The sequence below is a fragment of the Triticum dicoccoides genome, chromosome 3B (genome assembly GCF_002162155.2).
Source record: "Triticum dicoccoides isolate Atlit2015 ecotype Zavitan chromosome 3B, WEW_v2.0, whole genome shotgun sequence".
In the NCBI taxonomy this organism is placed as follows: domain Eukaryota; kingdom Viridiplantae; phylum Streptophyta; class Magnoliopsida; order Poales; family Poaceae; genus Triticum; species Triticum dicoccoides.
Genome location: NC_041385.1, coordinates 851917593 through 851989681, shown reverse-complemented (window position 1 = coordinate 851989681; position 72089 = coordinate 851917593). Strand labels below are relative to the sequence as shown.

At 44.3% G+C, this 72089-nt stretch overlaps 2 long non-coding RNA genes across 2 annotated transcripts; both read right to left on the bottom strand.

Annotated features, from left to right (window-relative positions):
* Positions 1-23148: 23148 nt before the first annotated feature.
* Positions 23149-24654, bottom strand: LOC119282681. Its single transcript, XR_005138830.1, has 3 exons — positions 24364-24654; positions 24015-24105; positions 23149-23393 (listed from the first exon to the last, which is right to left on the bottom strand). It is a non-coding gene; the product is annotated as an uncharacterized LOC119282681 (long non-coding RNA).
* A 21304-nt stretch (positions 24655-45958) lies between these two features.
* Positions 45959-47095, bottom strand: LOC119282679. Its single transcript, XR_005138829.1, has 2 exons — positions 46825-47095; positions 45959-46203 (listed from the first exon to the last, which is right to left on the bottom strand). It is a non-coding gene; the product is annotated as an uncharacterized LOC119282679 (long non-coding RNA).
* Between the last annotated feature and the right edge of the window lie 24994 nt (positions 47096-72089).

The following is a 72089-nucleotide window of genomic DNA, read 5'->3' as shown; positions in this document are numbered from 1 at the left end:
TAATAAGTAGATGATGGGTTGCTAGAGTGACAGAAGCTTAAACCCTAGTTTATGTGTTGGTTCGTAAGGGGCTGATTTGGATCGAGTAGTTTCATGCTATGGTTAGGTTTACCTTAATACTTCTTTTGTAGTTGCGGATGCTTGCAATAGGGGTTAATCATAAGTGGGATGCTTGTCCAACAAAGGGCAGTACCCAAGCACCGGTCCACCCACATATCAAATTATCAAAGTACCAAACGCGAATCATATGAGAGTGATGAAAAATAGCTTGACGATAATTCCCATGTGTCCTCGGGAGCGCTTTTCTCATTATAAGAAATTTTCCAGGATTGTCCTTTGCTACAAAAAGGATTGGGCCACCTTGCTGCACTTTATTTACCTTCATTGCTTGTTACCCATTACAAATTATCCTATCACAAAACTATCTGTTACCTACAATTTCAGTGCTTGCAAAGAATACCTTACTGAAAACGGCTTGTCATTTCCTTCTGCTCCTCGTTGGGTTCGACACTCTTACTTATCGAAAGGACTATGATAGATCCCCTATACTTGTGGGTCATCAAAACTCTTTTCTGGTGCCGTTGCCAGGGAGTGAAGCGCCTTTGGTGAGTGGAACTTGGTAAGGAAATATTTATATAGTGTGCTGAAATTTTGTTTCACTTGTTACTATGGAAACTAATCCTTTGAGGGGCTTGTTCGGGGCATCTTCATGCCGACCAGTAGAGCAAAGAGTTTCTCCTCAACCTACTGAACCTACTGAAAATGTTTACTTTGCATCCTGATTTACACCTTATCTATCTGGATGAAGTTTGTGGATTATTTAAGCTTGCAGGTATTCCCGATGATGTTGTCAAGAGGAAGGTCTTCCCTTTATCTTTGAAGGGAGATGCATTGACACGGTATAGGCTATGTGATGATACAGGATCTTGGAACTATAAACGATTGAAATTGGAATTTCACCAGAAGTTCTATCCTATGCATCTTGTTCATTGTGATTGTAATTACATATATAATTTCTGGCCTCACGAAGGAGAAAGCATCGCTCAAGCTTGGGGGAGGCTTAAGTCAATGTTATATTCATGCCCCAATCATGAGCTCTCAAGAGTTATGATTATTCAAAAAATTTATGCTCGGCTTTCTCCCAATGATCGCACCATGCTTGATACTTCCTGTGCTGGTTCTTATATGATGAAGACTATAGAATTTAAAAGGGATTTTCTGGAAAGAATTAAACACAACTCTGAAGATTGGGGTTCCGACGATGGTAAGGAGTCAGGTATGACACCTAAGTTTGATTGTGTTAAATCTTTTATGGATACCGATGCTTTTTGTGGATTTAGCGCTAAATATGGACTTGACTCTGAGATAGTAGCTTCTTTCTATGAATCTTTTGCTACTCACGTTGATCCTCCTAAGGAGAAGTTGTTTAAATATAATCCTCCCACTGAAGTAAAAGTAGTTGCACCTATTACAGTTGAAGAAAAGACTATCACTTATAATGATCCTATTGTTCCTACTAGTTTTGTTGAGAAACCACCTTTTCCTGTTAGAATAAAGGATCATGCTAAAGCTTCAATTGTGGTTCGTAAGAGTAATACTATAACATATACACCTCCTGAGAAAATCAAAGTTGAACCTAGTATTGCTATGGTTAAAGATCTCCTGGATGATAATATAGATGGGCATGTTATTTACTTCTGTGGTGAAACTGCTAATATTGCTAGACCAGATGCTAAGATAGATAGACCTGTTGTAGGCATGCCTGTTATTTCTATTAAAATAGGAGATCATTGTTATCATGGCTTATGTGATATGGGTGCTAGTGCTAGTGCAATACCTTTTTCCTTATATGAAGAAATTATGCATGATATTGCACCCGCTGAAATAGAAGGTATTGATGTTACAATTAAGCTTGCCAATAGAGATACTATTACACCAGTTGGGATTGTTAGAGATGTTGAAGTCTTGTGTGGGAAAGTTAAATACCTTGCTGATTTTCTTGTTCTTGGTTCCCCACAAGATAGCTTTTGTCCCATTATTTTTGGTAGACCCTTCTTGAATACTGTCAATGCTAAGATTGATTGTGAAAAGGACGTTGTTACAATTGGCTTGGGGGATATGAAACATGAGTTTAATTTTGCTAAATTTCGTAGACAACCCAATGATAAAGAATTGCCTAGTAAGGATGAAATTATTGGTCTTGCTTCTATTGTCGTGCCTCCTACTGATCCTTTAGAACAATATTTGCTAGACCATGAAAATGATATGTTTATGAATGAAAGAAGGGAGATAGATGAACTATTCCTTAAATAGGGTCCTATTCTAAAACACAACTTACTTGTTGAAATCCTAGGGGATCCCCCTCCACCCAAGGGTGATCCCGTGTTTGAGCTCAAACCTTTACCTGATAATCTTAAATATGCTTATCTTGATGAAAAGAAGATATATCCTGTTATTATTAGTGCTAACCTTTCAGAGCAAGAAGAGGAGAGATTATTGAAAACTCTGAAGAAGCACCGTGCTGCTATTGGATATACTCTGGATGATTTTAAGGGCATTAGTCCCACTCTATGCCAACACAAAATTAAATTGGACGAAGGTTCCACACCAGTTAGAGATCATCAACGGCGTTTAAATCCTAAGATGAAAGAAGTGGTAAGAAAGGAGATACTAAAACTCCTTGAGGCAGGTATAATTTATCCCGTTGCTGATAGTGATTGGGTAAGTCCTATCCATTGCGTCCCTAAGAAGGGAGGTATTACTATTGTTCCTAATGATAAAGATGAATTGATCCCGCAAAGAGTTATTACAGGTTATAGGATGGTAATTGATTTAGGTAAATTAAATAAAGCTACTAAGAAAGATCATCACGCTTTACCTTTTATTGATCAAATGCTAGAGAGACTATCAAAACATACACATTTCTGCTTTCTAGATGGTTATTCTGGTTTCTCTCAAATACCCGTGTCAGCGGAGGATCAATCAAAAACTACTTTTACTTGCCCTTTCTGTACTTTTGCTTATAGACGTATGCCTTTTGGTTGATGTAATGCACCTGCTACCTTTCAAAGATGCATGATGGCTATATTCTCTGACTTTTGTGAAAATATTTGTGAGGTATTCATGGATGATTTCTCTGTTTATGGATCCTCTTTTGATGATTGCTTGAGCAACCTTGATTGAGTTTTGCAGAGATGTGAAGACACTAGTCTCGTCTTGAATTGGGAAAAGTGCCACTTTATGGTAAATGTAGGCATTGTCTTGGGGCATAAAACTCTGAAAGAGATATTGAAGTTGATAAAGCTAAAGTTGATGCTATTGAAAAGATGCCATGTCCCAATGACATTAAAGGTATAAGAAGTTTCCTTGGTCATGCCGATTTTGTAGGAGGTTCATTAAGGACTTTTCTAAAATCTCTAGGCCTCTGACTAATTTATTGCAAAAAGATATTCCTTTTGTCTTTGATGATGATTGTGTAGAAGCATTTGAAATACTTAAGAAAGCTTTGATCACTGCACCTATTGTTCAGCCACTTGATTGGAATTTACACTTTGAAATTATGTGTGATGCTAGTGATTATGCTGTAGGTGCTGTTCTAGGGAAAAGAGTTGATAAGAAATTAAATGTTATCCAGTATGCTAGTAAAACTCTTGATACTGCCCAGAGAAATTATGCTACTACTGAAAAAGAATTCTTAGCAGTTGTATTTGCCTGTGATAAGTTCAGACCTTATATTGTTGATTCTAAAGTAACTATTCACACTGATCATGCTACTATTAAATATCTTATGGAAAAGAAAGATGCTAAACCTAGACTTATTAGATGGGTTCTCTTGCTCCAAGAATTTGATTTGCATATTATTGATAGAAAGGGAGCTGAGAACCCCGTTGCAGACAACTTGTCTAGATTAGAGAATGTTCTTGATGACCCACTACCTATTGATGATAGCTTTCCTGATGAACAATTAGCGGTCATTAATACTTCTCGTACTGCTCCATGGTATGCTGATTATGCTAATTACATTGTTGCTAAATTTATACCACCTAGTTTGACATACCAGCAAAAGAAAGAGTTTTTTTATGATTTAAGACATTACTTTTGGGATGACCCACACCTTTATAAAGAAGGAGTAGATGGTGTAATTAGACGTTGTGTACCTGAGCATGAACAGGAACAGATCCTACGCAAGTGTCACTCCGAACCATATGGAGGACACCACGTTGGAGATAGAACTTCACATAAGGTATTGCAATCCGGTTTTTATTGGCCTACTCTCTTCAGAGATGCTCGTAAGTTTGTCTTGTCTTGTTATGAATGTCAAAGAATTGGTAATATTAGTAGACATCAAGAAATGCCTATGAAATATTCTCTTGTCATTGAACCATTTGATGTTTGGGGCTTTGATTATATGGGACCTTTTCCTGCCTCTAATGGATATACACATATTTTAGTTGCTGTTGATTATGTTACTAAGTGGGTAGAAGCTATTCCAACTAGTAGTGCTGATCATAACACCTCTATTAAGATGCTTAAAGAAGTTATTTTTCCGAGGTTTGGAGTCCCTAGATATCTCATGACTGATGGTGGTTCACATTTTATTCATGGTTTTTTTCGTAAAGTGCTTGCTAAGTATGATGTTAATCATAGAATTGCATCTCCTTATCACTCACAATCTAGTGGTCAAGTAGAGTTGAGTAATAGAGAGCTCAAATTAATTTTGCAAAAGACTGTCAATAGATCTAGAAAGAATTGGTCCAAGAAATTTGATGATGCATGATGGGCCTATAGAACTGCATATAAAACTCCTATGGGTATGTCTCCATATAAGGTGGTTCATGGAAAAGCATGTAACTTACCTCTTGAACTTGAACATAAGGCATATTGGGCTATTAAAGAGCTCAACTATGACTTCAAACTTGGTGTGAGAAGAGGTTATTTGATATTAGCTCACTTGATGAATGGAGAACCCAAGCCTATGAGAATGCCAAGCTGTTTAGAGAAAAAGTTAAAAGATGGCATGACAAAAGAATACAAAAACATGAGTTTAACGTAGGTGATTATGTGTTATCAAGGAGGTCTATCATTCTGGTGCCATAAAAATCAACAACTTCGAAGGCACAAGTCCGAGGGTGGTGAACGCTCAAAGAATCAAACACTATATCTTAGGTAATCCTATCAATGTTGAAACTAATATTGTTGGAACCGTAACCCCAGAGGAATACATAAGGGACACTTTCCAGAACGTTTCAGACTCCGAAAAGGAATATGTATGTGGTACGGTAAGTAAACCGACTCCAAATCAATTCTAATGGCAATTTTTCTCTGTTTTGGAATATTTAAGGATTTCGGAAAGCAAGAAGTAATCCGGGAAGGACATGAGCCCTCCACGAGGGTGGAGGGCGCGCCCACCCTTACTGGGCGCGCCCCCTGCCTCGTGGGCACCTCGTGTGCCTTCCGGACACCGTTTTCTTGCACGTTACTTCTTTTGGTCGGTAAAAATTCATTATATAACCTCCCGAAGGTTTTGTCCACCGTATCACGCAAAAATCTTCTGTTTTCGTTTCGAGCTGTTTCTGCCGCAGATTAGAGCAATATGTCGTCCCAGGATTCGGAAGAAGAAAGCTATGTGGCTGATTACCTTGCAGACCATAAAGTCTACGGGGAATTGGATCATTGGGGCTGGACCACTGAGGAAGAAGAAGACTATGAGCCTAAGGGAAAGGAGGAGACGAGCTCACATGAAGACGAAGTCCCTTTACCTCAACCTGGGGACATGCATGTGGAGTTTAATAAGTCAAGCCTCCGTGATATGGCAAAGAAGCCCAAGATCGAGTTTATCCCTTTTCGTCTCTTGCAGGAAAACAAACAGGAACTACAAAAGGATATTAAGCCTCGAGCAGAAGATCGATGATCTAAGGGAGCAAAATTCCATTCTCAAGCGCAAGTTGAGGAGCAAGCCTACATCATCAACACCTCCTTCTTCACCACCTCCGAGGACATAATCACATGAGTATGGGCACTCCCCTTGGAAACTGCCAAGCTTGGGGGAGTTGCCCCAGTATCGTATCACCATCAAACTCCTATCTTTACCGTTTTACTTTGTTCAATCCTTTTAGTAATATCTAGATCTAGTAGAATAAAGTTTTGGTATGAATTAGTTTTGAGTTTTTCTTTGTGGTCCTTCTATGTAATCGAGTCTGTGAGCTATCTATAATAAAGGTTAGTGTTGAGTCAAGGGCTTTGCTATCTTGATAAGATCTTGAGGAATTAGAAAGAATAAAAAGAAATAAAAGAGTTCATATTGAACTTATGGATAGTAATGACTTCACATATAAAGAGTATGAGACATGAAAGTTGTTGAGAGTTGACAAACATAGTTTTGGTCATCGTTGCAATTAATAGGAAGTAATAAATAAAGAGAGGTTTTCACATATAAATATACTATCTTGGACATATTTTTTAATTGTGAGCACTCATTAAGTATCACATGCTAAAGAGTTGATGTTGGACAAGGAAGACAATGTAATGGGTTATGTTTTCTCACATCTTAGTTAAAGTATATTGTCATGGATCGTCCAACATGTTGAGCTTGCCTTTCCCCCTCATGCTAGCCAAAAATTCCTTGCACCAAGTAGAGATACTACTTGTGCTTCCAAATATCCTTAAACCAAGTTTTGCCATGAGAGTCCACCATACCTACCTATGGATTGAGTAAGATCCTTCAAGTAAGTTGTCATGTTGCAAGCAATAAAAATTGCTCTCTAAATATGTATGACTTATTAGTGCGGAGAAAATAAGCTTTATACGATCATGTGATATGGAAGTATTAAAAGAGACAGACTGCATAATAAAGGTTCATATCACAAGTGGCAATATAAAGTGACGTTCTTTTGCATTATGATTTTGTGCATCCAACCCTCAAAGCACATGACAACCTCTGCTTCCCTCTGTGAAGGGCCTATCTTTTACTTTATGTCTTTTACTTTATGCAAGATTCAAGGTGATCTTCACCTCTCCCTTGTTCATTTTATCCTTTGGCAAGCACCTCGTGTTGGAATGATCCTGATATATATATCCAATTGGATGTAAGTTAGCATGAACTATTATTGTTGACATCACCCATAGGTGAATACATTGGAAGGCAACACTATAAGCCCCTATCTTTCTCTGTGTCCGATTAAAACTCCATAACCATAAGTATTGCATTAGTGTTAGCAATTGTAGAAGACTATACGATAGTTGAGTATGTGGACTTGCTGGAAAGCTCTATTCTTGACTCTTTCTGATGTTATGATAAATTGCAATTGATTCAGTGACTGAGATTATAGTTTGCTAGTTCTCAATGAAGTTTATGATCCATACTTGACATTGTGAATAGATTGTTACTTGAGCATGAGAAATCATATGAAAAAATCTATATATGTTGTTGTTATAAAAATGATCATGATGTCCTCATGTCCATTTTATCGACAAGTCTATCTCTAAACATGTGGACATATTTTTCGATATCGGCTTCCGCTTGAGGACAAGCGAGGTCTAAGCTTGGGGGAGTTGATACGTCCATTTTGCATCATGCTTTTATATCGATATTTATTGCATTATGGGTTGTTATTACATGTTATGTCACAATACTGATGACTATTCTCTCTTATTTTGCAAGGTTTATCATGAAGAGGGAGAATGCTGGTAGCTGGGATTCTAGCTGGAACAGGAGCAAATATTGGAAACCTATTCTGCCCAGCTCCAAAAGTGCTGAAACTTCACGCAAGTCATTTTTGGAATTAATAAGAATTATTGAGCAAAGAAAGTACCAGAAGGGCCCACACCCTGGCCACGAGGGTGGGCGGCGCCCCCCCTACTGGGCGCGCCCCCTGTCTCGTGGCCCCCCTGGTGGCCCTCCGATGCCCATCTTCTGCTATATGAAGGCTTTTACCCTGGAAAAAATCATAAGCAAGCTCACGAGACGAAACTCCGCCACCACGAGGTGGAACCTTGGCGGAACCAATCTAGGGCTCCGGCGGAGCTGTTCTGCCGGGGAAACTTCCCTCCGGGAGGGGGAAATCAGCACCATCGTCATCACCAATGATCCTCTTGTCGGGTGGGGGCCAGTCTCCATCAACACCTTCACCAGCACCATCTCCTCTCAAAACCCTAGTTCATCTGTTGTATCCAATCTTGGATCAAAACCACAAATTGGTACCTTTGGGTTGCTAGTAGTGTTGATTACTCCATGTAGTTGATGCTAGTTGGTTTACTTGGTGGAAGATCATATGTTCAGATCCTTAATGCACATTAATACTCCTCTGATCATGAACATGAATATGCTTTGTGAGTAGTTACGTTTGATCCTGAGGACATGGGTGAAGTCTTGCTATTAGTAGTCATGTGAATTTGGTATTCGTTCGATATTTTGATGAGATGTATGTTGTCTCTCCTCTAGTGGTGTTATGTGAATGTCGACTACATGACACTTCACCATTATTTGGGCCTAGAGGAAGGCATTGGGAAGTAATAAGTAGATGATGGGTTGCTAGAGTGACAGAAGCTTAAACCCTAGTTTATGCGTTGCTTCGTAAGGGGCTGATTTGGATCCACTAGTTTCATGCTATGGTTAGGTTTACCTTAATACTTCTTTTGTAGTTGCGGATGCTTGCAATAGTGATTAATCATAAGTGGGATGCTTGTCCAAGAAAGGGCAGTACCCAAGCACCGGTCCACCCACATATGAAATTACCAAACTGAAGGAAATATGCCCTAGAGGCAATAATAAAGTTATTATTTATTTCCTCATATCATGATAAATGTTTATTATTCATGCTAGAATTGTATTACCCGGAAACATGATACATGTGTGAATACATAGACAAACATAGTGTCACTAGTATGCCTCTACTTGACTAGCTCGTAAATCAAAGATGGTTGAGTTTCCTAGCCATAGACATGAGTTGTCATTGGATTAACGGGATCACATCATTAGGAGAATGATGTGATTGACTTTACCCATTCAGTTAGCTTAGCACTTGATCGTTTAGTTTGTTGCTATTGCTTTCTTCATGACTTATACATGTTCCTATTACTATGAGATTATGTAACTCCCGTTTACCGGAGGAACACTTTTTGTGCTACCAAACGTCACAACGTAACTGGGTGATTATAAAGGTGCTCTACAGGTGTCTCCAAAGGTACTTGTTGAGTTGACGTATTTCAAGATTAGGATTTGTCACTCCGATTGTCGGAGAGGTATCTCTGGGCCCTTTCGGTAATGCACATCACTATAAGCCTTGCAAGCAATGTAGCTAATGAGTTAGTTACGGAATGATGCATTACGTAACGAGTAAAGAGACTTGCCAGTAACGAGATTGAACTAGGTATTGAGATATCGACGATCGAATCTCGGGCAAGTAACATACCGATGACAAAGGGAACAACGTATGTTGTTATGCGGTTTGACCGATAAAGATCTTTGTAGAATATGGAGGAGCCAATATGAGCATCCAGGTTCTGCTATTGGTTATAGACCGGAAACAGTTCTAGGTCATGTCTATATAGTTCTCGAACCCGTAGGGTCCACATGCTTAACATTACGATGACAGTTATATTATGAGTTTTATGAGTTTTGATGTACCGAAGGTTGTTCAGAGACCCGGATGTGATCACGGACATGACGAGGAGCCTCGAAATGGTCGGGACATAAAGATCGATATATTGGACGACTATATTCGAACACCGGAAAAGTTTCGGGGGTTATCAGATATATACTGGAGTACCCGGGGTTACCGAAACCCCTCCCGGGAACTAATGGGCCTTGTTGGGCCCTAGTGGAGAGAGAGAGGGGCCGACCAGGGCAAGAGGCGCGCTCCCTCCCCTTGAGTCCAAATAGGACGAGGAAGGGGGGGCCCTCTTACCTTTCCCCTCTCCCACTCCTTCCTTCCCCCTCCTTCTTGGACTAGGAAAGGGAGGGGCAAACCTACTTGGAGTAGGTTTCCCCCTCCTAGGGCGCCACCCCCTTGGCCGGCCCTCTCCTCTTCCCCCCTTTATATACCGAGGAGGGGGGGCACCCCATAGACACACAAGTTCATGTTCGTGGTCGTTCCTTAGCCGTGTGTGGTGCCCCCCTCCACCATATTCCACCTCGGTCATATCATAGCGGTGCTTAGGCGAAGCCCTGCGTTGGTAGAACATCATCACCGTCACCATGCCGTCGTGCTGACGGAACTCATCCCCGTCACCCTGCTGGATCGGAGTCCGGGGATAGTCATCGAGCTGAACGTGTGCTGAACTCGGAGGTGCCGTACGTTCGGTACTTGGATCGGTCAGATCGTGAAGACGTACGACTACATCAACCGCGTTGTTCTAACGCTTCCGCTTCAGGTCTATGAGGGTACGTGGACCACACTCTCGCCTCTCGTTGCTATGCATCACCATGATCTTGCGTGTGCGTAGGAAATTTTTTGAAATTACTACATTCCCCAACAGTGGCATCCGAGCCTAGGTTTTATGCGTTGATGTTTTATGCACGAGTAGAACACAAGTGAGTTGTGGGCGATACAAGTCATACTGCTTACTAGCATGTCATGCTTTGATTCAGCGGTATTGTTGGATGAAGTAGCCCGAACCGACATTACGCGTACGCTTACGTGAGGCTGGTTTTACCGCCGTTTGCACACAGGTGACTAGCGGGTGTCTATTTCTCCAACTTTAGTTGAACCGAGTGTGGCTACGCCCGGTCCTTGCGAAGGTTAAAACAACACTAACTTGACGAACTATCGTTGTGGTTTTGATGCGTAGGTAAGAATGGTTCTTGCTCAGCCCATAGCAGCCACGTAAAATTTGCAACAACAAAGTAGAGGATGTCTAACTTGCTTTTGCAAGGCATGTTGTGATGTGATATGGTCAAGACATGATGCTATATTTTATTGTATGAGATGATCATGTTTTGTAACCGAGTTATCGGCAACTGGCAGGAGCCATATGGTTGTCGCTTTATTGTATGAAATGCAATCGCCCTGTAATTGCTTTACTTTATCACTAAGCGGTAGCGATAGTCGTACAAGCAATAGTTGGCGAGATGACAATGATGCTACGATGGAGATCAAGGTGTCGCGCCGGTGACGATGGTGATCATGACGGTGCTTCGGAGATGGAGATCACAAGCACAAGATGATGATGGCCATATCATATCACTTATATTGATTGCATGTGATGTTTATCTTTTATGCATCTTATCTTTCTTTGATTGACGGTAGCATTATAAGATGATCTCTCACTAAATTTCAAGATAAAAGTGTTCTCCCTGAGTATGCACCGTTGCCAAAGTTCTTCGTGCCCAGACACCATGCGATGATCGGGTGTGATAAGCTCTACGTCCATCTACAACGGGTGCAAGCCAGTTTTGCACACGCAGAATACTCAGGTTAAACTTGACGAGCCTAGCATATGCAGATATGGCCTCGGAACACTGAGACCGAAAGGTCGAGCGTGAATCATATAGTAGATATGATCAACATAGTGATTTTCACCATTGAAAACTACTCCATTTCACGTGATGATCGGTTATGGTTTAGTTGATTTCGGTGGTGAACGGTCAAAGAATCAAACACTATATCTTAGGTAATCCTATCAATATTGAAACTAATATTGTTGGAACCGTAACCCCGGAGGAATACATAAGGGACACTTTCCAGAACGTTTCAGACTCCGAAAAGGAATATATATGCGGTACGGTAAGTAAACCGACTCCAAATTAATTCTAATGGCAATTTTTCTCCGTTTTGGAATATTTAAGAATTTTGGAAAGCAAGAAGTAATCCGGGAAGGACACGGGGCCTCCACGAGGGTGGAGGGCACGCCCACCCTTACTGGGCGCGCCCCCCTGCCTCGTGGGCACCTCTATGCCTTCCGGACACCGTTTTCTTGCATGTTACTTCTTTTGGTCGGTAAAAATTCATTATATAACCTCCCGAAGGTTTTGTCCACCGTATCACGCAAAAATCTTTGATTTTCGTTTCGAGCTGTTTCTGCCACAGATTAGAGCAATATGTCGTCCCAGGATTCGTAAGGAGAAAGCTATGTGGCTGATTACCTTGCAGACCGTAAAGTCTACGGGGAATTGGATCATTGGGGCTGGACCACTGAGGAAGAAGAAGACTATGAGCCTAAGGGAAAGGAGGAGACGAGCTCAGACGAAGACGAAGTCCCTTTACCTCAACCTGGGGACATGCATGTGGAGTTTAATAAGTCAAGCCTCCGTGATATGGCAAAGAAGCCCAAGATCTAGTTTATCCCTTTTCGTCTCTTGTAGGAAAACAAACAGGAACTATGCAAAAGGATATTAAGCCTCGAGCGGGAGATCGATGATCTAAGGGAGCAAAATTCCATTCTCAAGCGCAAGTTGAGGAGCAAGCCTACATCATCAACAACTCCTTCTTCACCACCTCCGAGGACATAATCACATGGGTATAGGCACTCCCCTTGGCAACTGCCAAGCTTGGGGGAGTTGCCCCGGTATCGTATCACCATCAAACTCCTATCTTTACCGTTTTACTTAGTTCAATCCTTTTAGTAATATCTAGATCTAGTAGAATAAAGTTTTGGTATGAATTAGTTTTGAGTTTTTCTTTGTGATCCTTCTATGTAATCGAGTCTGTGAGCTATCTATAATAAAGATTAGTGTTGAGTCAAGGGCTCTGCTATCTTGATATGATCTTGAGGAATTAGAAAGAATAAAAAGAAATAAAAGAGTTCATATTGAACTTATGGATAGTAATGACTTCACATATAAAGAGTATGAGACATAAAAGTTATTGAGAGTTGACAAACATAGTTTTGGTCATCGTTGCAATTAATAGGAAGTAATAAATAAAGAGAGGTTTTCACATATAAATATACTATCTTGGACATATTTTTTAATTGTGAGCACTCATTAAGTATCACATGCTAAAGAGTTGATGTTGGACAAGGAAGACAACGTAATGGGTTATGTTTTCTCACATCTTAGTTAAAGTATATTGTCATGGATCGTCCAACATGTTAAGCTTGCCTTTCCCCCTCATGCTAGCTAAAAATTCCTTGCACCAAGTAGAGATACTACTTGTGCTTCCAAATATCCTTAAACCAAGTTTTGCCATGAGAGTCCACCATACCCACCTATGGATTGAGTAAGATCCTTCAAGTAAGTTGTCATGTTGCAAGCAATAAAAATTGCTCTCTAAATATGTATGACTTATTAGTGTAGAGAAAATAAGCTTTATACGATCGTGTGATATGGAAGTATTAAAAGAGACGGACTGCATAATAAAGGTTCATATCTCAAGTGTCAATATAAAGTGACGTTATTTTGCATTAAGATTTTGTGCATTCAACCCTAAAAGAACATGACAACCTCTGCTTCCCTCTGCGAAGGGCCTATCTTTTACTTTATGTCTTTTACTTTATGCAAGATTCAAGGTGATCTTCACCTTTCCCTTTTTCATTTTATCCTTTGGCAAGCACCTCTTGTTGGAAAGATCCTAATATATATATCCAATTGGATGTAAGTTAGCATGAACTATTATTGTTGACATCACCCATAGGTGAATACATTGGGAGGCAACACTATAAGCCCCTATCTTTCTCAGTGTCTGATTAAAACTCCATAACCATAAGTATTGCATTAATGTTAGAAATTGTAGAAGACTATATGATAGTTGAGTATGTGGACTTGCTGGAAAGCTCCATTCTTGACTCTTTCTGATGTTATGATAAATTGCAATTGATTCAGTGACTGAGATTATAGTTTGCTAGTTCTCAATGAAGTTTATGATCCATACTTGACATTGTGAATAGATTGTTACTTGAGCATGAGAAATCATATGAAAAAATCTATATATGTTGCTGTTATAAGAATGATCACGACGTCCTCATGTCCGCATTTTATTTTTATCGACAAGTCTATCTCTAAACATGTGGACATATTTTTTGATATCGGCTTCCGCTTGAGGACAAGCGAGGTCTAAGCTTGGGGGAGTTGATACGTCCATTTTGCATCATGCTTTTATATCGATATTTATTGCATTATGGGCTGTTATTACACGTTATGTCACAATACTGATGGCTATTCTCTCTTATTTTACAAGGTTTATCAAGAAGAGGGAGAATGCCGGCAGCTGGGATTCTAGCTGGAACAGGAGCAAATATTGGAAACCTATTCTGCCCAGCTCCAAAAGTGCTGAAACTTCACGCAAGTCATTTTTGGAATTATTAAGAATTATTAAGCAAAGAAAGTACCAGAGGGGCCCACACCCTGGCCACGAGGGTGGGGGGCGCCCCCCCTACTGGGCGCGCCCCCTGTCTCATGGCCCCCCTGGTGGCCCTCCGGTGCCCATCTTCTGCTATATGAAGGCTTTTACCCTAGAAAAAATCATAAGCAAGCTCACGGGACGAAACTCCGCCACCATGGGGCGGAAACTTGGCGGAACCAATCTAGGGCTCCGGCGGAGCTGTTCTGCCGGGGAAACTTCCCTCCGGGAGGGGGAAATCATCACCATCGTCATCACCAACGATCCTCTCGTCGGGAGGGGGCCAGTCTCCATCAACATCTTCACCAGCACCATCTCCTCTCAAAACCCTAGTTCATCTCTTGTATCCAATCTTGTATCAAAACCACAAATTGGTACCTTTGGGTTGCTAGTAGTGTTGATTACTCCTTGTAGTTGATGCAAGTTGGTTTACTTGGTGGAAGATCATATGTTCAGATCCTTGATGCACATTAATACTCCTCTGATCATGAACATGAATATGCTTTGTGAGTAGTTACGTTTGATCCTGAGGACATGGGTGAAGTCTTGCTATTAGTAGTCATGTGAATTTGGTATTCGTTCGATATTTTGATGAGATGTATGTTGTCTCTCCTCTAGTGGTGTTATGTGAACATCGACTACATGACACTTCACCATTATTTGGGCCTAGAGGAAGGCATTGGGAAGTAATAAGTAGATGATGGGTTGCTAGAGTGACAGAAGCTTAAACCCTAGTTTATGCGTTGCTTCGTAAGGGGCTGATTTGAATCCACTAGTTTCATGCTATGGTTAGGTTTACCTTAATACTTCTTTTGTAGTTGCGGATGCTTGCAATAGTGATGAATCATAAGTGGGGTGCTTGTCCAAGAAAGGGCAGTACCCAAGCACCGGTCCATCCACATATGATATTACCAAACTGAAGGAAATATGCCCTAGAGGCAATAATAAAGTTATTATTTATTTCCTCATATCATGATAAATGTTTATTATTCATGCTAGAATTGTATTACCCGGAAACATGATACATGTGTGAATACATAGACAAACATAGTGTCACTAGTATGCCTCTACTTGACTAGCTTGTAAATCAAAGATGGTTGAGTTTCCTAGCCATAGACATGAGTTGTCATTTGATTAACGGGATCACATCATTAGGAGAATGATGTGATTGACTTTACCCATTCAGTTAGCTTAGCACTTGATCGTTTAGTTTGTTGCTATTGCTTTCTTCATGACTTATACATGTTCCTATTACTATGAGATTATGTAACTCCCGTTTACCGGAGGAACACTTTGTGTGCTACCAAACGTCACAAAGTAACTGGGTGATTATAAAGGTGCTCTACAGGTGTCTCCAAAGGTACTTGTTGAGTTGACATATTTCGAGATTAGGATTTGTCACTCCGATTGTCGGAGAGGTATCTCTGGGCCCTCTCGGTAATGCACATCACTATAAGCCTTGCAAGCAAGGTAGCTAATGAGTTAGTTATAGAATGATGCATTACATAACGAGTAAAGAGACTTGCCGGTAACGAGATTGAACTAGGTATTGAGATACCGACGATCGAATCTCGGGCAAGTAACATACCGATGACAAAGGGAACAACGTATGTTGTTATGCGGTTTGACCGATAAAGATCTTCGTAGAATATGTAGGAGCCAATATGAGCATCCAGGTTCTGCTATTGGTTATAGACCGGAAACAGTTCTAGGTCATGTCTATATAGTTCTCGAACCCGTAGGGTCCGCATGCTTAACGTTACGATGACAGTTATATTATGAGTTTTATGAATTTTGATGTACCGACAGTTGTTCGGAGTCCCGGATGTGATAACGGACATGACGAGGAGTCTTGAAATGGTCGAGACATAAAGATTGATATATTGGACGACTATATTCAGACACCGGAAAAGTTCCGGGGGTTATCAGATATATATTGGAGTACCGGGGGTTACCGGAACCCCTCCCGGGAACTAATGGGACTTGTTGGGCCCTAGTGGAGAGAGAGAGGGGCCGACCAGGGCAAGAGGCGCGCCCCCTCCCCTTGAGTCCAAATAGGACAAGGGGGGCGCCCCCCTTGCCTTTCCCCTCTCCCACTCCTTCCTTCCCGCTCCTTCTTGGACTAGGAAAGGGAGGGGCAAACCTACTTGGAGTAGGTTTCCCCCTCCTAGGGCGCGCCACCCCCTTGGCCGGCCCTCTCCTCTTCCCTCCTTTATATACGGAGGAGGGGGGCACCCCATAGACACACAAGTTGATCTTCGTGATTGTTCCTTAGCCGTGTGCGGTGCCCCCCTCCACCATATTCCACCTCGATCATATCGTAGCGGTGCTTAGGCGAAGCCCTGCGTCGGTAGAACATCATCACCGTCACCATGTCGTCATGCTGACGGAACTCATCCCCATCACCCTGCTGGATTGGAGTCCGGGGATAGTCATCGAGCTGAACGTGTGCTGAACTCGGAGGTGCCGTACGTTCGGTACTTGGATCGGTCGGATCGTGAAGACGTACAACTACATCAACCGCGTTGTTCTAATGCTTCCGCTTTAGGTCTATGAGGGTATGTGGACCACACTCTCCCCTCTCGTTGCTATGCATCACCATGATCTTGCGTGTGCGTAGGAATTTTTTTGAAATTACTACGTTCCCCAACAGTGGCATCCGAGCCTAGGTTTTATGCATTGATGTTTTATGCACGAGTAGAAGACAAGTGAGTTGTGGGCGATAAAAGTCATACTGCTTACCAGCATGTCATAATTTGGTTCAGCGGTATTGTTGGATGAAGCGGCCCGGACCGACATTACGCGTATGCTTACGTGAGACTGGTTTTACCGCCGTTTGCACACAGGTGACTAGCGGGTGTCTGTTTCTCCAACTTTAGTTGAACCGAGTGTGGCTACGCCCGGTCCTTGCGAAGGTTAAAACAACACTAACTTGACGAACTATCGTTGTGGTTTTGATGCGTAGGTAAGAACGGTTCTTGCTCAGCCCATAGCAGCCACGTACAATTTGCAACAACAAAGTAGAGGACGTCTAACTTGTTTTTGCAGGGCATGTTGTGATGTGATATGGTCAAGACATGATGCTATATTTTATTGTATGAGATAATCATGTTTTGTAACCGAGTTATCGGCAACTGGCAGGAGCCATATGGTTGTCGCTTTATTGTATAAAATGCAATCGCCCTGTAATTCCTTTACTTTATCACTAAGCGGTAGCGATAGTCGTGGAAGCAATAGTTGGCGAGACGACAACGCTGCTACGATGGAGATCAAGGTGTCGCGCCGGTGACGATGGTGATCATGACGGTGCTTCGGAGATGGAGATCACAAGCACAAGATGATGATGGCCATATCATATCACTTATATTGATTGCATGTGATGTTTATCTTTTATGCATCTTATCTTGCTTTGATTGACGGTAGCATTATAAGATGATCTCTCACTAAATTTCAAGATAAAAGTGTTCTCCCTGAGTATGCACCGTTGCCAAAGTTCATCGTGCCCAGACACCATGCGATGATCGGGTGTGATAAGCTCTACGTCCATCTACAACGGGTGCAAGCCAGTTTTGCACACGCAGAATACTCAGGTTAAACTTGACAAGCCTAGCATATGCAGATATGGCCTCGGAACACTGAGACCGAAAGGTCGAGCGTGAATCATATAGTAGATATGATCAACATAGTGATGTTCACCATTGAAAACTACTCTATTTCACGTGATGATCGGTTATGGTTTAGTCGATTTGGATCACGTGATCACTTAGATGATTAGAGACATGTCTATCTAAGTGGGAGTTCTTAAGTAATATGATTAATTGAACTTAAATTTATCATGAACTTAGTACCTAATAGTATCTTGCTTGTCTATGTTTGTTGTAGATAGATGGCTCATGTTGTTGTTCCGTTGAATTTTAATGCGTTCCATGAGAAAGCAAAGTTGAAAGATGATGGTAGCAATTACACGGACTGGGTCCGTCACTTGAGGATTATCCTCTTGCTGCACAGAAGAATTACGTCCTGGAAGCACCGCTGGGTGCCAAACCTGCTGCAGGAGCAACACCAGATGTTGTGAGCGTCTGGCAGAGCAAAGCTGATGACTAGTCGATAGTTCGGTGTGCCATGCTTTATGGCTTAGAACCGGGACTTCAACGAAGTTTTGAAACGTCATGGAGCATATGGGATGTTCCAGGAGTTGAAGTTAATATTTCAAGCAAATGCCCGGATTGAGAGATATGATGTATCCAATAAGTTCTATAGCTGGAAGATAGAGGAGAATAGTTCTGTCAGTGAGCATATACTCAGAATGTCTGGGTATAACAATCACTTGATTCAACTGGGAGTTAATCTTCCGGATGATAGCGTCATTGACAGAATTCTTGAATCACCGCCACCAAGCTACAAGAGCTTCGTGATGAACTATAATATGCAAGGGATGGAAAAGACAATTCCCGAGCTCTTCTCAATGCTAAAAGATGCGGAGGTAGAAATCAAGAAGGAGCATCAAGTGTTGATGGTCAATAAGACCACCAGTTTCAAGAAAAAGGGCAAAGGGAAAAAGAAGGGGAACTTCAAGAAGAACAGCAAACAAGTTGCTGCTCAGGAGAAGAAACCCAAGTATGGACCTAAGCCTGAGACTGAGTGCTTCTACTACAAGCAGACTGGTCACTGGAAGCGGAACAGCCCCAAGTATTTGGCAGATAAGAAGGATGGCAAGGTGAACAAAGGCATATGTGATATACATGTTATTGATGTGTACCTTACCAGAGCTCGCAGTAGCACCTGGGTATTTGATACTGGTTCTGTTGCTAATATTTGCAACTCGAAACAGGGACTACAGATTAAGTGGACACTGGCTAAGGAGAAGGTGATAATGCACGTGGGAAATGGTTCCAAAGTCGATGTGATCGCCGTCGGCACGCTAGCTCTACATCCACCTTCGGGATTAGTTTTAGACCTAAATAATTGTTATTTGGTGCCAGCGTTGAGCATGAACATTATATCCGGATCTTGTTTGATGCGAGACGGTAATTCATTTAAATCTGAGAATAATGGGTGTTCATATTTATATGAGTAATATCTTTTATGGTCATGCACCTTTAAAAATGGTCTATTTTTGATGAATCTCGATAGTAGTGATACACATATTCATAATGTTGAAGCCAAAAGATGCAGAGTTGATAAAGATAGTGCAACTTATTTGTGGCACTGCCGTTTAGGTCATATTGGTGTAAAGCGCATGAAGAAACTCCATACTGCTGGACCTTTGGAATCACTTGATTATGAATCACTTGGTACTTGCGAACCATGCCTCATGGGCAAGATGACTAAAACACCGTTCTCCGGTACAATAGAGAGAGCAACTGATTTGTTGGAAATCATACATACTGATGTATGTGGTCCAATAAATGTTGAGGCTCGTGGCGGATATCGTTATTTTCTCACCTTCACAGATGATTTGAGCAGATATGGGTATATTTAATTAATGAAACATAAGTCTGAAACGTTTGAAAAGTTCAAAGAATTTCAGAGTGAAGTTGAAAATCATCGTAACAAGAAAATAAAGTTTCTACGATCTGATCTTGGAGGAGAATATTTGAGTTACGAGTTTGGTTTACATTTGAAGCAATGCGGAATAGTTTCACAACTCACGCCTCCCGGAACACCACAGTGTAATGGTGTGTCCGAACGTCGTAATCGTACTTTACTAGATATGGTGCGATCTATGATGTCTCTTACCGATTTACCGCTATCGTTTTGGGGTTATGCTTTAGAGACGGCCGCATTCACGTTAAATAGGGCACCATCAAAATCCGTTGAGACGACACCTTATGAACTATGCTTTGGCAGGAAATCAAAGTTGTCATTTCTTAAAGTTTGGGGCCGCGATGCTTATGTAAAAAAGCTTCAACCTGATAAGCTCGAACCCAAATCGGAGAAATGTGTCTTCATAGGATACCCAAAGGAAACTATTGGGTACACCTTCTATCATAGATCCGGAGGCAAGACATTCGTTGCAAAGAATGGATCCTTTCTAGAGAAGGAGTTTCTCTCGAAAGAAGTGAGTGGGAGGAAAGTAGAACTTGATGAGGTAACTGTACCTGCTCCTTTATTGGAAAATAGTTCATCACATAAACCGGTTCCTGTGACGACTACACCAATAAGTGAGGAAGCTAATGATGATGATCATGAAACTTCAGAACAAGTTACTACAGAACCTCGTAGGTCAAATAGAGTAAGATCCGCACCAGAGTGGTACGGTAATCCTATTTTGGAGGTCATGTTACTTGACCATGGCGAGCCTACGAACTATGAGGAAGCGATGATGAGCCCAGATTCCGCAAAATGTCTTGAAGCCATGCAATCTGAGATGTGATCCATGTATGAGAACAAAGTGTGGACTTTGGTTGACTTGCCCGATGATCGGCAAGCCATTGAGAATAAATTGTTTTTTAAGAAGAAGACTGACGCTGATGGTAATGTAACTGTCTACAAAGCTCGACTTGTTGCAAAAGGTTTTCGACGAGTTCAAGGGATTGACTACGATGAGACTTTCTCACCCGTAGCGATGCTTAAGTCTGTCCGAATCATGTTAGCAATTGTCGCATTTTATGATTATGAAATTTGGCAAATGGATGTCAAAACTGCATTCCTGAATGGATTTCTGGAAGAAGAGTTGTATATGATGCAGCCGGAAGGTTTTGTCAATCCAAAAGGTGCTAGCAAAGTGTGCAAGCTCCAGTGATCCATCTATGGACTGGTGCAAGCATCTCGGAGTTGGAATAAACGCTTGATAGTGTGATCAAAGTATATGGTTTTACACGGACTTTTGGAGAAGCCCGTATTTACAAGAAAGTGAGTGGGAGCTCTGTAGCATTTCTGATATTATATGTAGATGACATATTGTTAATTGGAAATGATATAGAATTTCTGGATAGCATAAAGGGATACTTGAATAAAAGTTTTTCGATGAAAGACCTCGGTGAAGCTGCTTACATATTGGGCAGCAAGATCTATAGAGATAGATCAAGACGCTTGATCGGACTTTCACAAAGCACATACCTTGATAAAGTTTTGAAAAAGTTCAAAATGGATCAGGCAAAGAAAGGATTCTTGCCTGTATTACAAGGTGTGAAGTTGAGTCAGACTCAATGCCCGACCACTGTAGAAGATAGAGAGAAAATGAAAGGAGTTCCCTATGCTTCAGCCATAGGCTCTATCATGTATGCGATGCTGTGTACCAGACCTGATGTGTGCCTTGCTATTAGTTTAGCAGGGAGGTACCAAAGTAATCCAGGAGTGGAACACTAGACAGCGGTCAAGAACATCCTGAACTACCTGAAAAGGACTAAGGATATGTTTCTCATTTATGGAGGTGACAAAGAGCTAGTCGTAAATGGTTACGTCGATGCAAGCTTTGACACTGATCCGGACGATTCTAAATCGCAAACTGGATACGTGTTTTTATTAAACGGTGCAGCTGTAAGTTGGTGCAGTTCTAAAAAAAATCATCGAAGTAGGATCTACATGTGAAGCAGAGTACATAGCTGCTTCGGAAGCCGCAAATGAAGGAGTCTGGATGAAGGAGTTCATTTCCGATCTAGGTGTCATACCTAGTGCATCAGGACCAATGAAGATCTTCTGTGACAATACTGGTGCAATTGCCTTGGCAAAGGAATCCCGATTTCACAAGAGGACCAAGCACATCAAGAGATGCTTCAATTCCATCCGGGACCAAGTCCAGGTGGGAGACATAGGGATTTGCAAGATACATACGGATGTGAATGTTGCAGACCCGTTGACTAAGCCTCTTCAACGAGCAAAATATGATCAGCACCAAGACTCCATGGGTGTTAGAATCATTACTGCGTAATCTAGATTATTGACTCTAGTGCAAGTGGGAGACTGAAGGAAATATGCCCTAGAGGCAATAATAAAGTTATTATTTCTTTCCTCATATCATGATAAATGTTTATTATTCATGCTAGAATTGTATTACCCGGAAACATGATACATGTGTGAATACATAGACAAACATAGTGTCACTAGTATGCCTTTACTTGACTAGCTCGTAAATCGAAGATGGTTAAGTTTCCTAACCATAGACATGAGTTGTCATTTGATTAACGGGATCACATCATTAGGAGAATGATGTGATTGACTTGACCCATTCAGTTAGCTTAGCACTTGACCGTTTAGTTTGTTGCTATTGCTTTCTTCATGACTTATACATGTTCCTATGACTATGAGATTATGTAACTCCCGTTTACCGGAGGAACACTTTATGTGCTACCAAACGTCACAACGTAACTGGGTGATTATAAAAGGTGCTCTACCACTACAAGAAATATGTCAACTTGTGACCTTGACTATTGGTCACTGAAAGGTCATGGTTTTTCATTTGCGACCTTTTTGTGACCAAAAAGAGAAGGTCAAAAGCTGGCGGTCGTTAACTGACTATAGCGACCTTCTCTGTGAGAAGGTTGTGGACGTTTACGACCAAAATATTCCTACTGTGGCGTTTTGGTCACTAGCAATCTCCCCAGGCCACGTAGGCATCCAGCGTGGCAAGCTGATGTGGCACAAGATTCAGCCCGGTCCAATTCGGTTTTCTACATGGGCCTAGCCCAACAATTCGACATTTTTTATTATTATAATTCCTACGAATTCTATTGGGCTACATGGGCCAAGCCCAATATTTCAGCCTTTTTATCTCTGGGCTTTGGCCTTTTACAGTCTATTAATTATATATTTTTGGAAAATATATTTTGGAGCTGGTCCCACTAGTCATGTTAATCTCATATATTGATCCCACACATAAGAAAGTTATGAACTAGTCATATTATTTCATAAGTGGGTTTCACTGGTCAGGTTCCCATCTCACACACAATCAAATCACATTCATAATCAAATATTCCAAACAAGAGAACATGTGAAACTCGTCAAATGACACTAGATTAGTGTACTACAATTTCTGTAGACTATTACAACCTAGGTATACCAGCTATTACAATATTACAGTCAAATAGAACAGACAACTCTTTGCTGAGTAGCACTTCACGGCTTCGCGCTTTTCTTCACGTCTTCGCACTTCCAACTTTCTTAGGCCTGGAGCTCCTGTAAAAGAGGAACCAAGTAAAGAAGTTACGCGCAGCTATATTTGCTACATATCAGCTATGAACTCGATATTTATGTACACCATACAGAAATTGTTTCCAGTTAGAACAAGTTCACTTAATACTCAACTCCTTTATTTGTGTCCATTTAGTGCAAGTCCATTATCCATGCATATAAACTTTTGCTCCCAGCCAGCACCTACCCACCTAAGTACAAGTCAAGAGGCCACTACTATTAAACCAACTCAAGTGAGAGAGCCAGAAAACTAGGTGGGATATTTCCTTATCACTAAAATTAAAAATTTGAGCACACCAAAAATTGATTGTGTGTCATAAGATGGTCCTGAGAGTGCAGCACCATGTTACCATCTCTAAAGCTCATTAGCCAGCAGCAAAAATTGTGTAACATATGTATAACCATTGCAAACAACCTTAGCAGAATAAGTAGAACAAAATTTCATGTAAAATCTTGGTATAACCAGTAGATTATCCCCTAATAGAAGCTAATTAGGCTCCAATACACAAGGCATAGCAAGCACAGACTAAATAAGCCACGGCCATGAAACAGAGCATGGTATTATAGCAGCTCAGAGATGGAGCTAGAGGTAGGAGAAGGACTCACCGGAGAGGAGGTTGTAGTCGAAGCCGCACACAGGCGCCGCCACCACCGTCACCCTCTAGAGGAGATGTTGCCGCTTCATCGACGGACTCATCTGGTACAAGGACATCATCAAAATGCATCACACTCATGATCATCAAAACGCAGCAGCAGGAGCAAATACAAGTTTAGCCCACCATGAACAGGGGCACTAGGCAATCCAGTAGCAATGTCATATATAGGTAATAATAACAGGACCTTAGATAATTAGTTTTTGTTCTTACTGACACACAAGTTGACAGAATGTACTCAATATATTCTAATAAAAAGGTTTGGGAGAAGAGGGAGAGGGAGGTGGAGATGGACGTGCTACCTGCTACTGCGGTGGTGCCTCTTGGTGGTCGTGCTTGAGCTCCTCCTCCTGATGCTGCTCACTAACCTGCAGGACAAACAAGACAATGGGTAAAGGAACAAGACCATGGGTAACAGTACATCTTCACTTGGATATATCTAAGAAGTCCAGTTGGTTCTCACAAGCAAGTGTTCTCAGGTTTGCCTTAACATGAAAGGTTAACTTATACGTAACTGTGAGCAAACAGTACATAACAAAATCATGGATTTGATTTCAAGTAACCAAGACTAATTAATGTGTTACTGCCTGATACTGTCGATCAGAAAAGCATAAGCAGCAAACCATATCCTGCGTATCAGTGGAAACAAGGTGACAAACTAATGTTCCAGGGAGGTACTTTATATAATAAAAACTAATAAAAACAAACTAGGCACCTGCATAATCACACGGCGGTAGTTTTAGATAATAAAAACTACCATTTCACACAGTCCTAGCGCTCCATCAAAGAATCAACTAAAATTACTTTCAAGCAAACAGGTTGTACATTGATCAGGTTGTAAAGGGCAAAAATTCAGGGGTGTACCTAGTGCAAGAAGGCATTTACTAGGTTTTGAAGCTAATAACAATTAGCATGCATGTATCAGTTGTTGTAGTTAGTGCGTGGTCAAATTCAACTAGTGTAATGTATCGCCTATATATAATAGACCCATCTCTCCAATGCAATTTCATGGAAAAAGAAACATAGGTGTTTTTTTCTTCCTCTGCTAAACTATCTCCATATGGATACCAGCTAATGATACGCAGATTGTATTAAGGTAACGCTTTGGACGACACATATTCTGCAAGCTGCCGCTAATTTGCAAATACAAATGAACGCCTAACAGTGCTCGCATAGAATTAGCAGAGCATGGTAGATTTATAGCCATCAGGGGAGGGGACACCTGAACCCACGTCGGCTGCTGCAGGGCTTGTGCTGCACACAAATACACACATACATGTATCAGAAGCAATTCAGTCAACACTCTTGGCATGCAAGAGGCAAGTTGGCACTCACAGGGTTGAGATAATAGCAGGAGACGTGCGTACCTGAAGAGTTGAGCGATTGGTCCGACCCCGAAGAGCAGAGGAGGCATGGCGGTGGTGTGCTGGCGCGCCTTGGAAGCCCGGGAACGTGGTGGTACCGATGGTCAAGGAAGAAGAGGAGCAGAGCAGGCCCTTGATGGCCAGCTAGATGCGTCCCTCCTTCTGCTCCTCGAGGATGGGTGACCTGCAGTAACAGATATGTTATACAACCCGGGATCAAATGTAGCACATACTATCATTGTAACAGTCTTCTCTTGTGTCTTCGCTAAGACAGATACAGACTAACTGCATGTCCAGGAGGACATTGAATACATACACTTTGAATAAATAGCATAACAAAGTGATGTAGTGACCACATTGAGCATCTAAAAAATAAGTGGCATGAACAAGAATCAATTGTTTACCTCACCACCAGGTGTCTGTCATAGCATACACATTCAGCTTATTCGGTGACAACGGACTAAAAGATGCCTCATATACAATCCTAATTGCAGAAAATTCCTAGTAGCACCAAAATACTCAGATTGAAATCACTGAGTTGAACATACACCATATTGCATCTAATCATAGGACACTAGTCTGTAACAGACTACCTGGTATTGACATACAAGAGCACGGCTAGGCGCGAAGAAGGGTAAAACTATCACTTTATTTGCTCCCCAAATGCAAGAAGCTAAGGCACTAAAAAGAGGGCAGAAGCTACAATCTTCCTGGTCTAAGCATCATCTGATCAAAGAAGGAAGTACAGGCAGAGGCCAAGCTGTACTACTCACTTCCGGGCACCAGTTCCATCAGCTCTTAATACCACCGCATCTACTGGCCGGCCATGGACGAACAAAGTCGCAGCAATACATGGAGCTCAAGAGCTAGGGGTCGTTGACACATGCACAGACAGCCGAGTGGGTCGAGGAGGGTACCTTGGCGTGGTTCCAGGTGTTGCCGACGGTGAGGGGCCCATGGTCGGTGAGGATCTGGAGGAGGCGACCGGAGATGGCCAAATTGGATGGAGAAGGAGCTCCATCTCCTTGGTGGCGACCCGTCCCATGGAGGTTCGCCCCTGCTGCCATCGTCGTCGTGCCATCCACAACCATGTTGACCTGCCGAAAGGGAACACAAGACGAGGTGAGGTGAGGAGGAGATAGTGCGCGAATAAAGAGGGGAGGGGCTTACCGGTGTCAGATCCGGCCACCTCTGGCCTCGCCGTCGCCATATTAGGCAGATCCCGACGATGTTAGGGGTGGCGGCCGAAACCCTAGCCATGGGTGAGGGTTGCGGGCGAGTACCCGAGGGCGCGGGTCGGGGCGTGGGCTCGATGGTGAGGGTCGTCGACGGTGGGGGTGGGCGGCGGAGGGGGTGGGTGACAGTGGGCGATGGTGGGGGTGGGCGACGGTGGGCGGCGGTGGATTCAGATCAGATCAGAGTGAGGGAGAGGAGAGAGGGGCGTCAGTGTGAGGGAGAGAAGGGTGCGAGAGGAGGAGTGCGGGACGTGGGTGAGACGGGCGACGTGCGGGCCGTTGGATCCAGGAGCATCCGACGGTGATTATCCACGATCCGCGTGAGAGGCCTCTGACCAATCAAAACGCAGTATACAGGTATGATATTTTGACCATTTAAATTGATCGTAATCGACTAAAAGTAAGGTGCTAAATCATGTTAGCTGTTTTATCATGACCAGAAAAATTGAAAAAAAAACTTCGCATTGTGTCAGCAAATTTGAATTTAGTTTTCAGGAATAATCACAAATTGAAATAAGACAAATATTTTTATAAAGAGTTATGAGAAATGACTTTTTTAATTCATTTTTTCATTTATCGTGTGTCCAAAATGAGTTCTTTTGTGAAGGACCTATCATATATTTATTACAAATTTTTACCAAATTAATTTTCTAAAATACTAGAACATATTTAATGCACAATTGATGAAATCGTTGGGTATAAAAAGTTTCGATCTACCTCTCGTGAAAAAGACAAATTTTCGCCGATTCAGCTGGAAGCGGGTCAAATTTGAACTGTAACTACCTCGTAGTTTGCTCTTTATTTTTTCCAAAAATTATTTCTAGGTACATAAGTATCTATTTAATCAGAGAAACGCCAAAAAGATTTCAAGATTCAACCACTAACTAGGAACAGTTATTCCCGCTGTTTTGACCGCATTTTAAAACGGGCATAAAAAAATAAAAAATTGGAAAACCTTCGCATAGTTTCGTTTTATGTGGCCAAGTTACCAGCAAAAATTATAAACTTGTAATACGCCAATTATTTTAAAAAAATGTTCTCAGAAACGAGCTATCAAGTGTGAAGATTCATGGCTTGCAAGCCCAATGATCAATCTTATGGCCACATTCATGACATAGTTTGTTCAAATGATCTCATATTATGCACAAGGATGCATCTTCGAATGGCAGACAATGTTGCCTAAGGAAGTTTTCATTTTCTTTGGACGAAAAATTCATTTTCCATTTTTCGAGTGCCCAAAATGAGTTTTTTGTGAAGGACCTATAATATATTTGTTGCAAAATTGTACCAAATCAATTTCTCAAATACTAGGACGTATTTAATTCACAATTGACCAAAATGGTTGGGTGTAACAAGTAATCCAGGAAGGACACGAGGCCTCCACGAGGGTGGAGGGCGCGCCCACCCTTACTGGGCGCGCCCCCCTGCCTCGTGGGCACCTCATGTGCCTTCCGGACACCGTTTTCTTGCATGTTACTTCTTTTGGTCGGTAAAAATTCATTATATAAACTCCCGAAGGTTTTGTCCACCGTATCACGCAAAAATCTTTGATTTTCGTTTCGAGCTGTTTCTGCCACAGATTAGAGCAGTATGTCGTCCCAGGATTCGGAAGGAGAAAGCTATGTGGCTGATTACCTTGCAGACCGTAAAGTCTACGGGGAATTGGATCATTGGGGCTGGACCACTGAGGAAGAAGAAGACTATGAGCCTAAGGGAAAGGAGGAGACGAGCTCAGACGAAGAAGAAGTCCCTTTACCTCAACCTGGGGACATGCATGTGGAGTTTAATAAGTCAAGCCTCCGTGATATGGCAAAGAAGCCCAAGATCTAGTTTATCCCTTTTCGTCTCTTGCAGGAAAACAAACAGGAACTATGCAAAAGGATATTAAGCCTCGAGCGGGAGATCGATGATCTAAGGGAGCAAAATTCCATTCTCAAGCGCAAGTTGAGGAGAAAGCCTACATCATCAACAACTCCTTCTTCACCACCTCCGAGGACATAATCACATGGGTATGGGCACTCCCCTTGGCAACTGCCAAGCTTGGGGGAGTTGTCCCGGTATCGTATCACCATCAAACTCTTATCTTTACCGTTTTACTTAGTTCAATCCTTTTAGTAATATCTAGATCTAGTAGAATAAAGTTTTGGTATGAATTAGTTTTGAGTTTTTCTTTGTGATCCTTCTATGTAATCGAGTCTGTGAGCTATCTATAATAAAGATTAGTGTTGAGTCAAGGGCTCTGCTATCTTGATATGATCTTGAGGAATTAGAAAGACTAAAAAGAAATAAAAGAGTTCATATTGAACTTATGGATAGTAATGACTTCACATATAAAGAGTATGAGACATAAAAGTTGTTGAGAGTTGACAAACATAGTTTTGGTCATCGTTGCAATTAATAGGAAGTAATAAATAAAGAGAGGTTTTCACATTCAAATATACTATCTTGGACATATTTTTTAATTGTGAGCACTCATTAAGTATGACATGCTAAAGAGTTGATGTTGGACAAGGAAGACAACGTAATGGGTTATGTTTTCTCACATCTTAGTTAAAGTATATTGTCATGGATCGTCCAACATGTTGAGCTTGCCTTTCCCCCTCATGCTAGCTAAAAATTCCTTGCACCAAGTAGAGATACTACTTGTGCTTCCAAATATCCTTAAACCAAGTTTTTCCATGAGAGTCCACCATACCCACCTATGGATTGAGTAACATCCTTCAAGTAAGTTGTCATGTTGCAAGCAATAAAAATTGCTCTCTAAATATGTATGACTTATTAGTGCGGAGAAAATATGCTTTATACGATCGTGTGATATGGAAGTATTAAAAGAGACGGACTGCATAATAAAGGTTCATATCACAAGTGTCAATATAAAGTGACGTTCTTTTGCATTAAGATTTTGTGCATCCAACCATAAAAGCACATGACAACCTCTGCTTCCCACTGCGAAGGGCCTATCTTTTACTTTATGTCTTTTACTTTATGCAAGATTCATGGTGATCTTCACCTTTCCCTTTTCCATTTTATCCTTTGGCAAGCACCTCTTGTTGGAAAGACCCTAATATATATATCCAATTGGATGTAAGTTAGCATGAACTATTATTGTTGACATCACCCATAGGTGAATACATTGGGAGGCAACACTATAAGCCCCTATCTTTCTCAGTGTCTGATTAAAACTCCATAACCATAAGTATTGCATTAATGTTAGCAATTGTAGAAGACTATATGATAGTTGAGTATGTAGACTTGCTGGAAAGCTCCATTCTTGACTCTTTCTGATGTTATGATAAATTGCAATTGATTCAGTGACTGAGATTATAGTTTGCTAGTTCTCAATGAAGTTTATGATCCATACTTGACATTGTGAATAGATTGTTACTTGAGCATGAGAAATCATATGAAAAAATCTATATATGTTGCTGTTATAAGAATGATCACGATGTCCTCATGTCCGCATTTTATTTTTATCGACAAGTCTATCTCTAAACATGTGGACATATTTTTTGATATCGGCTTCCTCTTGAGGACAAGCGAGGTCTAAGCTTGGGGGAGTTGATACGTCCATTTTGCATCATGCTTTTATATCGATATTTATTGCATTATGGGCTGTTATTACACGTTATGTCACAATACTGATGGCTATTCTCTCTTATTTTACAAGGTTTATCATGAAGAGGGAGAATGTCGGCAGCTGGGATTCTAGCTGGAACAGGAGCAAATATTGGAAACCTATTCTGCCCAGCTCCAAAAGTGCTGAAACTTCACGCAAGTCATTTTTGGAATTATTAAGAATTATTGAGCAAAGAAAGTACCAGAGGGGCCCACACCCTGGCCACGAGGGTGGGGGGCGCCCCCCTACTGGGCGCGCCCCCTGTCTCGTGGCCCCCCTGGTGGCCCTCCGGTGCCCATCTTCTGCTATATGAAGGCTTTTACCCTGGAAAAAATCATAAGCAAGCTCACGGGACGAAACTCCGCCACCATGGGGCGGAAACTTGGCGGAACCAATCTAGGGCTCCGGCGGAGCTGTTCTGCCGGGGAAACTTCCCTCCGGGAGGGGGAAATCATCACCATCGTCATCACCAACGATCTTCTCGTCGGGAGGGGGCCAGTCTCCATCAACATCTTCACCAGCACCATCTCCTCTCAAAACCCTAGTTCATCTCTTGTATCCAATCTTGTATCAAAACCACAAATTGGTACCTTTGGGTTGCTAGTAGTGTTGATTACTCCTTGTAGTTGACGCTAGTTGGTTTACTTGGTGGAAGATCATATGTTCAGATCCTTAATGCACATTAATACTCCTCTGATCATGAACATGAATATGCTTTGTGACTAGTTACGTTTGATCCTGAGGACATGGGTGAAGTCTTGCTATTAGTAGTCATGTGAATTTGGTATTCGTTCGATATTTTGATGAGATGTATGTTGTCTCTCCTCTAGTGGTGTTATGTGAACATCGACTACATGACACTTCACCATTATTTGGGCCTAGAGGAAGGCATTGGGAAGTAATAAGTAGATGATGGGTTGCTAGAGTGACAGAAGCTTAAACCCTAGTTTATGTGTTGCTTCGTAAGGGGCTGATTTGAATCCACTAGTTTCATGCTATGGTTAGGTTTACCTTAATACTTCTTTTGTAGTTGAGGATGCTTGCAATAGTGATGAATGATAAGTGGGATGCTTGTCCAAGAAAGGGCAGTACCCAAGCACTAGTCCATCCACATATGATATTACCAAACTGAAGGAAATATTCCCTAGAGGCAATAATAAAGTTATTATTTATTTCCTCATATCATGATAAATGTTTATTATTCATGCTAGAATTGTATTACCCGGAAACATGATACATGTGTGAATACATAGACAAACATAGTGTCACTATTATGCCTCTACTTGACTAGCTCGTAAATCAAAGATGGTTGAGTTTCCTAGCCATAGACATGAGTTGTCATTTGATTAACGGGATCACATCATTAGGAGAATGATGTGATTGACTTTACCCATTCAGTTAGCTTAGCACTTGATCGTTTAGTTTGTTGCTATTGCTTTCTTCATGACTTATACATGTTCCTATTACTATGAGATTATGTAACTCCCGTTTACCGGAGGAACACTTTGTGTGCTACCAAACGTCACAAAGTAACTGGGTGATTATAAAGGTGCTCTACAGGTGTTTCCAAAGGTACTTGTCGAGTTGACCTATTTCGAGATTAGGATTTGTCACTCCGATTGTCAGAGAGCTATCTCTGGGCCCTCTCGGTAATGCACATCACTATAAGCCTTGCAAGCAAGGTAGCTAATGAGTTAGTTACAGAATTATGCATTACGTAACGAGTAAAAAGACTTGCCAGTAACGAGATTGAACTAGGTATTGAGATACCGACGATCAAATCTCGGGCAAGTAACATACCGATGACAAAGGGAACAACGTATGTTGTTATGCGGTTTGACCGATAAAGATCTTCGTAGAATATGTAGGAGCCAATATGAGCATCCAGGTTCTGCTATTGGTTATAGACCAGAAACAGTTCTAGGTCATGTCTATATAGTTCTCGAACCCGTAGGGTCCGCATGCTTAACGTTACGATGACAGTTATATTATGAGTTTTATGAATTTTGATGTACCGACAGTTGTTCGGAGTCCCGGATGTGATAACGGACATGACGAGGAGTCTCAAAATGGTCGAGACATAAAGATTGATATATTGGACGACTATATTCGGACACCGGAAAAGTTCCGGGGGTTATCAGATATATATTGGAGTACCGGGGGTTACCGGAACCCCTCCCGGGAACTAATGGGACTTGTTGGGCCCTAGTGGAGAGAGAGAGGGGCCGACCAGGGCAAGAGGCGCGCCCCCTCCCCTTGAGTCCAAATAGGACAAGGGGGGCGCCCCCCTTGCCTTTCCCCTCTCCCACTCCTTCCTTCCCGCTCCTTCTTGGACTAGGAAAGGGAGGGGCAAACCTACTTGGAGTAGGTTTCCCCCTCCTAGGGCGCGCCACCCCCTTGGTCGGCCCTCTCCTCTTCCCCCCTATATATACGGAGGAGGGGGGCACCCCATAGACACACAAGTTGATCTTCGTGATTGTTCCTTAGCCGTCTGCGGTGCCCCCCTCCACCATATTCCACCTCGATCATATCGTAGCGGTGCTTAGGCGAAGCCCTGCGTCGGTAGAACATCATCACCGTCACCATGCTGTTGTGCTGACGGAACTCATCCCCGTCACCCTGCTGGATTGGAGTCCGGGGATAGTCATCGAGCTGAACGTGTGCTGAACTCGGAGGTGCCGTACGTTCGGTACTTCGATCGGTCGGATCATGAAGACGTACGACTACATCAACCGTGTTGTTCTAATGCTTCCGCTTTAGGTCTATGAGGGTACGTGGACCACCCTCTCCCCTCTCGTTTCTATGCATCACCATGATCTTACGTGTGCGTAGGAATTTTTTTGAAATTACTACGTTCCTCAACAGTGGCATCCGAGCCTAGGTTTTATGCATTGATGTTTTATGCACGAGTAGAACACAAGTGAGTTGTGGGCGATAAAAGTCATACTGCTTACCAGCATGTCGTACTTTGGTTCAGCGGTATTGTTGGATGAAGTGGCCCGGACCGACATTACGCGTACGCTTACGTGAGACTGGTTTTACCGCCGTTTGCACACAGGTGACTAGCGGGTGTCTGTTTCTCCAACTTTAGTTGAACCGAGTGTGGCTACGCCCGGTCCTTGCGAAGGTTAAAACAACACTAACTTGACGAACTATCGTTGTGGTTTTGATGCATAGGTAAGAACGGTTCTTGCTCAGCCCGTAGCAGCCACGTAAAATTTGCAACAACAAAGTAGAGGACGTCTAACTTGTTTTTGCAGGGCATGTTGTGATGTGATATGGTCAAGACATGATGCTATATTTTATTGTATGAGATGATCATGTTTTGTAACCGAGTTATCGGCAACTCGCAGGAGCCATATGGTTGTCGCTTTATTGTATAAAATGCAATCGCCCTGTAATTGCTTTACTTTATCACTAAGCGGTAGCGATAGTCGTAGAAGCAATAGTTGGCGAGATCAAGGTGTCGCGCCGGTGACGATGGTGATCATGATGGTGCTTCGGAGATGGAGATCACAAGCACAAGATGATGATGGCCATATCATATCACTTATATTGATTGCATGTGATGTTTATCTTTTATGCATCTTATCTTGCTTTGATTGACAGTAGCATTATAAGATGATCTCTCACTAAATTTCAAGATAAAAGTGTTCTCCCTGAGTATGCACCGTTGCCAAAGTTCGTCGTGCCCAGACACCATGCGATGATCGGGTGTGATAAGCTCTACGTCCATCTACAACGGGTGCAAGCCAGTTTTGCACACGCTGAATACTCAGGTTAAACTTGACGAGCCTAGCATATGCAGATATGGCCTCGGAACACTGAGACCGAAAGGTCGAGCGTGAATCATATAGTAGATATGATCAACATAGTGATGTTCACCATTGAAAACTACTCTATTTCACGTGATGATCGGTTATGGTTTAGTCGATTTGGATCACGTGATCACTTAGATGATTAGAGACATGTCTATCTAAGTGGGAGTTCTTAAGTAATATGATAGATTGAACTTAAATTTATCATGAACTTAGTACCTGATAGTATTTTGCTTGTCTATGTTTGTTGTAGATAGATGGCTCGTGTTGTAGTTCCGTTGAATTTTAATGCGTTCCATGAGAAAGCAAAGTTGAAAGATGATGGTAGCTATTACACGGACTGGGTCCATAACTTGAGGATTATCCTCTTGCTGCACAGAAGAATTACGTCCTGAAAGCACCGCTGGGTGCCAAACCTGCTGCAGGAGCAACACCAGATGTTGTGAGCGTCTGGCAGAGCAAAGCTGATGACTAGTCAATAGTTCGGTGTGCCATGCTTTATGGCTTAGAACCGGGACTTCAACGACGTTTTGAAACATCGTGGAGCATATGAGATGTTCCAGGAGTTGAAGTTAATATTTCAAGCAAATGCCCGGATTGAGAGATATGATGTATCCAATAAGTTCTATAGCTGCAAGATGGAGGAGAATAGTTCTGTCAGTGAGCATATACTCAGAATGTCTGGGTATAACAATCACTTGATTCAACTGGGAGTTAATCTTCCGGATGATAGCGTCATTGACAGAATTCTTGAATCACCACCACCAAGCTACAAGAGCTTCGTGATGAACTATAATATGCAAGGGATGGAAAAGACAATTCCCGAGCTCTTCTCAATGCTAAAAGATGCGGAGGTAGAAATCAAGAAGGAGCATCAAGTGTTGATGGTCAATAAGACCACCAGTTTCAAGAAAAAGGGCAAAGGGAAAAAGAAGGGGAACTTCAAGAAGAACAGCAAACAAGTTGCTGCTCAGGAGAAGAAACCCAAGTATGGACCTAAGCCTGAGACTGAGTGCTTCTACTACAAGCAGACTGGTCACTGGAAGCGGAACAGCCCCAAGTATTTGGCAGATAAGAAGGATGGCAAGGTGAACAAAGGCATATGTGATATACATGTTATTGATGTGTACCTTACCAGAGCTCGCAGTAGCACCTGGGTATTTGATACTGGTTCTGTTGCTAATATTTGCAACTCGAAACAGGGACTACAGATTAAGTGGACACTGGCTAAGGAGAAGGTGATAATGCACGTGGGAAATGGTTCCAAAGTCGATGTGATCGCCGTCGGCACGCTAGCTCTACATCCACCTTCGGGATTAGTTTTAGACCTAAATAATTGTTATTTGGTGCCAGCGTTGAGCATGAACATTATATCCGGATCTTGTTTGATGCGAGACGGTTATTCATTTAAATCTGAGAATAATGGGTGTTCTATTTATATGAGTAATATCTTTTATGGTCATGCACCTTTAAAAATGGTCTATTTTTGATGAATCTCGATAGTAGTGACACACATATTCATAATGTTGAAGCCAAAAGATGCAGAGTTGATAAAGATAGTGCAACTTATTTGTGGCACTGCCGTTTAGGTCATATTGGTGTAAAGCGCATGAAGAAACTCCATACTGCTGGACTTTTGGAATCACTTGATTATGAATCACTTGGTACTTGCGAACCATGCCTCATGGGCAAGATGACTAAAACACCATTCTCCGGTACAATGGAGAGAGCAACTGATTTGTTGGAAATCATACATACTGATGTATGCGGTCCAATAAATGTTGAGGCTCGTGGCGGATATCATTATTTTCTCACCTTCACAGATGATTTGAGCAGATATGGGTATATTTACTTAATGAAACATAAGTCTGAAATGTTTGGAAAGTTCAAAGAATTTCAGATTGAAGTTGAAAATCATCGTAAAAGAAAATAAAGTTTCTACGATCTGATCTTGGAGGAGAATATTTGAGTTACGAGTTTGGTTTACATTTGAAGCAATGCGGAATAGTTTCACAACTCACGCCTCCCGGAACACCACAGCGTAATGGTGTGTCCGAACGTCGTAATTGTACTTTACTAGATATGGTGCGATCTATGATGTCTCTTACCGATTTACCGCTATCGTTTTGGGGTTATGCTTTAGAGACGGCCGCATTCACGTTAAATAGGGCACCATCAAAATCCGTTGAGACGACACCTTATGAACTATGCTTTGGTAGGAAACCAAAGTTGTCGTTTCTTAAAGTTTGGGGCTGCGATGCTTATGTAAAAAAGCTTCAACCTGATAAGCTCGAACCCAAATCGGAGAAATGTGTCTTCATAGGATACCCAAAGGAAACTGTTGGGTACACCTTCTATCATAGATCCGGAGGCAAGACATTCGTTGCAAAGAATGGATCCTTTCTAGAGAAGGACTTTCTCTCGAAAGAAGTGTGTGGGAGGAAAGTAGAACTTGATGAGGTAACTGTACCTGCTCCTTTATTGGAAAATAGTTCATCACATAAACCGGTTCCTGTGATGACTACACCAATAAGTGAGGAAGCTAATGATGATGATCATGAAACTTCAGAACAAGTTACTAAACCGGTTACTTGACCATGGCGAGCCTACAAACTATGAGGAAGCGATGATGAGCCCAGATTCCACAAAATGTCTTGAAGCCATGAAATCTGAGATGGGATCCATGTATGAGAACAAAGTGTGGACTTTGGTTGACTTGCCCGATGATCGGCAAGCCATTGAGAATAAATTGTTTTTTAAGAAGAAGACTGACGCTGATGGTAATGTAACTGTCTACAAAGCTCGACTTGTTGCAAAAGGTTTTCGACGAGTTCAAGGGGTTGACTACGATGAGACTTTCTCACCCGTAGCGATGCTTAAGTCTGTCTGAATCATGATAGCAATTGCCGCATTTTATGATTATGAAATTTGGCAAATGGATATCAAAACTGCATTCCTGAATGGATTTCTGGAAGAAGAGTTGTATATGATGCAGCCGGAAGGTTTTGTCGATCCAAAAGGTGCTAACAAAGTGTGCAAGCTCCAGTGATCCATCTATGGACTGGTGCAAGCATCTCGGAGTTGGAATAAATGCTTGATAGTGTGATCAAAGCATATGGTTTTATACGGACTTTTGGAGAAGCCCGTATTTACAAGAAAGTGAGTGGGAGCTCTGTAGCATTTCTGATATTATATGTAGATGACATATTGTTAATTGGAAATGATATAGAATTTCTGGATAGCATAAAGGGATACTTGAATAAAAGTTTTTCGATGAAAGACCTCGGTGAAGCTGCTTACATATTGGGCAGCAAGATCTATAGAGATAGATCAAGACGCTTGATCGGACTTTCACAAAGCACATACCTTGATAAAGTTTTGAAAAAGTTCAAAATGGATCAGGCAAAGAAAGGATTCTTGCCTGTATTACAAGGTGTGAAGTTGAGTCAGACTCAATGCCCGACCACTGTAGAAGATAGAGAGAAAATGAAAGGAGTTCCCTATGCTTCAGCCATAGGCTCTATCATGTATGCGATGCTGTGTACCAGACCTGATGTGTGCCTTGCTATTAGTTTAGCAGGGAGGTACCAAAGTAATCCAGGAGTGGAACACTAGACAGCGGTCAAGAACATCCTGAAATACCTGAAAAGGACTAAGGATATGTTTCTCATTTATGGAGGTGACAAAGAGCTAGTCGTAAATGGTTACATCGATGCAAGCTTCAACACTGATCCGGACGATTCTAAATCGCAAACTGGATACGTGTTTTTATTAAACGGTGCAGCTGTAAGTTGGTGCAGTTCTAAAAAAAAGCGTCGAAGTAGGATCTACATGTGAAGCAGAGTACATAGCTGCTTCGGAAGCCGCAAATGAAGGAGTCTGGATGAAGGAGTTCATTTCCGATCTAGGTGTCATACCTAGTGCATCAGGACCAATGAAGATCTTCTGTGATAATACTGGTGCAATTGCCTTGGCAAAGGAATCCCGATTTCACAAGAGGACCAAGCACATCAAGAGATGCTTCAATTCCATCCGGGACCAAGTCCAGGTGGGAGACATAGGGATTTGCAAGATACATACGGATGTGAATGTTGCAGACCCGTTGACTAAGCCTCTTCAACGAGCAAAATATGATCAGCACCAAGACTCCATGGGTGTTAGAATCATTACTGCGTAATCTAGATTATTGACTCTAGTGCAAGTGGGAGACTGAAGGAAATATGCCCTAGAGGCAATAATAAAGTTATTATTTCTTTCCTCATATCATGATAAATGTTTATTATTCATGCTAGAATTGTATTACCCGGAAACATGATACATGTGTGAATACATAGACAAACATAGTGTCACTAGTATGCCTTCACTTGACTAGCTCGTAAATCAAAGATGGTTAAGTTTCCTAACTGTCGAGGATATACCCCGTGGCGTAAACCGGCCGGGAGTATAAACCGGCCGGACTGGATGATTCACTGGTAACCCGCCCGGAGCTTGGCGGTTCACGGGCTACCCGCCCGGTCTTGGCGGTTCATTAGTAACCCGGTGGGCGGGTTAGATGGATGACGAGGCCCAAGGCCCAGAAGGCCGGTTCACGTTTAATAGTGGGCCGGTTTATGAGGAAAGCGTAAGGACTATTCTCTTACAAAGGAAGCAAGACTAGGACTCCACTTGTAATAGAGTAATCCTAATCCAAATAGGACTAGTCATGTAAACCGCCCCTTCAACATATATAAGGAGGGGCAGGGCTCCCCAAAGAGGGAGAAGCTACAAGCAAGAAACAATCTTAGGGCTAGACACAACTAGAGGAGAGCCGGTTTACGGCGACTCCCTCGTGATGATAATGAGACCTAGCCTCAAACAGCATGTAGGGTTTTTACCGGATGATGTTTCCCGGGGCCCGAAGCTGTCTAAATTCATGTCTTGTGTTGCGTCTCTCGATTCCGTTCAACCCCTCTCAAGCTACCACATAGATGCGTTGGCCTCGCGACTAAGTCCTGACACTAAGGACATCTGCCGTGACAAATCCACGACAGTTGGCGCCCACCGTGGGGCCTGCGCACGGTGGTGTTGAGTTCTTGGAGGGATCTCTTTAGGGTTGAGAGATTCGCAAATTTTCGGATGAGGAAAGACGGTTTGAAAGGATCTGCGTCAGTTTCAATTTTCCGTGATCCATCAATCGAAGGTTACGTTGAGACGGACAGGAAATCTTCCGTTGTAGTTGTTCTGACCAATACGTCAAGTTGTGTTCGTTGCTCCATGCCCCCGCACATAATCTACTGATGACCAAGTCCCGAGGCAAAAGTGGAGCGGAGGCTTGCGGAGCACCCGAGGATTATGCGCGAGCGTGGACTGGAAGGAGTACTACAACAGATTCATCACCACATGAAGACAAAAAGAAAGGAAAAAAAAGAAAAGGAGAAAAGAGAATATAGCAAGGACACAGACAGGACTCAATCCACTGCGACCCGGATTATGCTTCGTGGCCAAGTCGCCCGTAGAGCCACCTATTCTATGACGGGTCAACGCCGAGTCGCGCCCGGTCTCGCCCCAAACGATGGCCGGGTCTCTCTGCTGTTACTTCAAGTGCAAAGCGATCAAGCAAAAGGAAGAAAAAAGATATATGTCCACGCCTGCTGTATGCCAGGTCGGATCAGTTAACACACGCGTGAGGAGACAAGGGTCGCGTGCTAGCCGTCAAGACACCGCAGAGCTTACATGATGAACAATTCGGAGTTGGACAAACCTGGGGCAGAGCCAGTAGCCGGGTTAATTATTATACTGATCAACTTTTTGGGCTGGATTTGGGTTCAAAGAAATCAACCATCGTTCGTGCTCGTGGCTGAGGAGGAAACGCAGGCCGGGTGAGTAGCAGCAGGTTGAACCGGCGAGGACAGGTAGCTGGGATAGCCTGTAGCTGTGAAGAAAGGCGTGAACGGTTTACATTGACCCGTCAGACGCTAAAAAGGAAGTCAGTGGCAGCCTGCGTGGGATGTCAGGCACTGCCATCTCCCTTTTATCAAACGAAGACACAGGCAAAGTCGACTAGCACTTACAGTACAACCGCTTGTACGGTGAGGTAGTTCTACTACTAGTAGTAGTAATCCGTCCAGACTAAAATACTAGCACATGCATAGACAGTGCAATTGGACTCAATTAAATTCTAGCCTGGGCACTGGGCGCAGATCATCGGTCGTCCAAATACATCAGGTGAAATCTATCCGCTCTATTTTTATTTATATATTTTCATTCCTATGAGAACAATTACTCTGGCTGTAATATTTTTACGCAGGACGACTATTTAAAAAAAAAAAGGGACGGTGTTATACCACGGATGCACGTTCGGCTGTGCTGCGCGGTTTCACGGACACGCGTGTCGCGGTCTGGTTTACATCAATGCACCGGCCGACTCGCCCTTCCGCACCGCTTTACAAACGCCACGGACAACTCGCATGTCCGCGCCAGCTTACAGACATCGCGGCCGACTCACCCGTCCGCACCGGTTTACCACGCCGCGGCCGGTTCACCCGTAAGCGACTTCAAATCCACCTAGCGATCATAAATTTCATGGCGGATTATTTCCGGCCTGGCACATCAGGTGATATTCATCTAAGATATATTTTATTGGCACATATTATTTTTTGTCAAAGAGCAGTTTATCTTTGCCTTGGTCTATAATATTGTTGATGCAGGACAGTTGTTCACTACATTAACTCGCCCGTCCGTGCCGGTTTACGACACTGGTGCCGATCTTCCCCGTCCGCACCGGTTTACAGATGCCACGGCCGACTCATCTATCCGAGCTGCCTCTGATGTTGCGGTCGTTATTGTCGTCCGTCTCTCGCGGGCTGGTCTATATCAACACACCGGGCCGCACTTGTCTGCATGAGCTGTTTATTGAGTATGAGCAAGTCACAGCTTGGGTAGCCCGGTTTTTCTTTCAACAAATTGGAGGCGAATTATCATCAACCGCCATCTGCATTGGATGGCTCAATGGAGAGGCACACAAGTCGCTGTCACAACAGTTTGGTTAAACTTCAAAGAGCCAGTTGGAAGGAACCATTGGCCGAGTTGCTGACACGGCTCATACGGGATGATTTATAGCCCGCCGCAGTCATCACAACCTTCTGTGGATTCACATCATGCTGTCAACACCAATGATATACAAGTTATGCCGGTTTATATCACGGTCAAATATGGAGAATTTCAAGCCAACTCTTCGAGTCACCTTGAGACTCGGGGGCTACGATGATATGACGCAACAAGTCTTGCCAGTTTCAGCAAATTTAAAAACCCCAGGACGATGGAGGGAAAGATAACCCGGTCCAGGAGGCTACTGTTATTTGAAGGCCGTCAGAAAATTTCCGGCTTAGAAAGTATATGACAGTTACAAAATCCTGGCTCAATGAAGAAGTTCCGGATCATCAGAAAGGATTCCGGTTTACAATCCGGGTCAAGGGAAGTCAGTCTCACTAAAGCTCTCAAATATCCGGTTTACAATCCGGTTCAAGGGGAATTTGTCTCGCACGAAGCTTTGAAGCTCTCAAATCCGGTTTAACAATGTCCGGTTCAAAAAGGAATTAATTTCTCACAAGTTCGAGTTGAAAGGCCGTCAGAAAATTTCCGGCTGAAAATGAAGATTCCGGTTTGCAATCCTGTTTAAGGAACGTCTGTTCTCCCACAAAGCTTTGAAGCTCTCACTATCCGGTTCAAGATCCCGGTTCAAGAAGAATTTATCTCTTGCAAAAAAGTTAAAAATTACCGAAGAGGACCTGTTGCCATGATGCGCGGTTCAAACATGGGTATCCTGCCTTATTGGCCTAACATATTATTGATCGCATGGGGGCTTCTGCTTCATAAAGCGGGGCCTCTGTCTTTCTTATCATGCGTGGTTACATGGAGTGGCTCTGTTTTTAAAAGCAAACTCTGGTTTACCCCTTGACATTTGCTTTTTATATATCACTGGGGGCCTTGGTCGTGTCCGAACCAACGCGACACCTTTTGATAGGCGACAGCCACCAGATCACTTGGGGACATGGTCAAGTCTGAACCAGTCACGCCTCTTGGTCGGCCTAAGGCCACAAAATCACTTGGGGGCTTGGTCGAACCCGAACCATTGCCACGCCTCTTGATCTGGCATATATGCCACGAATCATTTGGGGACCTGGCTGACTTGAATCATTGTCACTCCTATTGGGGGCTTGGTCCTGTCCGACCATGGTAATACCATCTGATCAGCTCAGTATAGCATATTTTTGCAAACGGTTTTTATCATTGCCTGTGCTTCCATATTTTTTTTTCATAACTGTTATTTGATTTTTGTTGCGTTTTTTAAACCGACAATGTTTTAATCCGGTTCAACTATCAATTACAAATTGACGGAACACGGTCAAGTCCTAATCCGGGGGCCATCTGCCCGGTTTGATTTTCTATTATCATCCTATTATGGAGTAAACCGGCGTTCATTAACCCGGCTTGACTTTCAATTACAAATTGTCAGTACATGACCAATTATAATCCGGCGATTATTAATCCGGTCTGGTTCGACTACATGTCGACAGTATTATATATGGATAATCCGGTGTCTATCATAACCCGGTGCGGTTTTATCATAAACCGACACAATATGGAAGGAGTTATCAGTACTCAAGATTGGGATTATCACCCTTACTACAGAAAGTTGGTAAACCAGCGAGGTGATTCAATGTCACAGGTATGATATATTTCATATTTGATTGTTCTTAAGTGCAGCCTTGGTTATAAACCTAGGTTATATGTTGGGCATTATGACCCGTCCGGCGGTAAACCGCCAGGACACTTTAAACTTGTTGTATGCAGAAACAGGTTGAATAAAGCATGATTATAAAATCACCGGCGTTTATTAACCCGGCCTGGCTTTAAGACGATAAGTCGCCAGTATATGATGAGAAATTATGCGGTGTTTGTTAAACCGGCCTGGCTTTGGACTATACGTCGCCAGTATATATTTGGATTGCGCCATTGGAATCATGCGCTTATAAATTATCAGGTTATATTATTCAAATAGCCAAACTTGGCTGAATTTTCATTATGATATTGGATGAATAAGGTTTTCATACCGGATTACATTATCTTGAATAGCCAACATGGCTGGATTTTTATTATGGTTATTAGTATTATGATTGAGGTTTTCAAAGTCGCTTTAGCGCAATGGATATTATTCTATCGATGAATATGATTTATTCTACAATGGAAGAAATAGTCCCAAGTCGCTGCAGGCTTACGACCCAGCACTTGGGGGCTACATTATTCAAATTGAGATTACATGCAAGTCTCATGTCGCTGCAAGCATGCACCATGACACTTGGGGGCTAATGCAAAGTCATTCTTTGTTCATCTTATTGAAGACCCGACTCATTACATTATAATGAGCCGGCCCTTGGGGGCTACCAATTGCTCCTATCAACAGTTCAAGGTACAAAGTTTTTTATCCATTATATTGCAAGGTCCACTGTTCAGTTGGTAAAGCACAAGACTCTTAACCTTGTGGACGTGGATTCAAGCCCCATGATGGGGGTTACATCATATGATGTTATTTTCATTGAAGTATATATCAAGTCTCAGCTCAATATTATCTTACTGAGCCAGCCCTTAGGGGCTACACGTTGCTGTTCAAAGTTTACAAGATTATATTTACAAACTCCCTGCTCATTATTGCATAATGACGCGGCCCTTGGGGGTTACACTGGTTGAAGTTTTTATGAGCATCAGGCAATTACAAGTCCCAGGTTGCTACAAGCATGACAACCCGGCACTTGGGGGCTACATATGGGGAATACTCAATTCTGACTAGTGATTGAGATGAACAACCTGGATTTCTTCAAAATTGTGATATTTATATTGAAGCAAAGTCTTAAGCCACCACTTTGTTCTGCTCAAGACTTGGGGGCTACAGGTATTATATTATTATCGAAGAACTATTTTCATATTATGATTGAGGTAACTAGGTTGACCCGGCGTCACCAATCATTATGACCTTGTGGCTGCAACCCGGCGTCATTAATAATCATGAACCGGCGTTGGTAACAATCATGAAACCAGTGTCTGCAACAATCATGACTCGAAGTTATCAAGTTTTTATAACCCGACAGTCTTTGGCAATGATAAAATCGGCAAGTCTACATTTTCAAACCGGCTGAATATCAGATGAGTTTCAAGACCAATATTTCTTAAACCGGCACTTTGGAAGCCGATTCAAGTGGATTATTCTTCACAATATTTTTTCTGTAAGAAGCCAACATCGGCAATTTGAATATGAAGCTGGTTATTGACCCGGAATTTCTAGAAGGAGGAAATGACAAGGACTTAAGGACGATCAGGTGCCGGTCTACAATAATTCTTAACCCAGAGCACAACCTGTCAAGTTTCTTCTTGTGTTTATTTTTACAGGATCAGTTTAACATGGATAAATCCAAATTAAACTGGGGGCTAATGTCGGGGATATACCCCGTGGCGTAAACCGGCCGGGAGTATAAACCGGCCGGACTGGATGATTCACTTGTAACCCGCCCGGAGCTTGGCGGTTCACGGGCTACCCGCCCGGTCTTGGCGGTTCATTAGTAACCCGGTGGGCGGGTTAGATGGATGACGAGGCCCAAGGCCCAGAAGGCCGGTTCACGTTTAATAGTGGGCCGGTTTATGAGGAAAGCGTAAGGACTATTCTCCTACAAAGGAAGCAAGACTAGGACTCCACTTGTAATAGAGTAATCCTAATCCAAATAGGACTAGTCATGTAAACCGCCCCTTCAACATATATAAGGAAGGGCAGGGCTCCCCAAAGAGGGAGAAGCTACAATCAAGAAACAATCTTAGGGCTAGACACAACTAGAGGAGAGCCGGTTTACGGCGACTCCCTCGTGATGATAATGAGACCTAGCCTCAAACAGCATGTAGGGTTTTTACCGGATGATGTTTCCCGGGGCCCGAAGCTGTCTAAATCCCTGTCTTGTGTTGCTTCTCTCGATTCCGCTCAACCCCTCTCAAGCTACCACATAGATGCGTTGGCCTCGCGACTAAGTCCTGACACTAAGGACATCTGCCGTGACAAATCCACGACACTAACCATAGACATGAGTTGTCATTTGATTAACGGGATCACATCATTAGGAGAATGATGTGATTGACTTGACCCATTCAGTTAGCTTAGCACTTGACCGTTTAGTTTGTTGCTATTGCTTTCTTCATGACTTATACATTTTCCTATGACTATGAGATTATGTAACTCCCGTTTACCGGAGGAACACTTTATGTGCTACCAAACGTCACAACGTAACTGGGTGATTATAAAAGGTGCTCTACCACTAAGAAATATGTCAACTTGTGACCTTGACTATTGGTCACTGAAAGGTCATGGTTTTTCATTTGCGACCTTTTTGTGACCAAAAAGAGAAGGTCAAAAGCTGGCGGTCGTTAACTGACTATAGCGACCTTCTCTGTGAGAAGGTCGTGGACGTTTACGACCAAAATATTCCTACTGTGGCGTTTTGGTCACTAGCAACCTCCCCAGGCCACGTAGGCATCCAGCGTGGCAAGCTGATGTGGCACAAGATTCAGCCCGGTCCAATTCGGTTTTCTACATGGGCCTAGCCCAACAATTCGACATTTTTATTATTATAATTCCTACGAATTCTATTGGGCTACATGGGCCAAGCCCAATATTTCAGCCTTTTTATCTCTGGGCTTTGGCCTTTTACAGTCTATTAATTATATATTTTTGGAAAATATATTTTGGAGCTGGTCCCACTAGTCATGTTAATCTCATATATTGATCCCACACATAACAAAGTTATGAACTAGTCATATTATTTCATAAGTGGGTTTCACTGGTCAGGTTCCCATCTCACACACAATCAAATCACATTCATAATCAAATATTCCAAACAAGAGAACATGTGAAACTCGTCAAATGACACTAGATTAGTGTACTACAATTTCTGTAGACTATTACAACCTAGGTATACCAGCTATTACAATATTACAGTCAAATAGAACAGACAACTCTTTGCTGAGTAGCACTTCATGGCTTCACGCTTTTCTTCACGTCTTCGCACTTCCAACTTTCTTAGGCCTGGAGCTCCTGTAAAAGAGGAACCAAGTAAAGAAGTTACGCGCAGCTATATTTGCTACAGATCAGCTATCAACTCGATATTTATGTACACCATACAGAAATTGTTTCCAGTTAGAACAAGTTCACTTAATACTCAACTCCTTTATTTGTGTCCATTTAGTGCAAGTCCATTGTCCATGCATATAAACTTTTGCTCCCAGCCAGCACCTACCCACCTAAGTACAAGTCAAGAGGCCACTACTATTAAACCAACTCAAGTGAGAGAGCCAGAAAACTAGGTGGGATATTTCCTTATCACTAAAATTAAAAATTTGAGCACACCAAAAATTGATTGTGTGTCATAAGATGGTCCTGAGAGTGCAGCACCATGTTACCATCTCTAAAGCTCATTAGCCAGCAGCAAAAATTGTGTAACATATGTATAACCATTGCAAACAACCTTAGCAGAATAAGTAGAACAAAATTTCATGTAAAATCTTGGTATAACCAGTAGATTATCCCCTAATAGAAGCTAATTAGGCTCCAATACACAAGGCATAGCAAGCACAGACTAAATAAGCCACGGCCATGAAACAGAGCATGGTATTATAGCAGCTCAGAGATGGAGCTAGAGGTAGGAGAAGGACTCACCGGAGAGGAGGTTGTAGTCGAAGCCGCACACAGGCGCCGCCACCACCGTCACCCTCTAGAGGAGATGTTGCCGCTTCATCGACGGACTCATCTGGTACAAGGAGATCATCAAAATGCATCACACTCATGATCATCAAAACGCAGCAGCAGGAGCAAATACAAGTTTAGCCCACCATGAACAGGGGCACTAGGCAATCCAGTAGCAATGTCATATATAGGTAATAATAACAGGACCTTAGATAATTAGTTTTTGTTCTTACTGACACACAAGTTGACAGAATGTACTCAATATATTCTAATAAAAAGGTTTGGGAGTAGAGGGAGGGGGAGGTGGAGATGGACGTGCTACCTCCTACTGCGGTGGTGCCTCTTGGTGGTCGTGCTTGAGCTCCTCCTCCTGATGCTGCTCACTAACCTGCAGGACAAACAAGACAATGGGTAAAGGAACAAGACCATGGGTAACAGTACATCTTCACTTGGATATATCTAAGAAGTCCAGTTGGTTCTCACAAGCAAGTGTTCTCAGGTTTGCCTTAACATGAAAGGTTAACTTATACGTAACTGTGAGCAAAGAGTACATAACAAAATCATGGATTTGATTTCAAGTAACCGAGACTAATTAATGTGTTACTGCCTGATACTGTCGATCAGAAAAGCATAAGCAGCAAACAATATCCTGCGTATGAGTGGAAACAAGGTGACAAACTAATGTTCCAGGGAGGTACTTTATATAATAAAAACTAATAAAAACAAACTAGGCACCTGCATAATCACACGGCGGTAGTTTTAGATAATAAAAACTACCGTTTCACGCAGTCTTAGCGCTCCATCAAAGAATCAACTAAAATTACTTTCAAGCAAACAGGTTGTACATTGATCAGGTTGTAAAGGACAAAAATTCAGGGGTGTACCTAGTGCAAGAAGGCATTTACTAGGTTTTGAAGCTAATAACAATTAGCATGCATGTATCACTTGTTGTAGTTAGTGCGTGGTCAAATTCAACTAGTGTAATGTATCGCCTATATATAATAGACCCATCTCTCCAATGCAATTTCATGGAAAAAGAAACATAGGTGTTTATTTCTTCCTCTGCTAAACTATCTCCATATGGATACCAGCTAATGATACGTAGATTGTATTAAGGTAACGCTTTGGACGACACATATTCTGCAAGCTGCTGCTAATTTGCAAATACAAATGAACGCCTAACAGTGCTCGCATAGAATTAGCAGAGCATGGTAGATTTATAGCCATCAGGGGAGGGGACACCTGAACCCACGTCGGCTGCTGCAGGGCTTGTGCTGCACACAAACACACACATACATGTATCAGAAGCAATTCAGTCAACACTCTTGGCAGGCAAGAGGCAAGTTGGCACTCACAGGGTTGAGATAATAGCAGGAGACGTGCGTACCTGAAGGGTTGAGCGATTGGTCCGACCCCGAAGAGCAGAGGAGGCATGGCGGCGGTGTGCTGGCGCACCTTGGAAGCCCGGGAACGTGGTGGTACCGATGGTCAAGGAAGAAGAGGAGCAGAGCAGGCCCTTGATGGCCAGCTAGATGCGTCCCTCCTTCTGCTCCTCGAGGATGGGTGACCTGCAGTAACAGATATGTTATACAACCCGGGATCAAATGTAGGACATACTATCATTGTAACAGTCTTCTCTTGTGTCTTCGCTAAGACAGATACAGACTAACTGCATGTCCAGGAGGACATTGAATACATACACTTTGAATAAATAGCATAACAAAGTGATGTAGTGACCACATTGAGCATCTAAAAAAGAAGTGGCATGAACAAGAATCAATTCTTTACCTCACCACCAGGTGTCTGTCATAGCATACACATTCAGCTTATTCGGTGACAACGGACTAAAAGATGCCTGATATACAATCCTAATTGCAGAAAATTCTTAGTAGCACCAAAATACTCAGATTGAAATCACTGAGTTGAACATACACCATATTGCATCTAATCATAGGACACTAGTCTGTAACAGACTACTTGGTATTGACATACAAGAGCACGGCTAGGCGCGAAGAAGGGTAAAACTATCACTTTATTTTCTCCCCAAATGCAAGAAGCTAAGGCACTAAAAAGAGGGCAGAAGCTACAATCTTCCTGGTCTAAGCATCATCTGATCAAAGAAGGAAGTACAGGCAGAGGCCAAGCTGTACTACTCGCTTCCGGGCACCAGTTCCATCAGCTCTTAATACCGCCGCATCTACTGGCCGGCCATGGACGAACAAAGTCACAGCAATACATGGAGCTCAAGAGCTAGGGGTCGTTGACACACGCACGGACAGCCGAGTGGGTCGAGGAGGGTACCTTGGCGTGGTTCCAGGTGTTGCCGACGGTGAGGGGCCCGTGGTCGGCGAGGATCTGGAGGAGGCGGCCGGAGATGGCCAAATTGGATGGAGAAGGAGCTCCATCTCCTTGGTGGCGATCCGTCCCATGGAGGTTCGCCCCTGCTGCCATCGTCGTCGTGCCATCCACAACCATGTTGACCTGCTGAAAGGGAACACAAGACGAGGTGAGGTGAGGAGGAGATAGTGCGCGAATAAAGAGGGGAAGGGCTTACCGGTGCCAGATCCAGGCACCTCTGGCCTCGCCGTCGCCGGATTAGGCAAATCCCGACGAAGTTAGGGGTGGCGGCCGAAACCCTAGCCACGGGTGAGGGTTGCGGGCGAGTACTAGAGGGCGCGGGTCGGGGCGTGGGCTCGATGGTGAGGGTCGTCGACGGTGGAGGTGGGCGGCGGAGGGGGTGGGTGACAGTGGGCGGCGGTGGGGGTGGGCGACGATGGGCGGCGGTGGATTCAGATCAGATCAGAGTGAGGGAGAGGAGAGAGGGGCGTCAGTGCGATGGAGAGAAGGGTGCGAGAGGAGGAGTGCGGGACGTGGGTGAGACGGGCGACGTGCGGGCTGTTGGATCCAGGAGCATCCGACGGTGATTATCCACGATCCGCATGAGAGGCCTCTAACCAATCAAAACGCAGTATACAGGTATGATATTTTGACCATTTAAATTGGTCGTAATCGACTAAAAGTAAGGTGCTAAATCATGTTAGCTATTTTATCATGACCAGAAAAATTGAAAAAAAAAACTTCGCATTGTGTCAGCAAATTTGAATTTAGTTTTCAGGAATAATCACAAATTGAAATAAGACAAATATTTTTATAAAGAGTTATGAGAAATGACTTTTTTTAATTCATTTTTTCATTTATCGTGTGTCCAAAATGAGTTCTTTTGTGAAGGACCTATCATATATTTATTACAAATTTTTACCAAATTAATTTTCTAAAATACTAGAACATATTTAATGCACAATTGACCAAATCGTTGGGTATAAAAAGTTTCGATCTACCTCTCGTGAAAAAGACAAATTTTCGCCGATTCAGGTGGAAGCGGGTCAAATTTGAACTGTAACTACCTCGTAGTTTGCTCTTTATTTTTTCCAAAAATTATTTCTAGGTACATAAGTATCTATTTAATCAGAGAAATGCCAAAAAAATTTCAAGATTCAACCACTAACTAGGAACGGTTATTCCCGCTGTTTTGACCGCATTTTGAAACGGGCATAAAAAAATAAAAAATTGGAAAACCTTCGCATAGTTTCGTTTTATGTGGCCAAGTTACCAGCAAAAATTATAAACTTGTAATACGGAAATTATTTTAAAAAAATGTTCTCAGAAACGAGCTATCAAGTGTGAAGATTCATGGCTTTCAAGCCCAATGATCAATCTTATGGCCACATTCATGACATAGTTTGTTCAAATGATCTCATATTATGCACAAGGATGCATCTTGGAATGGCAGACAATGTTGCCTAAGGAAGTTTTCATTTTCTTTGGACGAAAAATTCATTTTCCATTTTTCGAGTGCCCAAAATGAGTTTTTTTGTGAAGGACCTATAATATATTTGTTGCAAAATTGTACCAAATAAATTTCTAAAATACTAGGACGTATTTAATTCACAATTGACCAAAATGGTTGGGTGTAAAAAGTTTTGATCCACCTCTCGTGAAAAAGACAAATTTCCGCCGATTCAGTTGGAAGCGGGTCAAATTTGAACTGTAGCTACCTCGTAGTTTGCTCTTTATTTTTCTCAAAAATCAATTTTAGGTACAAAAGTATCTATTTAATCAGAGAAACACCAAAAATTTTCCAAGATTCAACCACTAGCTAGGAACGGTCAAGCCCGCCATTTTGACCACATTTTGAAACGGGCATAAAAAATTCAAAAGAAAATCAAAAAATTGGAAAACCTTCGCATTGTGTCATCATATGTGACCAAGTTTCCATGAAAAATAATAAACTTGTAATAAGCCAATCATTTTAAAAAAGTGTTCTCAGAAGCGAGCTATCACGTATGGAGATCAATGGCTTTCAAGCCAAATGATCAATCTTATGGCCACATTCATGGCATAGTTTGTTCAAATGATCTCATATTGTGCACAAGGGTGCATCTTGGAATGGCAAACAATGTTGCCTAAGGGAGTTTTCATTTTCTTTGTACAAAAAAACCATTTTTCATTTTTTGAGTGCCCAAAAGGAGGTTTTTTTGTGAAGGACCTCCCAAATAATTGTTGCAAAATTGGACCAAATCATTTTTCTAAAGTACTAGAACATATTTAATGCACAATTGACCAAATGGTTGGGTGCAAAAAGTTTTGATCCACCTCTCGTGAAAAAGACAAATTTCTGCCGATTCGGTTGGAAGCGGGTCAAATTTGTACTCCAGTTGCCTTGTAGTTTGCTATTTATTTTTTCCAAAAATCATTTCTAGGTACATAAGTATCTATTTAGTCAGAGAAACACCAAAAAATTCCAAGATTCAACCACTAGCTAGGAACGGTCATTCCCGCCGTTTTGACCGCATTTTGAAACGGGCATAAAAAAATTCAAAAAAATTCAAAAAATTGGGAAACCTTTGCATTGTGTCATTATATGTGGCCAAGTTCCCAGGAAAAATAACAAACTTGTAATACGGCAATTATTTTAAAAAAGTGTTCTCATAAATGAGCTATCATCTCTAAAGATTCATGGCTTTCAAGCCAAATGATCAATCTTATGGCCACATTCATGGCATAGTTTGTGCAAATCATCTCATATTGTGCATAAGGGTGCATATTGGAATGGCAAACAATGTTGCCTAAGGAAGTTTTCATTTTCGTTGGACGAAAAAACCATTTTCCATTTTTCGACTGCCCGAAAGGAGGTTGTTTTGTGAAGGAACTACCAAATAGTTGTTGCAAAATTGGACCAGATCATTTTTATAAAATACTAGGCCATATTTAATGCACAATTGACGAAATGGTTGGGTGTAAAAATTTTTGATCCACCAATCGTGAAAAAGACAAATTTCTGCCGATTCAGTTGGAAACGGGTCAAATTAGAACTGCAGCTGCCTCATAGTTTGCTATTTATTTTTTCCAAAAATCATTTCTAGTTACATAAGGACCTATTTAATCATAAATACATGGTTTGGTGGCGATACGTCGAGGTTTGGGCGGTGGCCAAGGGCCCCAACTCTAGAGCGCGTAAACTCGCATGCCCGCCGCGTGGTCACCTCGTGACCGTGGCGTTGCCATGTGTTCTGGGCGGCCTAGGCATGTCTAGTGGGTTGGGCACTCCCCAGGTTGGTGCTAGGAAGAAAATTACAACATAAGATTCTCACAAGGAGACCGATCGATGCTCAAACATGAATTAGCAGGCAAGTGTTTGATTAGCGGTACGGGAAATGTACATGGCTAATGGGCGTGAGTTTTGGCTGAGGATGATCAGTTACTAAGAAGACCTTCTTCACAAATTTTCAGCTCAAAAGGAGGAGCCTAGGTGGTACTTGCTTTGCAAACCACCACACTGGACATAAATACGAATGTTGAAGCTCGGCTCAAAATAATGAATGGATTGAGCTGGCATTTGGTGGAGGGTGGTTATTTGGGCATAGGAAAGCACTGTAGAAAATGGATACATTTGGACATGCCAAAGTGGTACTTCCTTCACAAACTGTTACTCTGAACAGAATAGGAAAATGAATATTTTTGAATTATTTTTGAACTAGGCAAGGAAGATTTTTACATATTTGACGAAGATATGACCCAAAGAATTTATGAGATTTTTTTGGGAATTTTGGGAAGGACAGAAATATAGGTTGCTTCACAACCTAAGGCAAAAACTGCCACATGGACATGACACATAGGCAAAACTGATGAGGTGGCGCCTAGTCATAGCAACCCACCACAATTTACAAGGCTATGACCATCTATATTGGTCGTTAACAACTAGAAATAAGGCAGCGGACTAGCGCTGTTTGCTTTAGGACCTTTTCGTGTAAGGAAATTACAACCTTTCTGACCAAAATGGTCGCAATGGTTTAGGGTTTGGAGCCCCTCGAACAGCTTTTGACCAATTGGTCTGAAATGGTCATAGATCTATGACCAATTCTTCCAGGGTCACTAACAGAAGGTCACTAGTTGACATATTTCTTGTAGTGTACAGGTGTCTCCAAAGGTACTTGTTGAGTTGACGTATTTCGAGATTAGGATTTGTCACTCCGAATGTCGGAGAGGTATCTCTGGGCCCTCTCGGTAATGCACATCACTATAAGCCTTGCAAGCAATGTAGCTAATGAGTTAGTTACAGAATGATGCATTACGTAACGAGTAAAGAGACTTGCCAGTAACGAGATTGAACTAGGTATTGAGATACCGACGATCGAATCTCGGGCAAGTAACATACCGATGACAAAGGGAACAACGTATGTTGTTGTGCGGTTTGACCGATAAAGATCTTCGTAGAATATGTAGGATCCAATATAAGCATCCAGGTTCCGCTATTGGTTATTGACCGGAAACAGTTCTAGGTCATGTCTACGTAGTTCTCGAACCCGTAGGGTCCGCATGCTTAACGTTACGATGACAGTTATATTATGAGTTTATGAGTTTTGATGTACCGAAGATTGTTCGGAGTCCCAGATGTGATCCCGGACATGACGAGGAGTCTCGAAATGGTCGATACATAAAGATCGATATATTGGACGACTATATTTGGACACCGGAAAAGTTCCGGGGGTTATCGGATATATATTGGAGTATCGGGGGTTACCGGAACCCCTCCCAGGAACTAATGGGCCTTGCTGGGCCCTAGTGGAGAGAGAGAGGGGTCGGCTAGGGCAAGAGGCGCGCCCCCTCCCCTTGATTCCGAATAGGACAAGGAAGGGGGGGCGCCTTCCTTGCCTTTCCCCTCTCCCACTCCTTCCTTCCCCCTCATTGGACTAGGAAAGGGAGGGGCAAACCTACTTGGAGTAGGTTTCCCCCTCCTAGGGCGCGCCACCCCCTTGGCCGGCCCTCTCCTCTTCCCCCCCTTTATATTCGAAGGAGGGGGGCACCCCATAGACACACAAGTTGATATTCGTGATCGTTCTATAGCCGTGTGCGGTGCCCCCCTCCACCATATTCCACCTCGGTCATATTGTAGCGGTGCTTAGGCGAAGCACTGCATCGGTAGAACATCATCACCGTCACCACGCCTTCGTGCTGACAGAACTCCTCCCCGACACCCTGCTGGATCGGAGTCCGGGGATAGTCATCGAGCTGAACGTGTGCTGAACTCGGAGGTGTCGTACGTTCGGTACTTGGATCAGTCGGATCGTGAAGATGTACGACTACATCAACTGCGTTGTTCTAACGCTTCCGCTTTCGTTCTACGAGGGTACGTGGACAACACTCTCCCCTCTTGTTGCTATGCATCACCATGATCTTGCATGTGCATAGGAATTTTCTTAAATTACTATGTTCCCCAACACAAAGTACCGAACGCGAATCATATGAGCGTGATGAAAACTAGCTTGACAATTCCCAAGTGTCCTCGGGAGCGCTTTTCTCATTATAAGAAATTGTCCAGGCTTGTCCTTTGGTACAAAAAGGATTGGGCCACCTTGCTGCACTTTATTTACTTTCATTGCTTGTTACCCGTTACAAATTATCCTATCACAAAACTATCTGTTACCTACAATTACAGTGCTTGGAGAGAATACCTTACTGAAAACCGCTTGTAATTTCCTTCTGCTCATCGTTGGCTTCGACACTCTTACATATCGAAAGGACTACGATAGAACCCCTATACTTGTGGGTCATCATTAGCCGTCCACAACAAGGCCAGGGACAAGCAAGCCCAGATGCAAGGTGTGCCGCACCATATAGGGAGCTCCAACCTATTTGACTATGGGGACCACTGGGTATGTGGTTCGAGCCCTTAACGATTCATGCAATTTCATTCTTCATGCTAGCTTCATCCCTTAATTACTAATTTTTACCCTGTTCCTCTCTTTCAGGCGCGACACAACAAGAAGGAGGTGCCGCCGCTGTACGACCTCTATGCCATGGCCCATAGAGCCCCATTCAAGAAGGCCAAGGCATTCTCGGAGGATGACGTCGATCATCCAGAGAGCTCCACCAACATCTCCTCCCACGACAAGATCGTGAGGTACAGAGACTAGGGGAAGACGATGAATGGTGATGACTTCAACCCGAGCCAGATTGCTTTTGATCCCGAGCTCGTGATGCTATCTGGTGAGGAGACATGGCTCGGTAGCCATTAGGGATGGACTAATACATTGTCTTAGAAGTCTCCCGGAGATCAAGAAGCACCAGACGATGTCCCTTCCTGAGATGAGGCCTCAACCACGGCGAATGGAGCTCGCCGTCGAGGCTAGGGCCCAGGAGCTTCTGGCGGAGGCAACCAGGCAGGTGTTGATGAGGATACAGACCTGGAGTGGGGTCATAGACCTGACCTATATGTCCTACCTGAGGTCGCTACCCAAGAAGACAAGAAGTTCAATAGGCGGCATGAGACCCCCAGTCGAAGATGTCGAGTGCAATCCACTCGACATCATGTCACTCGGGAATCTTCCTACCTACTGTCACTCAGCATTACAACGGGCAGACATTCACTCCGTAGTCTTTAAGGTCATTAACAACACTTAAGGCTGGCGTTACCAGTAATGCCACCACTTTATGTACATTAAGTCCCTTGTAATGGAGGGCGGAAAGGGTCCTGGTGAACTCTATATAAGCCACCCCCCTCCTCTGGCACAAGGGTTCGCACCCCTGTAACATCACACATATAATCCAATCGACCACCAAGACGTAGGGCTATTACTTCCTCCGAGAAGGGCCTGAACTCGTAAAACTCGTGTGTACATCTTCACCATAGCTGAGATCTTGCCTCTCCATACCTACCCCCCTTTCTACTGTCAGCCTTAGAACCACGATAGTTGGCGCCCACCATGGGGCAGGTGTCTTAGCGACTTGTTGGTGAAGTTGCTAGTTTTTCCTATCATCATCATGGTTTCCGGCGGCAGATTGGCTGAGGGCCGCGAGATCCGTCTCGGCGCGCTCGTTTTCATCGCCGATGACTCAGCGTGGCTTCAGGAAGCTCCGCTTGATGTTGAGGCGCTCCCCGTCCGAGGGGCGACGCACTTTCGCGCATGCGTTCGCGACGTCCTTCTGCAACAGCCGTCGACCTAGTATCAGTCGGCTCCGATGGTGTCTTATCTCCCCGCTGTTTGCCAATGCAAGCGATCCGGTCGATCGCGGCTTCAGCGGTGAGTGAAACACGTGGTGGCTCGGTGTTCGACCACCCACCAAGTCGCGGCAATCGAGCCCGATGAAACGCTCCACGGCTTGTTCGATCTATCGACTGGCTCCGCGGAGACTGCGTCCGAATGCGATAGCAGCGACCCTGCGGCTGAAGTCTTGATGGTCGATGGACCGCATGGTCTACCTGGCTTTCGTCGCAAGATGGCAAAGAAGGTGGCGGCAATCCGTCGCGCGTCCATGAGGAATACCATCCCGAACCCCTCTCTTCGCAGCAGAGGGAAGAACTTCGTCGCCGCAACATGGATGCACTCCACACGCCCATCGTTGGAGAAACCTCTGAGGCTCGGGCCTTGGAGGAGGCGCGCTTGGCTAATTTGGCTGAGCGCACTCAACTGGAGAACCTGCAGCGTGCTGTCGACGAGCAGGCTCGGAGCGGGTCCCTGAGTCCAGTCGACGGCAGCTTTTCCCGCCTCCACCTAAGGTATACCGTACTCCGATTCAGAACCTCATAGCTGCGGCCCAAATTGCAGAGTCGATCCAACCTTCCCAGTCGAGGCTGGCAGAGGGTTGATGCAGATCTGGTCCTTGCTCCGGGCAGCTGGAGAGCGGAACACTGCAGTGTCTCAGTAGCGAAATAGGATTCACAACAAATCCATAGTAGCGGATACACTTTAGTCGGCCCATAGCCCAAGATCGCCCCTGCAGCGTGAAGGCCGTGGATAGTATGATCATCAGTTCGACCATGACAATCATCGTCGAGTGCCTACGCCTCCTCCGAGGAGTGCGTAATATGTGCCTCGGCAGAACGATGAGAGACACCGTCACAGTGACGAGCGTAGAGCTCCAGTCGACCCAAGAGAGCCAGGCTTCAATGGAAGATCCATTCTCGTTCAAGGCTTGGTCGACCAGAACAGAGCGCATAGAGAAGACCCTGGCAGAGATCGTCCAAGTGGCAGCAGATTGCATGTTTCCGGTCCAGAGTGTTTCAGCAGAGCCATCAGGGCGGTAGTGATTCCTCCCAACTTCAGGTTGGCAACCGGAGTCAGTAAGTTCACTGGAGAATCCAAGCCTGAAACCTGGCTTGAGGATTACCGAGTGGCTGTGCAGATTGGAGGCGGAAGCGATGAAATAGCGATGAAGCACGTCCCTCTTATGTTGGAAGGGTCGGCCCGAGCGTGGTTGACTCAGTTGACTCCAGGCAGTATACACAGTTGGTAGGAGATGGCTTGAGTGTTCGTTAGAACTTTTAAGGGCACATGCAAGCGACTAGCAGGATTGCCCGAGTTGCAGCATTGTGTACAGAAGTCGAATGAGACTTTGAGGGAATTCATTTAGAGATGGACCACTTTACATCACACCATTAAAAATGTATCAGAGCATCAAGCAGTGTGCACTTTCAAGGAAGGCGTAAAATACAGAGAGTTGGTCCTAAAATTCGGTCGGACTGGGGATATGACTCTGACTCGGATGATGGAGATAGGCACCCGATACGCTAATGGGGAAGAAGAGGATCGAACCCGTAGCGGGAATAGTAAACCAGTCGGTTAAGAGGCCGGTGGAGGTAACTCCAGTCGGAAACAGAAGCGTAAGGCCGAGCCAACGGCCCCCGATGAGATTGCAGCAGTGGCTCAAGGCAAGTTTAAGGGAAAACCTAAGGGGCCCTAGCCCCCAAAGAAGGTGAAGGATCAAGCAGGAAATGATGTATTGGATTTGCCATGTCACATCCACACGAAGAAGGATGAAGAAGGTAATCTGATTTACCCAAAGCATACCACTCGACAATGTCGACTCCTGATCCAGCAATTCCGAGAGAAACAACCCAATGAGAAGGAGAAAGAGTCGGACAAAGATGAGGATGAAGAGGAAGACGATGGTTATCCCAAAGTCAATTCCACTCTCATGATTTTTGCTGATGTTGAGAGCAAGAGTCGGTTGAAGGTTATCAATAGAGAAGTGAATATGGTTGCTCCAGTGACAACGACCACATACCTAAAATGGTCTCAGACAACCATCACATTCGACCAGTCTGACCATCCTGCTCGTGTAGCCACCCCCGAGAGGCAAGCACTGGTGGTCGATCTAGTGGTCGGAGGCACTCGACTGACTAAAGTGTTGACGGACGGAGGAAGCGGTCTGAATATCCTTTATGCTGAAACCTTGAAGGGGATGGGCATTCCGATGTCCAAACTTAGCGAGAGCAATATGAGCTTCCATGGTGTTATCCCCGGAAAGAAAGCTGAACCACTCGGCCAGATCGCTCTCGTCGTGGTTTTCGGTGATTCCAAGCATTACCATAAGGAAAAGTTGACGTTTGAAGTCGTGGATTTCCAGAGTGCTTATCTTGTTATTCTAGGGAGGCCTGCATACGCACGTTTAATGGCTCGACCATGTTACGTGTACCTCAAGTTGAAGATGCCTGGCCCCAAAGGCGTGATCACAATTACTGGCAATCGACAGAAGGCATAGGAATGCTTCCAGAAAGGTTCCAAAATTGCCGATATGCATATGACAGCTGTTGAACTTCAAGAGTATTAGAAGAATGAAGATCCGAGTGATTTGCTCCGAGCCAAGAAGCCTGCCATAGATTCTGAATTTCAGTCGTCTGGTGAAACGAAGCCGATTCGTATTCACCCGACCGATCCCAATGCCGCGCCAACTCATATATCAACGACACTCGACAGCAAATAGGAAGAAGCGCTCATCTAGTTCCTCCGTGAGAACTAGGACATCTTTGCATGGAAACCCTCTGACATGCCGGGTGTACCCAGAGGACTGGCTGAGCACCATTTGCGTGTCGACCTCAAGGCAAAACCCGTCAAAGAGCACCTTCGGTGGTCCGCCGTGCAGAAGAGGAAAGCGATTGGCGAAGAGGTGGCTCGGCTGCTAGCAGCAGAGTTCATCCGAGAGATCTACCACTCCGAGTGGCTTGCCAATGTAGTCATGGTTCCTAAGAAGGACGATTCACTTCGTATGTGCATTGATTTCAAGCATATCAATCGGGCCTGCCCGAAAGATCACTTCCCCCTCCCCGCATCGATCAGATTGTTGACTCGACTGCGGGGTGTGAGCGCTTGTCTTTTTTAGATGCATATTCCGGGTATCATCAGATCCGACTGTATGGTCCCGATGACATAAAAACAACCTTCATCACCCCATTCGGGTGCTTTTGCTATGTCACCATGCCATTCGGTCTTAAAAATGCTGGAGCCACATTCATGAGAATGATTCAGAAGTGCCTGCTCTCTCAAGTCAGTCGAAATGTGGAAGCATACATGGATGACATTGTGGTCAAGTCTCGCAAAGGTTCCGACCTATTGACTGACCTCGCAGAGACCTTTGCCAACCTAAGGAGGTACGATATCAAGCTTAATCCGTCAAAGTGCATGTTCGGAGTTCCAGGAGGAAACTTACTCGGTTTTCTCGTTTTTGAACGAGGGATCGATGCTAATCCAGAAAAAGTTGATACCATCCTCCGAATGAAACGTCATGTGCGAGTACATGACGTTCAGAAGTTGACTCGTTGTTTGGCCGCCTTGATTCGATTCATTTCTCGTCTCGGTGAAAAGGCCTTGCCTCTTTACCGAGTGATGAGGAAATCTGATAAGTTCGAGTGGACTGAAGAAGCTGATGCAGCGTTTATAGAACTCAAAACCATGCTTTCCACCCAGCCGGTGCTCGCTGCTCCTATCAGCAAAGAGCCCTTACTGCTTTATATTGCAGCCACTTGACAAGTTGTTAGCATAGTACTCACGGTCGAGCGAGTAGAGGAAGGAAAAGCCTACAAGGTTCAGTGCCCAGTTTATTATCTCTCCGAAGTTTTGACTCCATCCAAGCAGCGATATCCTGATTATCAGAAGCTTGTCTATGGAATATACATGACCATGAAAAAGGTTGCACATTACTTCTCTGATCACTCCATCACAGTCATCAGCGACGCACCATTATCTGAGATTCTGAATAACAGAGATGCAACTGGTCGAGTGGCAAAATGGGCGATTGAACTCCTTCCATTGGATATCAAGTTTGAGGCAAAGAAAGCTATCAAGTCCCAAGCAATCACAGATTTCCTTGCCGAGTGGATTGAGCAGCAGCTGCCGACTCAAGTTCACTCGGAGCATTGGACTATGTTATTTGATGGCTCCAAGATGCTGAACGGATCAGGTGCTGGGGTAGTATTGGTGTCCCCCCATGGAGACAAGCTTAACTATGTTCTACAGATTCATTTTGATTCATCCAATAATGAAGCAGAATATGAAGCACTTTTATATGGGTTGCGTATTGCCATTTCACTCGGCGTCCGTCACCTTATGGTATATGGCGACTCAGATTTGGTGGTTACTCAAGTGATGAAGGAATGGGATGTCAGAAGTCCAGCCATGACTGGTTATTGAAATGCTGTTAGAAAGCTGGAAAAGAAGTTTGAAGGATTGGAGCTTCACCATATACCCCGATTGAAAAATCAAGCTGCAGATGAGTTGGCAAAGATAGGTTCCAAGAGAGAGGCCATTCCCCGCAATGTGTTTCTGGAACATATTCATTCACCTTCAGTTCAGAAGATTCTTTCACTGAAGAGTCGCCACAGCCCAAGAGCGCCACAGATCTGACTGAAGTCGAAATCCCAGCCGTGGTCGACTTAGTCATGGAGGTTTTGGTCATCACTCCCGACTAGACGGTGTCGTACATCGCATACATTCTTAGGAAAGAACTTCCAGAGGATGAGGAAGAGGCTCGACAGATTGTCCGACGATCTAAGGCCTTTACCATGATAAAAGGACAGCTGTTCAGAGAAAATGTAACTGGGGTCTGCCAGAAGTGCATCACGCCAGAAGAAGGCCGAATGATCCTCAATGATATTAACTCGGGGACCTATGGTCACCATGTGTCCTCTCGGACCATCATGGCCAAAGCATACCGAGCCGGATTTTACTGGCCACGGGCCAACGAGATGGCAAAGGAAATAGTGGACAAGTGTGAAGGCTGTCAGTTTTACTCCAACATGTCTCACAAACCTGCATCAGCTTTCAAGACAATTCCACTCGGTTGGCCTCTTGCTGTCTGGGGATTGGACATGGTTGGACCTCTGATGACTGGCAGGAGCGGATTTACTCATGTGTTGGTGGCAGTCGACAAGTTCACCAAATGGATCAGCCAAGCCCATTAAAAACCTTGAAGCAAGTACAGCTGTGAGTTTCATCAGGGAACTAATATTCAGATATGGTGTTCCGCACAGCATCATCACAGATAATGGCTCAAACTTTGACTCTGATGAGTTCAGAACCTTTTGTGCTTCGCAAGGCACGAGGGTCGACTATGCTTCGGTCGCTCATCCTCAGTCGAATGGGCAGGCTGAGCGAGCAAATGGATTGATTCTCAAAGTACTGAAACCTCGGTTGATGCGCGACCTCAAGCATGCAGCAGGAGCTTGGGTCGACGAGCTCCCATCAGTACTTTGAGGACTAAGGACAACTCCTAATCGGTCGACTGGAAGGTCTCCATTCTTCTTAATCTACGGAGCCGAAGCCGTACTCCCGAGTGATTTGCTCCACAACACGCCCTGAGTCGAACTCTTCTCAGAAGAAGAAGCGGAGCAGGCTCGACAAGATGCAGTCGATCTCTTGGAAGAAGAAAGCGAGATGGCCTTGATCCGGTCAACCATTTATCAGCAAGATTTGCGTCGATTCCACGCCAGAAATGTAAGGGGTCGGACATTTCAAGAAGGAGACTTGGTTCTTAGGGTGGACCAGCAGAAACCACACAAGCTCGCTCCTGCTTGGGAAGGCCCTTTCGTTGTCACCAAGGTGCTCCACAACGGAGCGTATCGTCTCTTCAACGTCGAACACAATAAAGATGAGCCACACGCTTGGAATGCGGAACTGCTCCGCCCTTTTTACTCTTAAGTATTTAGACTGATGAGATGTAATAAGAAATACCTTTTAGTTTGGGTATAAAAAGACATGATTCCGAATGATTGTTGTTCATTTTTTGCATGTTCTAAAATCCCTCAGTGGGTGCCTTAGCTGCGAATCCGTTTCGCCTAAGTTAAAGAAAAATCCTACCGAGTGGTGAGTCTGCCTCTCACTCGAGGGCTTAGCTGCAGTCCATTACTCTCCTAAGTAATAAAAATCCTACCAATTGGTGAGTCTGCCTCTCACTCGGGGGCTTAGCTGTAGTCCAGTACTCGCCTAAGTAATAAAAACCCTACCGAGTGGTGAGTCAACCTCTCACTCGGGGGCTTAGCTGCAGCACAGTACTCGCCTAAGTAATAAAAATCCTACCGAGTGGTGAGTCTGCCTCTCACTCGGGAGCTTAGCTGCAGTCCAGTACTCGCCTAAGTTTGAAAAAAAGAAGTCCTACCCAACGGTACAGGTCGGCCATGCCCCCCTCCCCGGGGGTTGCACCGTCAAGAAGAAGGACGAGATTGTAAAAGGGTTAGCTGCAGTCCAGTACTTGCCTAAGTTTGAAAAATCCTACTGAGTGGTGAGATATCCTCCCACTCGCGGGCTTAGCTGCAGTCCAGTACTCGCCTAAGTTTAACAAAATCCTACCGGGTGGTGAGCTATCCTCCCACTCGGGGGCTTAGTTGCAGTCCAGTACTCGCCTAAGTTTGAAAAATCCTACCGAGTGGTGAGCGATCCTCCCACTCGGGGGCTTAGCTGCAGTCCAGTACTTGCCTAAGTTTAACAAAATCCTACCGAGTGGTGAGCTATCCTCCCACTCGGGGGCTTAGCTGCAGTCAAGTACTCGCCTAAGTTTGAAAAATCCTACTGAGTGGTGAGCAATTCTCTCACTCGGGGGCTTAGCTACAGTCCAGTACTCGCCTAAGTTTGAAAAATCCTACCGAGTGGTGAGCAATCCTCCCACTCGGAGGCTTAGCTGCAATCCAGTACTCGCCTAAGTTTTGAAAACCCTCCCGAGTGAAAATTGATCTTCTCACTCAGGAACTTAACAAAGTGCAGGCCGACCCCGAGCCCCACTTCAGACATAGACCATTGTTGAATACCTTGTTGATGAGTCAACCAGCCCTGCCGAATAGTGCGGGTCGACAGTGACCCCCCCCCCCACCGGGGGCCTGCATCGTCAAGAAGAAGGATGAGATTGTGCGCACTGACAAAGGCCCATCCAACGGTTGGCGCCAAAGCAGACGGCTGACAGGAATGTCAAGACCATTGCTGAGTGCCTTGCTGGTGAGCTGATCAAGGTTGCTCAAGGATCGTCCAACTGGTCAAGTGCCGATTCTTCTTCAGGAGCTGCATCAAACAAACATAAACCAATCCGGGAGAAGAACGAATTTCACTCGAAGGTAAACACAACATGTTCGAGGATAAATCCAAAGCTTCCTAACCGCAGATTAAAGTACTCGGGCGTCAAGCCCGAAGGAGTTTTAACGATTACAAAATCACTCGGCATTCCGAGGCAAATAAAGGTGAATCACGATGTTTTTCAATCACTCGGCGCGAGAAGGACTGGCCGGGTCGCAGAAGCTGTTGAGGTCGATGCTGCCGGCAATACGAGTGGCTGCCTCGAGGAAGGTGTCCATGAAGGACTGGAAAGAGTGCTTCTTATTATTCGCTACCTTGAGAGCAGCCAGCTTGTCTTCCTTAGCCTCCTTGTAGTGCACTCGGACCAACAACAAGGCGACGTCAGCACCACAGTGAGCAGAGGACTTCTTCCATTCTTGCACTTGGCCTGGGATCTGATTAAGTCGAGTCATCAGCGACTGGAGGTCTTGGGAAAGTTTCACGTGAGGCCAGAGTTCAGCGTCCACTCGGGTCATTGCCGCCTTCAGTCGAGCCAGATAAGCGACTGCACCATCCAAGCGCGACTCCAATCGCAGCAGATTCATTGCAACATCATCTTTCATGGGACAATTGATGGGGTCGAGACCTATCTCGACCCGCCCAGTTTCAGCTTCAAAGTCCTGACACAGTTCTGTACCATCACGAAAAACGATGAGTCAACAATATAACAACAAACTTCAATTGACGACAAATTGACTAGTCGAATGATCATACCTTCAAGCTTCAGAACAAGTTTCACGACAAGTTGTTCCAGATAAGACTCTACCTTGTCTGTCTTGGCTCTGAGGCCGCCGACTTCTGTGTTCAGGTTCTCCTTGTCCTTCCTTACATCATTAGACCTTAGCCGACTGCCAGCAGTCGACCGTGGTCTCGGGGACTACACCCAGTGGGTGCACTCGGCGTGCCCCACTGATTCGAACAGTTTACTAGGACTCAGCTCGAGGCGAGCGGAGTTGAAGATTTCCTAAATTCTAAACAAAGGAACACCCCAGTGGGTGATCAGATATAAAGCAACACTCAAAAGTTTAGTCGGAGTTTTGCTGACCTGAACATTGGTCTGAAGGTCAGTGCTGGCGTTGTAAGCTACCTAGCTAGCTTCATGCATCACTTTCACCTGCTCCATGACAAGGTTCACCTGATGAAGAGCTTCCCTAGAGGCGCCCGGTGAGTCGTCTGGAGTTTGATACGTGGCAAAGAGTGATGGCTCCAAGGTGGTCGAAGTAGTTACCAGGTCGGACGAGTGGAGTTGCACTGGTGCGGCAGGAGTCTGTGCAGTCGATCCCGATGGACGATCAGTCGTCAACGGGTTGGTGAATGTGACGTTGGTCCGAACCGGCCCTTCGGAATGTTCGACCACCGCCTCAAGCGCCATGTTCTTCCTGCTTCCAGATCCTCCTGCCGAATCGAAGACCGGATCCAATCGCCCTGGATCCAGCCCGGCGGTAGCCCCGCACGCTATGACGACCTGCATTGCTGCTTTTTCCCCTTCGCCTCCTTTGCGCGTTCTAGCGCTGCCGTCTTGTCCTTCACCATGGCGGCAGAGCGGCGGTGTTAGAACAGAAGAGCTGGGCGCGACGGAGAAGTGGAGGAAGAAGAAGGAGGAAAGGGCGTGCACAGTGCAGACACCTCGGCCGCATCACCTTATAAAGGGTTGCTTTCGAGTGACTGACACGTGGGACTAGGCAATCCTGTCAAATCCCGCAACAGTCGCGTGCAGCGTACGTGGCGAATAAGGCGGCACGGAAATCGAGGCATCACTATTTATCCGCTTCGCCCGCTTCAGCACTCCCTGTCCTGCGCGCTTCCCCAAAATTTTGTATCCCGTGAAATCTGGGATATGCAGCAGCCAATCGCGCCCAAGATCCTGCACTCTAATGCTACACTCGACAAACGACACCACAAGTTCAGTCGACGACTCCCTGAATGGATCAAGGCGACTGAATCGACGCTGAAGTACCAATGCGAGTTTTCCATCTTGCAGAAAACGCTCGCGAAGGTGCAAGACTCACAACAAGTTCAACTCCAACCTACTTTCCACTCGAACCTTAATCCATTCGGGGGCTACTGATGAGGATACAGACCTAGGGTAGGGTCATAGACCTGACCTATAGGTCCTACCCGAGGTCGCTACCCAAGAAGACAAGAAGTTCAAGAGGCAGCATCAGACCCACAGTCGAAGATGTCGAGTGCAATCCACTTGACATCATGTCACTCGGGAATCTTCCTACCTACTGTCACTCGACCATCCAGAGAATCACTCGACCTCCCGAAGATTAGGAGTCACTCAACATTACAACAGGCAGACATTCACTTCGTAGTCTTTAAGGTCATTAACAACACTTAAGGCTGGCGTTACCAGTAAGGCCACCACTTTATGTACATTAAGTCCCTTGTAATGGAGGGCCAAAAGGGTCCTGGCGAACTCTATATAAGCCACCCCTTTCCTCTGGCACAAGGGTTCGCACCCCCTGTAACATCACACATATAATCCAATCGACCACCGAGACGTAGGGCTATTACTTCCTCCGAGAAGGGCCTGAACTCGTAAAATCCGTGTGTACATCTTCACCATAGCTGAGGTCTTGCCTCTCCATAGCTACCCCCCTTTCTACTGTCAGCCTTAGAACCACGACAGGCGGCGCAGAGGGAGAGGGAGTTAGAGGAGGGGACGGCTAATATGTTGGACGCGAAGAGGAACCGGAATGGCGCGGGTCACCGGGCCCTATATGAGCTCCTCGTGGTAAGTTTCTCCCGCATACTAGCCAAATCATGCACGTAATGTTCGTTTCATTACTAAGTAATATGACTCACTCGTGAAAACAAAATGTGCAGTCCGTGTGCGAGAAAACCAGCCAGACCCCTCCGCCGATGCCCCAGATTGGTATAGCGGGCACGGTGAGTTTCATTTGAATGGTCATTAGTTACTAGTATTCACATTTCAGTTGCATCATGCTTACTAAACATTGCAAATGATCTTTGGTGCAGCACGCCTCCCAAAGAGGATCGACCGATCCTTCTCCGTCTCGCGGTGGCACATCCCCGACCGATCTTTCACCTCCCTGATGATGGTAAGTTTCCCCAAGTGTTTTGCTTAACAAATGCATACTTAGCTTAAGAAATGACCTATACTTAGCTTATTTTCCTCGAAAATGACAGAATAACCTTACTCACCTCGAAAATGACATATTCTACATTGGATAGCTATAAAATGAGCTATACTTAGCATCTTTTCCTCCAAAATGACTTGATATGCTTTGTTAGCTAGAAAATGGCATAACTACCTAGGATAGCTCAGTAATGATCTATAGCTAGCTTAGCTAGTTCATTTATGACATAATTAGCCCACTTAGGTAAAAAATGGCATAACAACCTAGGATAGCTCAATAATGATCTATAATTAGCTTAGATACTTCATTTATGATATAATTAGTGCACTTAAGTAAAAAGTGGCATAATAACCTTGGTTTAGCTCCAAAATGACCTATACTTAGCTTATTTTCCTAAAAAATTACATAATAACATTACTTAGCACTGAACTGACATACTTTACCTAGGATAGCTATAAAATGACCTATATTTAGCCTTTTTTCCTCCTAAATGACATAATATGTTAGTTAGCTGAAAAATGTCATTACATCCTAGGATAGCTAAATAATGATATATACTTAGCTTACCTAGTTCATTTATGACATAATTAGCTTACTTAGGTAAAAAAAAAGTGTCATAATAACATGGTTTAGCTCCAAACTATCATCTAATTAGTTTATTTTCCTCCAAACTGACAAAATAACCTTACCTAGCTTCAAAATGATCGATTTTAACTAGGATAGCTCTGAAATGACCTACACTTACCATTTTGTCCTACAAAATGAATATATATGCTTAGTTAGCTCAAAATGGCATAACTACCTAGGTTAGCTCCAAAATGGCCTATTTACCTAGCTTAGCTCTAAAATGACCTACACACTTAGCATTTTTACCTACCTTAGTTAGAAGAAGAAGACCTTCTTTTTCTTCTAGCTAGTCCTCTTCTTCTTCTAACTTTCATCTTTCTTAATTTGCAGATTTGCTTCAGACGAGGAAGCTGCCACATGGCAGCTATCTGTACAACCTGGGGTGTTGTGCGCTGGCCTATTTGGCAAATTTACCGTCAGCCAGCAAACGTCAAAGGCCTTTCAATCTTTGTCGTCCGCTGGCTGACGTCAACGATGCGAAGGCCTTTGCCGTGAGCTGGCAGACGGCAAAGCATGTTGTTAACTACTTAAGGGACCTGAATTGCCACGTGTGCCGTCCAAACTCTTTGTCGTCTGTCAGTAGACGGCAAAGCCCTTCGCATCTTTGCCGTCCGCCAGCAGACAGCAAAGAGGCCTTTGCCGTAGCCTATTCAGTCGGACCTGTTGCCGTCTGCTGGCTGACGACAAAGGTCTTTGCCGTCAGCCTGGCATGCCTTTGCCGTCCGGCAAAGTGCCTGATTCCTATTGTGATAGAGAGAAATCCGAATCATAAGAAAGTCAAATTTTTTAACGAAATACTGAGGATGTTCTCGTTCACTTATCAAGAACAACATTGTGGCATCATTAATCTGAACACCCAAACCAGCCAGACGCAGATCGCTTTCAAGGAATCTACTATATCTAAATGGCTAGCCCTCACTACTAGGAATTCTAGATCCGTCTATAATAGCAATCGGATTTACACAATGAAAACCACTCGACCACCCACATGTAGTAACCGACCGATGCATGCAAATGCATGTAGTAACTGACGCCTAAAGGGTGTTTTATAATCAAGAAAAAAAAAGGACGCATGGATGCAGCTCATACTCCAGTGCTGCATAAAAGAAAGTCACGCATACATGCATATTTGTTTTATTTTCGTCCAATTTTGTACTTATACATAGATATGTGTATTTATTTATTCAAAAATATTGATAAACAATTTATCTTGCTACAAGAGAAACCATGAAGTCACTTACTCCCTCCTTCCATCTATATAGGGCCTAATGCGTTTTTCGATGCTAACTTTGACCAAATATTAGATCAATAATATATGATATGCAACTTACACAAAGCACACCGTTAAATTCGTATGTGAAAGGAGCTTTCAATGATATAATTTTCACATTGTGCATGTCATGTACTATTAATCTTGTGAATAGTCAAAGGCGGTCTTAAAAAACGCATTAGGCCCTATATAGATGGAAGGAGGGAGTAGATTGAATAGTTCCACGCAGTTTTTATTTCATACAAAACTCCCACAACAACACGTGGGGCATTCGTCTAGTACTACCAAATCATGAGTCATCCATGTGTTGCGTTTTGGTTTGAATTATAACCCACATCAGTTGCGTAGCCAGCCAAGAGTCACGCCCCGGTTGAACTGTGGTGCCACAGTGTTCAACATCGCTGGATAGTGTTACCATTTCTACAGTTTAACAAAGGATTTTGCTCGCACGCCCCGGGCCAAGGCCCTTGTTGTCTTGGGCCTTACTAGGCCGCTGGCCTGTGTCATCGTTTCACACTGCTTCTTCCATAGAACTTGTCTCTCTGTTGTCTACGCTGCAGGAATTTATGCAGCAACCGGGGACATGCCTTCTCGACAAAAAGGGCTTACAAACTATTGACAAAAGAGGTAAGAAGACAAAAATGCGAAGCTAAACAGGCATTCCAAGGTGCCCAACAAGATCAAGCTGTTTTCTTGGTTTGTCTTCAAGAGTAGGCTAGACACAAAGGCCAAACGGGCACACAAGACAATCCGGACTGCCAAGATGCATTTCCCAAGCAGAAGGCACAGATCATCTTTTCATCTCCTGCCCTCTCGCTGACCGAATATGGCAGCGGTTAGGCATCTCCCTGCACTCCTTCGACACTTCACTTCTTTGGGTTTGTACCGCCACCGAATGGTTTAGATAGCAACACTTGGTCATTTATTCTGCTCGATGTTTTATGGTGAATTTGGGACGTGTTAGGAGCCCCTGTAGCCCATACGTGTACTTGGGCTTCACATGGGCCAGGCCCGACTGTGCATCATCGCTGTTGGCTACAAATACACGAAGGGAGAGCAGCAACCGAACCATCCAGGTTGGATCAGGCAAACGGCACGGCGGCTCCTTCTCCTACCTCTGGCTCTCTCCTCTGTTCCTCTTTTCTGCTGCACTGTAACTCCATTAGCCACCTCGTAGCTCTGTAATCTTCGTCTATGATTGAATACAAATTGGGTTGCTAACAGGACGCTGGGAGCGCCAAGGTATTCAAGTTTCATGATTTTGTGTCCACCCTCACTCTCTAAAACTTATTGTCTCGCATTTAGATTTGTGGTCACAATGCTTACGTAAGCAGTGTGATAAGCACGTCGTCCCATTTTTTTTAGAAAAGGAGGGTGTACCCCTGGCCTCTGCATCTGGACGATGCATACGGCCATATTATTGATTATTCCCAAAGACCTTACAAGGTAATACATCAAAAAGTCTGAAGCCACGATCTTGGCAACGCCTGTTGCTACTCCTATCCCTTGATGAAGGGTTGCCGAATGTCCGAGCCTAATACCAAACAGACATCACACCAAAACCTAACACCCAAAGCCGGATGTCCCATCCAAGCCACTACCTAGATTGGGTCACATACCGGTCCGGCACACTCCCAGTGAGCACCGGACGCTGCAAGGGCCGTCACCTCCATCTTCCATCGATCCATCCTCAGAGCAAACCTGATGCATCGACCTTACTAGGCCTCTCTGCCATCGACGCCACCATGATGCCAGACAGCGTCCTCCTCCTGCGTGAGTCCATCTCTGCGCATCGGACACCGAGTCTCCACTGCGCCACGCTGCCGAGATCCGCCGCCATCATTGCGTAAGATGAAGCACCGCTCCACCAAATACGCCTTCCACTGGTCCCTCGAGCCGAAATGCAACCTCCAAGAATGACGCCGCCAAGAGGGAAACCACGTAAGAGCGCCGCCATCATCTGATCGAACTGATCTAGGGTTTCCCCCGGAGGTAGCAGATTGAGGGCTTAAGCTTCTCCATGGCGATGCCTTCAGGAAGGATACGGCACAGAAAAGCGTCACCATCGCCGGCCTTGGCACCTAGCCGAGAGCAGGGCTTTCACCCGAATCTACTGTACGAACCTTCATCCAGCATCTTGTGCATCTGAACTTGACCACCCCAGCACCTCAGCGTCGCCGGTGCTCCAGTCACCACCCGCTTCACCTCGCGCCTCCACGCCCTGGCCATATGCTCATGGCGCCCCTACCACACCGCACCGACGGAGCCTGGCCACCAGTTGCATCACCACCTCTATTCCGCAGCACCGCCGACCACTCCCCAGTCCAGCCTCCATCCCCGATCAGATCTGAGCGCTCCCAGATCCGTCGCCAGAAGACGGCGGACATGGCAGGAACCACGCAGAGCAACCAACGAAGGAGACCGCACATTCGAATATCTGGACGTCGGGGGAATGCGTCGGGCATGGGGGCGGCCTACGCCCCTACGGCGCTGACAAGGGGATGGAGCCCCGCTCCTCAACCCACTCACCAGACCATGAGTAGCCCCGCCGCTGCCAACGCCACAAGGGCTTTGCCCAGTGGCGCCCGTCGACGGTGGCGAGGGAGGAACCCCTAGGCGGCGGCGCGCTCCCGAGTCGCCCGCGGGGTGGGGCGGCGAGGGAGGAACCCCTAGGCGGCGGCACGCCATCTCTTGGTGACGGTTGTTCCTCTCCTCAGGCATGTGCGTGCCTATGTAATCTATCTGATGATTCTGCGTAGGGGCAAAGGACCTAGACACACTGCAATATACGCTCCACAAGGCGTCTCTCCCCTTCCCCTCATGTCGCCTCTGCTCGGGCGGCGCCAGGGGCCCCTGATCCCACGCCGCCAGCCCCTCCCCACTCCTCCATCCGCAGCCGCCGCTGCCGCCGGCAAGCGCTGCGGTGGCGGCGAGCCCTGCACCGTAGATTTAGGGCAGGTGGTCGCCGCGGTAGATCCGTTGAGGTGGAGGCGGCGTCTCCAGCGGGGAGGACGGGGCGGCAGTCAGGGCAGCGCCCCTGCTGCGCAGCGGGATGGGAACCTACATGACCGGCGGTGTGGCGGCCGCTGGCACGTGGGTGGCTCCAATGGCTGCGGATCTGGCGTCCTGTCCAGATCCGTCTCGGTACGGCCTTGGCCGGCCGATGGAGCGAGGAGAACCTGTGAGGAGCGGCTGGAGGCTCCCTGCCGGCGTGCCGACGGTGGCCCTCGTCTCCATGGCGAGGCTCCGTTCGGTTCCAGTCAGCTTCGCCTCTGGCGGTGAAAATCGCGCCAACTTCGATCATGGCAGACGATGGCGGCATCTATGACGTCGTTCCGTTCTCGAGGCATCGTTATTGCT